Below are 72,089 nucleotides of genomic sequence, written 5' to 3'. Positions count from 1 at the left end.
AACTTTTACTTCTTGCTTTGGGTTAGAAATCTAGAAAAAGAAATAAACTCTTACCACTACATAAAGATTTCAAATGTGGTGTTCTTTTAATCGCATAGAAAACATACACATGCAAGAAATAATGTGCTTGAACACACCAAAAAAAAGCATGAAAATCACTCAGCACAGACCTGATGTTGGCTGAAAGAGTCAACTTTTGGAATTGTGTGTAATGCGCTCTAAATGAAAAGTCCTCTACATTCATTCAAATGCAATGCTTATCTCCCCAAATTTCCTCACCCAACATCAGTCTTACTGTGAACAGCGCTAAAGTCACCTATTAGATCTTGCTGACCCAACATGAGAGACCTGGAGTCCATACAGAGAGTACTCTGTCACTGTGAAGCACCATCAAAGCTCTCTTAAACCGTTCCTTCCCCCCAGTGTCTCATGGGATTTTCCCTGCTGTTACTCGGAGTGTGAATGAAATACCCCTGCTGCTCTGCCATTAGGACTGGCCACAGTCCAATCGGTCTGAGTCAGTGGGCTATTCATGACTTTCTCTATGCCGCGAGCCATTGCTAGAGATACATACTGTCAGAGAACTCTCAATTTTATATCTGTATGCTTATTCTGTAAATGTAAGTGTAATTTAGTGTAATGAATGATTAGATCTGAATTTTGTATAGGGTCATCAAATCAATTGGACCTTTGGGAGTCACAGTCTTCATCCACATAAAGTGTGGTGCTGTTAAACTCATTGGGTCCTATCACCCGGCGAATTAAGGCACAAGACGTGTTTCTACGACATGAGTAGACCAGCTGAGAGGAGGTCTAAAGTTCAACGCAGAGCGCGTCAGTTGTGCGCCTTGCTTAAACATTGCTTAAAACATGCAAGATGTACAGCATTACAGAAAAATCTTTACAAATAAAAAAATAATTAATGGATTAAAATGTTACAAAAATTATTATTTTCTACATAAATACAAAAACGATATCTCCATGCCTTTTTTTACCTTGGGAGCATTGTTCAGTTTATTCACGACAACTTGCTTTTGTATAATGTCCATGACACAGTATTCTATACTGTACATTATTTCTGTTAAATGACAAAACTTTTGTCTAAGCAAAGTCAGACCTTACACTCCTAATTAAATAATTCAAAATCAAGGCATGTGACGAGAAGGCCAGCTTTAGTGAAGTGCTGTGCAGGTAAAACCTCAACCCTCTGACTTCTAAAAGTGCTCTAACGACAGATGTTAGAGGCCATGTTCTTCAGCCTCCTTGTTAGAGCAACTGACTCCCATGTCGAAATTTGCCAGTCCGATCCCAGCTGAGAGTAGGTTGGGTACAGTAGGAACGGCGGGGTGCCTTGACCTGGATGGGAGTGAGGTTTAGGGGGGTGAGTGTAGCGGAGACCATCTAGTGATGTGATGTGCAGGTAAGACCTCACTCCTCTGACCTCTATTGCCCATTCACACAGGGCTTCAGCGTCAACGCTTGACTAAAGGCGTGTCTGAATTTGGGGCTGAAGCGATCGTCATAAAGCGTCAGCCAATGAAATTCAGTCAGCTATAGGCCACTGTCTGAGCTGGTGTATTTGCATACAGCGATCTGATTGGCTGACGCTTCCGTTGGCGCTTGAAAAGTTGAGCTAGTCCCAACTTCTGCAGCGAGCAACGCTTCTGAAGCGGTGCCGACGGATCCACAATGCAGTTCGGCAACCCCTGACGTCACCCATTCAAAGTTAATGGGAAGCATTGACGCTGACGCCCCATGTGAATGGGGCGTAACAGTGCTCTGGCAACAGACCATGGTGTTTAGCCTCCTTGTTAGAGCAACTAACTCCCATGCGGAAAGTCGTTTGTTTGATCCCAGATCAGGTTGGGTGCAGTAGAACTGACAGGGTTACACATGATCATATTTTATTTGGGTAAAATAAGCGTAATCCAGAGGCCTTTGTCTTTCATCTGAGCCACTATTCATTCCAAGTAATCAACTAGAAGTCAAGTTATTCCTTGTTGTTTCTAAAACTTGGAAGGGCTACAAGACTTTTGTCAGGTAGTGTATATAATGTATGTCAACATACATTTCAAAATATACCAAAAATGGCTGTTTATTCATATTTTTTTCAACAATTAGAATATCAAATATGTACATATATGTTGAAATATTCTAGCTACAATGTTATACATATGTATATTTATAACCCATGTAAGATTCCTGCATGTGGAATCATTGATACCAATAAAGACTTCTTATTTTAAGAGAGCAGAACTAAAAACCCAAATCTCATGAATGATAACAGTTAGCACTTGCAAATGTCCCAGATCTTTCCTCTTTATGCATGTGTTGTGTCCCTGAGAGTCAAATGTCGCTTTTACTCCATGCATCTTGAATCAAAAGAGACATTCCGATGGGAAAGCGGGCTGATGGGGTTTATTCCATAGGTCTATCCAGAAACAGCTGTTTTACCTCTAATTAAAGGAATGTAGCAGGTGTCACCTGCACCCCAGCAGTGTGGGGGCACACCTGGTTGAATTAATTTGATGTAAAGTGAATCAGACAGGGCTGCCAGTGCTCTAGTGTGGCATTCAGACACTCAACACACATTAGGCTACTGAAACTGAGCACCTGCTTATAGCTTGAGTTGCGAAAGTAGCCCATGCAACAGCAATGAGAGGCCTGGATCCTAACACCGACCCTTGGGACTCGGTTTAGTGAGTTATGGGGGAGGAGAAGCGTGTTTATACCAAGAAGGTCTGGAGAAAGCTGTCTGTTTGCCTTCCCATTCATCTCTATGAATGTTGCTAAGCATGAGCAACAAGAGACCTGAAAGGTATTTGTTTATGAGCATTCAGAAAATATATATTTTTTACAGAATACAGGTTGCTGTATTTATTTATTTATTTATTTATTTATTTATTTATTTATTTATTTATTTATTTATTTATTTATTACATATTTATTTATTTATTTATTACATATTTATTTATTTATTTATTTATTTATTTATTTATTTATTTATTTATTTGTTTATTTGTTTATTTGTTTATTTTATGTGGTTTTGAAATTCAAAAGATTACATTAAGCATAATGGATTGGGTGAAAAAAACAATAATTTGGAAAATGCCATGTAACCAAAAAGGAAACGTCCTTACACTACCATATACAGCAATGGTCCCCAACCTTTTTATCACAGTGGACCGGTCAACGGTTGTCAATTTTACAACAGGCCGGGGTGCGGGGGTCTTCACGTGAACACTGCTGCGCTCGTGCATCCAGGTTAATCATGAACAACTCAGTGCGCATGCGCTAGTTGCACTATCGTGGTCTGATTATGTTTCAGTCAAGGTTTATATGCATCAAATACATAACATCTGTGCCAAACATCTCAACTGACGAACATATTAACAATAATACAACCGTATAGGCGAATTAAATGTATGCATTGGCATGTTACATCCCTAATGAGTATGATTATGTGAAACTCCATATAGATATATATTGTGAGTGGAAGAAACCAAGTCGCGGGGGGAAAATTTTCTACAAAAATAATTTATGATTTCTTATGTGCTCCAGTGGTTGGGGACCACTGAATACAGTATTTCCCCGTATGTGGGTGTACACAACTTAATCATTATTTTAATAATTATAATAGAAATATATGATGAATTGTTAATTTGTAAATATCATTAGATTTTGGGTGTTATAGCATTAATTTTCTCCAACAGAAAATTATTATAATGAAAGAAAAAAAATCCCTGATGAACATTTAGAGACTCACTGTAAAGCATATGTTAATTAAGTTTCCCCATTTTATGATTCACAAATATTTTGCCGTTTATTTACGGTTGTGAATTGCTTTATAGGACCTTGATCTCTGCTTTGTCAACTTATGGTATTAAAAATAGTGTATGAGAAATTATATACACATAAATAGTCTGTAAAATAAAATATACTGGCAGTTATAAGAAGATTTTTGTACTTTAATATATACAACACCAGTGCCTAATCATCTCATAATATGGGATTTGGATGCAAAATAATAATTAAAAATAATTGTGCACAATTTCAGCACACATTATACAATGATAAAAGGAATACAATACAATGAAAACAAATATTCTGATCTTTTGCTTGTTTTGTTTTTTTTTGTTTTTTGTTTTTTACAATTTTAACGATATGCTATCATGAAAATATTACTTAAGTTTCAAGCATCACCTAATTAATTGTACTAATATCTTTGTTGCCGAAATAAAAAAAAGAAATTCTGGATTATGTAATGAGTGTAAGCTAGAAAGAAACATTTAAGAAATGCTTTCTGAGCTAACAGAGAGTCGTTGTACTTGAACACAATGGAAGTTTGAAAATTAAAAGTTTGAAAGTTAAAATTTGGTGGAAGAAAGAGCAAGGTCCCATAATAAACAAGAATAAAATAAAAACATGAATCACAAAAAACATAAAATTGCTAATTTATGTATATTTTTACAGTGCATAATTGCGAGCTCTGAGGTTGTCAGAATCTGTTCACATTAACCCCTAAACAGTCATTTGAACAAATGAAAATGTAAAAATGCATTAAATACTTACTTTAATGTATGTATTTCTGAATGGTGAACAGAACTATTGTCTGATTTTAAACAAGACACTTAGCAGATCATTGTAATTGTAAAAACAATAAATAAATTTACAAAGTAAAAAAAAATACTCAAAGTACTGTGGTAAATACAGTACATAGCCTATTATTATCTATTCAAAATGTTCCTCAACAGTGGTCACATTTTGAAGTTAATATCACTTTTTTTTCTCTTCAGCAATCTATTAAATCCTGTCACTGCATCATTTCTATCACAAAACAGACTCCACATATGCAACTTTTTCAAAGTTATGGGAATTTGAATAAAACATATTTGATTACAAATTAGTATAGTAATTTTGCACTATTAAACTTGAAAGCACCCTCTAGGATGAAGAGCTCACTAAAAGGTTTGAAGTACCATTTTAATGGTAAAACAATGCCCAATATTAAAATGAGATGAGTTTGGAATAATGATGTCTAATCTATTTTAAAAAATTAAACACCTAATTTATGAATGATTACTTAAATATGGGAAAAGGGGGAGTGAACAATGAATACCAATGGCTTAATGGCTATCATTTAGAAAAATCCACCAAACATATCTTTAGCTTCGCCTTCACCCCTGAAGCACCAAAAGTTACACTCTCAAAATAATTAAATAATTATATGTATGTACGATATGTTTCACAATAAATGTTATTTATGCATTTCTTTTTTTCTGCTTATATGTCATAAATTCACCTGATTGCTTCATGGTTTATTTCCTTGCTTATAATGCTTTGAATAATACTTCTTGGAAAAAAAAAATCTAAAACCAGCACTGCTGAAGAAGTGGATGAGAACTTATGTACTCTATATTCATAATCATAAAGAGGCTGCTTTGTATAACAAAGAGTATCATTATGTACTGCACTTTGTTATTGTTCAAGCTGTTTAGAGCAACAAATAAATCTGAATTCATACTGTACATTACAAGAAATAACTCCCTTATAAGTTTGAAAAACTAGTTGGATAGCTTTTTGTAGCAAAACCCTTGTGTTGGAGAACAGACCGATTTAACGTAAAAATGACAGGTGTGTCAGATGAAGAAGAGTCAGAGATTCAATCACAGAAAGTTTACTGAAGATACTTTGCAGTTTCAACAGCACAATTCAGATTCAGCTCTCACATATATTTGTATGCCGCTTAATTATATTAATTATACGCTAACATCTCACTAACTGCCTCATACATGTTTAACATAATTGCTTAAAACACAGATGGACAATTTCCCAAAAGGTGCGCAGAAGTGTCATATCTTCTTCCAAGATAGAATAGAGAAGAGAGTCAACGTTCAGAGCTGACCCAAGACCTGTAAGAATGATTCACAGAAGAATAAGCACACACAAAGTACAAACTGTTTTACACTCAAGGCAAGTTTTTGTGCTCTCAGCCATCTTAGCAAAACTTTTAAAATAAATATACTGTAGCAGGCTAGCACAAAGACAGCTCCTTATCCTCATAGAAATCATTTAAAAGAATTAATTCTTTCACACAGAAAATTCACATCTCAAGTATCTCCGAGCTCAGGGTTCTCTCCCAGGACAGCATGCCAAACCTGCAACTAGTCCAGTAATAGCTAAGTGTGAACTCTTGAAATCATTTTAATAGTCATATTCGAGTCCCTTCATGCGAAAAGATGGATCTACAATCAGTCATCGCTGGAAATTGTAGAAATATATGCAGGAATAAAATTTACAGGACATGAAAAAACCACACAAATATTAAAAATCAATGGTTCACATTTTTGCGGATGGTTATTTTAAATGTGGAAAGTTTGTTGCTAATATTCACAGTTGTACAGTACTTGTGTTTTTGTTTCTTTAAATGAAACCTTCTGTTTACATTGGTAAGTTGTAAATGTTGTGTAAAACAAAAATTCACAATGGTCATGTTAGAAAGTTTGGTGTCAGTTTTTGGTCCAGATGCAAACAACCTAAATCCCTTACAATACTTTACAACCCTCTTCTATATGTCTATACTTAGTAATTTAAAGATCTCAGTACCTAAAAAGCAATACATAAAATATATTATAAAAATATAAAATACATAAATATAAATGTTAGTGGCAGTACGGTTTCACAGCTGTTTGCATGTTCTCCCTGTGTTCGCATGGGTTTTCTCCGGGTGCTCTGGTTTCCCCCACAGTCTAAAGACATGTGCTCTAGGTCAATTGAATAAACTACATTGGCCGCTGTGTATGACTTTGCATGTAAGAGTGCATGGGTGTTTCACAATGCTGAGTTGCAGCTGGAAGGGCATCCTCTGTGTAAAACATATGCTGGATATGTTGCCGTTTCATTCATGATGAATAAAGGGACTAAGCTGATGGAAAATGAATGAATGAATAAATATTAGTGCCATCAAATGATTAAATGCAATTATTACATAGAGAAATGCAAGCACACAGAAAAGACAAAGACGCATATATCATTCCAGTTTTACTCTGAAATCGATGACACTAAGGTTATCATATCATCTAGACCTTTAACCACAAATTTAACCTTATTAATAAGTATATTAGCCAATCCTGAAGCAGTCATCATCCAGATACCTTTCTTCACCTGCATCGCGAGTTGATCTGCTGACGTTATGAAGTCCAGGTTCATGAATGCTGTTTACTCATTTAAAGCTATCCTGTTTGTGATTTCACAGTGCGTTTAACTTTAGGACCTTCATTTGTCACCTCCGCGGGGATTCTCCCGTGTCCATTAGAAGCAACCGTAGAAGTTTGCAACCCTTAACCTTTAATAGTTTTTACGCATTCATAAATTGCCTTCAAGATGCACAGGGGCACTGCAGCGATCATTATTTACATTGACAGGCCGCAGCGTGGAAAGAGCACAGAGATGCATCCCAACATAGTGAAATGGATTCAATCAAAAATCCCTAAAAGAAAAAAAATAGGGACGATGATGCATATTGACCTTCTTTTGTAGAGAACTAGACGATTGAGGGAGCAAAAAGAATAACAAATCCTGTCAATTCTGGCACGTGACTAGGATTATCAATGCCCTCATGTTTTTTTTTTTTCTGGTGTTTCGGTGTTTTTGTCACCGAGTGTGCGCTTTCCTGTTAACATCTGCCAGGTGTGTACGCTATGTCAATTTGTCTGCAATGCAGCCTGAGGAAACGCTGTGCAATCTAGAGCATGGTTTCCTTTGTGCCACAATAATGCATTAATTTCATGAGTCAACAGGCTATGACTGGCGGCTTATGTAGAACTAAACAGTGTTTAATTGGATTCTGATCCACAGCAACACAACTGCAGGGCTGTTTGCCTTTTTTCCCCATTTTGCTTTTTTTTTCAGAGCACCTAGAGCATAATGGAGGCGATTACTTTCCCCCCCTTTGGTGGTTTGGTGGTTGGGTATTGTGAGCTTCTGGGAAGGTGCTGTTTACGGTCACACTTCACATTGCCCTGATGCCCCTGGAAAAGCGCCTGGCAGCAGTACTAATGCTGCTAATGCTGCCGGGTGCTGCACTGGCACTGCCGAGGCCAACTGGGTGTCATGCTGGGGATAAACCTTAAATTGATTACGACCACAAAGATCATCTGCTGGCTGACTGACGTGTTTAGGACACAGTTCATTTCACAAGCCACAAGTAGAATTTCAGGGCGACCCTCTAAACATCTGAGTGATGTTTCAACTTTTAGGGCCCAACACTTTTTCCTCTTTAAAAAAAAAAAAAAGAAAGATTGTTGAAGTGCAATGTAATTTCATAAAATCTGCATCACTTTATGGTGCATGCATTGCAAATACTGTTTTTAATGCACTATAATGTCTGTGTGATGATATTTTGACATTTCTCTATAGTTTATTGATATTGAGTTTATAGCTTGTTTTTTTTTTTTTTCAAAATTAAAAGACCTTATTAGATTTAAAACATTTGAAGCCAAAAATAAACTAATGTATGTGCCTAGCTGATAAAATAAAGAATACAAGTTTTTTTCACTATATAAGCACATGAAATATATTTGACAATTAGATTTTGCTCATTAAAGGACATACACATACAGCGACAAGCAGGAGACACTCTACAGTTTGACAAATATTGCTGCTGTTGGGCAACATAATGTACTTTTGAGGCTTTTTTAATGGAGAATGTAGTTGTTTAGATTGCAACCATACAGTTTATTTATAAGGATAGTGGCTATTTTAAAATATTTATAATTTTTGAGAGACAGCGCATCGGCGGCCATTACCCTGTCATACTGAGCAAAGACGGTTGACACTGTTCATCCACAAGGCGGTGACAGAGACCACATAATAACCCCTTTGAGGAGAAAAAAATACAGCATAAATTTAAACTACAACTGATAAAATCTTTAAAAACAGGTAAGTAATATTCTATATTGATCTCTCTCTTTTGTAGTGTTATGTTTATACTATATAACTGTAGTGTATTAAGAGTGAGATAGGGCTCGCATATCAGGAATGTGTGTTGTGTTGGCGGAAAGAAAAAAGAAATGCCCGCATGTGTTTAGCACTTTTCCTTATCGCAAACACAACAATAATCTGGTAGTGATTTAGCTTCTTTTTTTTAATGCTAATTATTGGGATCTTCTGTTTGCAACCGAGAAATACTGTAGACTGTAATAGATTATAATATTGTAGGGTGAAATCTCTAGACTGATGACATTTCATGCCGTTCAGCCTTCTGACTTTAAAATGTGAGCAAAATCATCTGTTTTGTCATCACTTTAGACATTACGCTAGAGAATCATTCAAACATTAGCTTTAAAGTGACAATGGTGAATTCGTAACGGCTTCTGTTGTTCTGACGTCAGCTGCAGATGTGAATGAATAAAAGCAGAATTTAGCTCCTCTCACAAAAGGGTTTTTAGACTCTCGTGTTTAATTAATGTTTTTATTTACACAATTATGCCATTAAACTGCTGAATAAACACAATATCCCACTCATAGCAGTGCCATGTGGCTGTATATCATCACTGGTGTGTGTGTGTGTGTGTGTTTGGTGACCCCTGATAAAGCAGGGACTAAACAGAAGAAAAGTGAGTGAGTGAGCATTGGTGCTATTAAATAATTATTTGTGGCACTCAAATACAAAATAAAAGTTTTCATTTTATTCATTCATTTTCTTGTCAGCTTAGTCCCTTTATTAATCCGGGGTCGCCACAGCAGAATAAACCGCCAACTTATCCAGCAAGTTTTTTACACAGCAGATACCCTTCCAACCGCAACCCATCTCAGGGAAACATACACACACACACATACACATACATACACTACAGACAATTTAGCCTACCCAATTCACCTGTACCACATCCACACGAACTCAGGGAGAGCATGCAAACTCCACACAGAAACGCCAACTAAGGCCAACTAAGACCTTCTTGCTGTGAGGCGAACGTGCTACCCACTGCGCCACTGGGTCGCCTGCTTCATTTCATATGAATTTAAAATAAAATTTTAAACTATTAAGATACTGTACATCACCAATCTCAAACCATTACAAACTACAAACTCTAGTTTGTATTACACAACACAACAACAGCAATATATATATATATATATATATATATATCTCTGCAACTATCCACAGATCTTATATGCTAGCTACCAAATATTTTCTCTTCAAACAGTTATACATTTTTAATGCTGTTATGATAACTTAGGGTTAAGGTTAGGTGCAACACAAATACATTTTAAAAGACACATTCCACAGATCTTTTTGATTGCTTGTTTGTCTCACATGATTCAGAGCATCAATATTGCATACTCAAATAAACAAATGATCTTATGATCTTCTTCTCACTTTTCCTTGTTTACGTGCAAACCAGTCACCCAACAATGCAAGTAAACTGCAATAACAAGACTTTATTAAAACATTCAGGGTTTTTTTATGATTTCAAAACATCAAAAAATGTAATGAATATTATTATTTGTATTTACATTAATAATTTTTATGTGATAAAAGTGCATATAAAAAGTTGATGGAAGGACACAAAAATAAAACTATTACTCTTGACTGAATTAGGTTTCCCCCACAGTCCAAAGACATGTGGTACAGGTGAATTGGGTAGGCTAAATTGCCCAGAGTGTATGAGTGTGAATAAGTCCATATGGACATTTCCCAGTGATGGGCTGCAGCTGGAAGGGCATCCGTTGCGTAAAATATAGACTGGATAAGTTGGCGTTTCAATCCGCTGTAGCGACCCCAGATTAATAAAGGGACTAAGCCGAAAAGAAAATGAATGAATGAATGAATTAGAAATGGCATAGGAGACAATTTAGACAGCATGGTGCACTGCAAGTAGCACTGTTGCTTCACAGCAAAAAGATCAGTAGTTCGAGCCCTGGTTGGGTTAGTTGGCATTTCTGTGTGGAGTTTGCATGTTCTCCCCGTGTTTGTGTGGGTTTCGTCCTGGTTTTCCCACAGTCTAAAGCAGGGGTCACCAATCTCGGTCCTGGAGGGCCGGTGTCCCTGCAAGATTTAACTCCAACTTGCCTCAACACACCTGCCTGGGTTCTTCAACTATACCTAGCAAGACCTGGATTAGCCTTTTCAGGTGTGTTTGATTGGGTTGGAGCTAAAATCTCCAGGACACCGGCCCTCTAGGAACAAGTTTGGTGACCACTGGTCTAAAGACATGCACTATAGGTGAATTGGGCAAGTTAAATTGTCCGTAGTGTATGTGTATATGTCCTGGTTTTCCTGGTCCTTGTAAAACATTTGATGTTACAAAAAAACAACATGTGTGGCTAAATATGAACTTTGATATTAACGGCCCTGGGAGTAAGTATAGGAGACAGGTTAATATATCAAGATTTATTTAAAGGCTGACAGACAATATTCAGACTTTTAAATTCCAGAGAGTTATAACTAATCAGTTTTTCCATTATACAGCAATTTTTTTATCCCATAGTTATGATTAATAAGGATCAAATTACAATAATTTTGACACAAGTGTGTTTTTAGGTTAGAGTTGGAATTCATGTATATGTTGCGATGACAGTTCATTATCAAACTTTTCTTGTTGACCTCTTGGAGTGAAAACATATACTGAACTTGAGGCCACAGGTGAGCTGGTCTGATAAGCTCACTGCATAGACCATTGTTTCTCAACTGGTAGGTCGCGACCTAAAAGTGGGTCGAGGGAACATTTTTAGTGGGTCGTGAAGTGTGTGGTCAAAAAAACAACAAAAGTTGAAATTTTTATTTATTTTGCTTATATCGGACTTTTACTTTGAAATGCGCACGCGACAACCGCACCGTTTGACATGTGAAACTTCATTTAATTATAGCAACAAATATGTCTAAGCGCAAGTACGACCCTGAATTTGTTAAGTATGGATTTACATTGACGACAAAAAAGGCTTAAAACCAGAGTGTCCAACACAATCTCACAGCAATTCGTAACTTTTTCATTTAGTGGCTAATTCGTATGAATTCGTACAATCTAATTCGTACAATTTAGTACGATTTGCTTATCCCCCAATGACGGTTGGGGTTAGAGGTGGGGTCAGGTGCCACGCCTCCTTTTTAAAACCGTACCATTTCGTACGACTGAACTCGTACGAATTCGTACGAATTAGCCACTAAACTGGCAAAATATAAAATGCTTACGTTTTCTCGTGAGATCAGGCTGGAGTGTCATATGTAGTGAGGTGCTCTCACAAGAGAGCATGAAACCTTCTGAATTAAAATGACATTTAGAAACCAAACATCCCAGTTGCAAGGACAAACCTGTGGACTATTTTCAAAGATGACTCTAGAAGCTGAGGGCATCACAAAATTTTCAAGTTCAAAACAAGTACAGGCACTTTGCGCATCTTACTGTGTAGCTCACTGTGTAGCAAAGGCCATGAAAGCCCAGAAGAAGAGCAAATAACTGGTGATTATTATAAAACTGGTTATGATTATTTTAATCATTTTACTTTAATTTGCTTAGTTAGTTCTGTTCAACACTGTAATGTTTTATTAACAGTTCAGTTTAGTTAACGGTAGCTTAATTTTTTTTAAACCTCTGTTTACATTATTTGATGTTTTTACTTTGTAATACTTCTATAATTTGATTAAATGACAGCAGTAAAATATTTTTTATTTGTAAGTTTTGGTGATTATTTTTAATGATTTATCCTTCACTACTTATGTATGTTAACAAATAAATACAAATAAATTATAAATACTAAAATTATATCATAGTTCCTAAAAATATGGGTCGCGGCTTGATGACCATGTAAAAATGTGGGCTCCATGCCAAACCAGTTGAGAAACACTGGCATAGACAACCTGACCATCCTCTCGAAACTGCAGATGGCCATGGCGTGACCGTTGTATAAACTCGCAAGTCTTCCTCGACTTCAGTCATCATTCCAACATAGGCGTGCACACTCTAACCGAAAGCGGGAGGTTTGTTTATTTGCAAACAAGTCATACGAATCATATTTATAATCATTTGACGGTAACTGAGGAAGGCCGCCAATTGTAGCAAAGTAAGAGTAATGATTTTTCTCTAATAATTTACTTGAGTAAAAAGTACACATTATTAAATGTACTCAAAAAGTACACGTTACTCAACAATTTTACTCAAGTAAATCTAACGAAGTAAATTCTTACTGCCCAACTCTGGTTAGAACATGATTAACTTAGTTTATTAAGTTGCAATGACCTAAAACATATGCTTGATCATATAATTTTTACGGTGTGCCCATATCAATTTAATTTGATGACTTTTAATTTTGATGACTTTTAATGTTATTAATGACTCACAGAAACCCTGCAATCTTGAATTCTTTCCAAATAAATCATCATGCGTAATTTGGTTCATATTAAAATATATAGTGTATATATATATATATATATATATATATATATATATATATATATATATATATATATATATATCATCGAGAAAAAAAAGGTAGGTTTTTCCTAGTATCATGCAGCCCAACTGTAAATGCACTCGATGTCAATTTCAACCCATGTTCTTTTCCTATGTAATATTTTCATCTTCAGCAAAAATGGAGAATCCAGCAACAGCACTCCAGGAGGCTGAACCCTGACTTTGGCTGCTGGATGAGGATGAAGCGGAGGAAGGTGAAGTGCTGAAATATGCTTAGGAGAAGAGCCAGCAGGTGAAGTGAGTGCTGACAGCCTACGGACAGCCTTTATCATCATCCTCATCATCATCATCATCATCATCACCTCGACCTTACGCACAACCTCTACTCTTCCCCTTCCTCCACATTTGAATAATACATTCTCCTCTCCAGCAGAGTCAGCCCAGCCTCCATTTAACCAGGGCTAAACAAGCACAGTTTGTTTCACAGCGCACCTCATGTTTTACCACGGACCCCAGGGTAAATGAGGTCATGTGTCAGCAGTCGCATTCAATGAACTTGCATTTTTCTTAGAAACGCTGACAGTGATCATTTCACCACTTGTCGTTGTCAAAGTCTCACTTCCTATTAAAGAATGAATGTTGTAATGCTATTTTCGTAATGGGGCAGAAATATCTCCACTGGAAATATAAACTGGTTGCACAAGAGCTTGAGTCAAATGTGCTGGTGTTTTAAGCTAAAATAAATAGCAAAAATAAGCAAAATAGTCATGAAAACACATACCACACACGTTTATTCATGCAAAACATGTTGATTTGAATGCACCACCTCAGCTCAAGGCATACATACAGTTAAAGTCAGAAATATTAGCGGCCCTTTTAATTTTATTTTTTTCATTTTTAAATATTTCCAAAATCATGTTTAACAGAGCAAGAAATTTTCACAGTATGTCTGATAAATATTTTTTTCTTCTGGAGAAAGTCTTATTTGCTTTATTTAGGCTAGAATAAAAGTCGTTTTTCATTTTTTAAACACCCTTTTAAGGACAAAATTATTAGCCCCTAATCTATATATTTTTCCGATAGTCTACAAAACAAACCATCGTTAAACTAATAACAAGTTAATCTAATTAACCTAGTTAAGCCTTTAAATGTCACTTTAAGCTGTATAGAAGTGTCTTGAAAAAATATCTAGTCAAATATTTACTTTCATCATGGAAAAGTTCAAATAAATTAGAATTATTAACTATTAGAAATGAGTTATGAAAACTATTATATCTAGAAATGTGTTGAAAAAAATTCTCTCCGTTAAACAGAAATTGGGGAAAAAATAAACAGGGGGGCTAACAAATCTGACTTCAACTGTGTGTGTAATGTACATATAGTAAACTATGAATAGGAAGAGGATGGAGGAAAGGAAGAAATGTAAAGACTGAAAAAATAGAAACAAACATGTTCATTGACACAAAAGCTTGGACAAATATGGTATGCGTCATTGTTTTTTTCCAACCATTGTTACTATTGTTATTATATCATCTTCAGTATTATTATTTTTATTATTGTTATTATTATTATTATTATCGGGGTACATTTCTGTGTGGAGTATGCAAGTTCTTCCCATGTTTGCGTAGGTTTCCTCCGAGTGCTCCTGTTTCCCCCACAGTCCAAAGATATGCAGTATAGGTTAATTGGGTGAGCTAAATTGTCCACAGTGTATATGTGTGAATGTGTGAGTGTATGGATGTTTCCCAGTGATGGGTTGCAGCTGGAAGGGCATCCACTGCGTAAAACATGTGCTGGATAAGTTGGCGATTCATTCCACTGTGGCAAGCCCTGATTACTAAAGGGACTAAGGTGAAAAGAATATGAATGAATGATTGAATTATTATTATTATTGACGACAGGATGGCTCAGTGGTTAGTACTGTCGCCTCACCTGGTTCGAGTCCCAGCTGGGTCAGTTGGCATTTCTGCGTGGACTTTGCATGTTCTCTCCATGTTGGCATGGGTTTTCTCCGGGTGCTCCGGTATTCCCCACAGTCCAAAGACATGCAGTTGTAAGAAATGAGTCTGCCTGGACCCAACTTTGACTCTAAATGGTGCGTTGATGCTCATTTAAGGGCTGAATTGTGATAGAAAAGAGAAATCCTTTTTGCTTGTTCTCTCTGCATTGTTTAAGGTGACTACATCCTGAGCAAATGGTGGCGATTGTAGAATGGGGATGGGTATGTGGCACAGAGAACCATGTCATCAATGTTGTGGAAACTGCATTAACATAGAAAGGTAGAGAGAACAGCTGTGTTAACAGCCAATAAGCAACTTCATTAACATCTAAAGACAAGTCTAAAGGCAACATCTACAGCATAAAAGGTTTGAGCTTAAGAATGTTCAGGGTTCATTCTGACGCCGATGAAGCCAGGGTACTGCCGTGTATTTTGAGACTGCTATCTAAAACAAACATCTTCATTGATATCTTCTACGTCCTCCTCATTTTTTCGTACATGGTATAGGTGAATTGAATAAATTAAATTGGCTGTAGTGTGTGCGAGCATGTTTGTGTGTGTGTGTGTAAATGAGTGTGTATGGTTGTTTCCCAGTACTGGGTTGCAGCTGGAAGGGCATCCGCTGTGTAAAACATATGCCGGATAAGTTGGTGGTTCATTCCACATGTTTTATGCAGCGAATGCCCTTCCAGCCACAACCCATCACTGGGAAATTTCCATACACTTTCATTCACATACACTCATACACACTATGGTCAATTTTAGCCTACCCAAATCACCTGTACTACATGTTTGGACTGTGGGGGAAACTGGAGCACTCGAAGGAAACCCATGGAAAAATGGGGAGAACATGCAAACTCTACACAGAAATACCAATTGACCCAGCCAAGGCTCAAACCAGCGACCTTCTTGCTGTGAGGCGAACGTGCTAACCACTGACCCACCGCATCGCCCATTCTTCTTATTATTTATAATAATAATAATAATACCACTATTATAATTGATATCCCTGATGCGTCATCCCAGAATATTCCTATAATTATAAACAAACTTAGTATTCTTATTGATATTTAGTAGTATTTTAGTATTTTCTTTATTATGACTATGAATGCTAAACACTATTTAAATGTTATAAACATTAGTCTGATTGCCATTGCTGTTTATTCGCATTCCTGTTATTTCCATTTCTTTTCTATAAGTGTTTATGTGTTCTTTAAATACCTTATTTTGTATGTTTTGTTCTCTTAATTATAATAGTAAAAAATTAGATCAGTGAACTAAATTGCCTATAACCTTTAAAGAATATGTAACGATTTATGCAAATTTGAAGTAATAATGAAATAATGTCTAAACATATTTATCTCTTCATTGTTGTAGAGTTTGTTTGTTTGTTTCTTTGTTTGTTTGTTTGTTTGTTTGTTTGTTTGTTTGTTTGTTTGTTTGTTTGTTTGATCAATACGATAAAATCATCATATCTTTGGTAGATTTATATTTCTACATACATTGGCTTTAGGATAAGAGGATGGTTTGGGTTAATATTATTTTGTTGGGTGAGTCAAAAACGCAAAGCTGACCGAAATAAACAACACAGGCTCATTCTGAAAACGTAGCCCTATACATTTCTGGAGGTCACCAAATATGTAGCCAGAGTTAAGTATGGCTGGATTTCGCCTTTAAAATGAACGCTATGGGGCGGTGTGATGCTGTTCCTTTTTGCACTAGCAGCTGAATGCTTACCTGCTTACCTCCGTATGGACAGCTTTCCTGCTGTTACCAGTTTGTCCAGTGGCTCACTGTGTACGTCAGTGGACTTGAGATGCAGAGAGGAGTTAACCACGACAATGGGGTTCAAGTCCAGTGAAGAACAGTTCCCGATGGCAGGTAAAACAAGAATAAAAGCCAAAAAATCTGAACAAACAAGTAAATAACAGGGTGAGAAGGTGGTAAAACTGAAAACGTGGTAATATTCAGGGGGCTTTTCTTTTTCAGGATTGCTTTTTAAAATACTGTCGGTTGGGTTTAGAGAGGTGGGTGGGCGCTGGTCATTCATTCATTCATTTTCTTGTCAGCTTAGTCCCTGGGCGCTGGTCAATGTGTGCTTTTTAAAACACTATTGATTGGGTTTAGCGAAGGGAGTGGCTTGGGGGAATCGGTTAACAGCAGCCTCTGGTGGATTTTTGGGAGCAGACGCAAATGGCACTCGCAAAAAAAATAAATAAAAAATGGCCTTAGCTGGATTCACAAAAACTGCAAAAAAACTTACTCCTGGGACATATTTGGACACTCTCTAGAAATGGATATAGGGGTATATTTTCAAAATGAGCCTGGGTTAGAAATAAAACTGAATAAAGTTAGTTATGTATCATTCATTTACTAGATGGCGCCAAACAGTCATGACAATGCCGTGATGTGACAGACAAGGAGAGAAGTGATTCGAAGTGTCTGGCTGAGCCTGCGTTCTTTAGAGATTGTTAACTGTGAATAACATATCTTGGATTGTTGCGACTGACCAATCAGAAACAAGTATTCCAGACTGCTAAGCAATAAGGTAAGTTAAAGTAAAAATGAACGATTCTTGTTCAGCATTTATTAATAATGGGTCAGCATTTACTAATGCATAATTAAAATTGAAAGTTGTGCATGTTAACATTAGCAAATGTGAAACATATTTTTGAAAAAATTTGATGAATATGAAAAATTGCAGCAAACAGTACATCCATTGCACAACACCCATTGTGAGAATAAATTAGACAATACATTCAAATATATTTTACTGTAGCCTGCAGCTAAAATTTTCATTGAATTCACACTAGAAGCCAGACACATTACATTTACTAATGGCCACTTGAAAAAAAAATAAGTTAAAAAGCAGAAAACAGAAAGCCATGATCATGTTATATGACGTGATGACTCTGTCGCTACCAAAGAGTTCACCTTACAGCCAGTGTGTCAATGGTAAAAGTGCTAGAACAGAGCTCAAGCTAAATAACATTCACCCTGAAGCAAAAGCTTTCTGTCTTACATACAAAAAGACACAGTGGGACCACGAAACCACTTTGCAGTCTGACCTCAGGCCTCCTCTCTGTTATCTTTCTTTTTTTAACCTTTCATTGAGCACATACTGAGTTATATCTGCAAAGTGCGAGAACTCTGATTCTTACAGACTGATTCTTTAATGCAGAGAGTGTAAATAAATTACGCTTTTCACAGGAGACCGTGATCAGAGAAATATAAACTAATATATTATACAATAAAACAATATACAATACACTTCTCTTACATTCAAGTTTGCCAAATTACATGATACCAGGATAATACTATGTCTTTAGACAAAGGTTTAGGAAGTTTTTTCATATATATTTTGGTTCACCAGGGCCAAATTAACCAATGGGCATTAAAGGCACGGCCCCAAGGGGCACTTAATTGGGGGCCCTGTGAGGTGGGAAAAAAATGCCAATTTTGGAGTGTCCATTTAAGCTAAGTGCAAATAGCGACTTTCCGCCCATCAATGTCTGATCAACAGACAACATGAGTGGTGTAGCTCGTAAAGCACACAGCAACATGTTTTGACATGATCTATCATCAACTCAGTTTTATGCATTAACCCAATAATATGAATTTGAAGTTATACATAACCATACAATACCCTTTAAATAAATATCTGTAGTACTGTTTCAGAGAACTTGAACAAGTATACTAAAAACCATTCATTTTCCCTAGTTTTATTAGTATTATTTGTGCTTTTTAGATGCTTTAAATTAAATTAAACCTTGTAGACTATAAATATATACCATATATCATTTATTAAAAAATGTGGGCAATATATTATAGATTCGTTTTATTAAAATTGTATCATGTTATTCTTGTTTTTTTTTATTTATTTATTTAACTATAGGGGTGGGTCAGGGTAGAGAGCCCCATAAGACAATGTGCCAATATTGGCCTCTGAATTCTTAATCCGGTACTGAAGTTCACCAAGGCTGTCTTAATATAAACAAAAATACATTTAAAACAGCTTATATTATATTATATTATATTATATTATATTATATTATATTATATTATATTATATTATATTATATCATTAAAAATTTACCATTTGACATTTTTTTTAATTCACAAGTTTGTGATCTGTGTAACTGCACTAAAAAATTATATATTTTGTATATTTTACAAATTCTCAGAGTATAATTTAACTTCAAACTTTTATATTTAACTCAATCAAAATATTGGTCCCACTTTATATTGTGGCCTTTACTAATATGTACTTACACAGGAATTAATAGATTGTTACAATACTGTAATAATGTACTTATTGTGTAAATACATGTATTTACTATGTACTTATGCTTGATCAAATACATGTATGTAACTACATCTGTAATTAACTTTTGTAGTTACATTTGTAAATACACTGTTGACCATCCCTTACACCTTAACCCACCCTTAAACCTACCCATACCACCAAACCTGTCCATAACCCAACCTCTATCCCAACTCAAAAGCACCACAAGTGTGCTGAAGTAAATTATAAACACAGTAAGTACATTGTATTTATTTTTTGATGGAGGTACATAGTAGTTAAGGACACTTAATATAAAGTGGGACCAGAATTTTGTTTATTATTTACTGTTTTCTTTGGTACAACATAGATTTTTTTACCCTTAGATCAAAGTATAACGGCTTCAGTCTAAATGTTAAGTACTTTGTTACAGCTAAAGTGATTAATTTCCCTCAAATTTTGGTTTTGACTCTGACTGATATTAATAACAATGTTTATTATAATTGGATAATACATTTTTTTATAATTTAGTCAAACATAAAATGTTACTTTATAGACAGTGAATTAATTTAATTACTTTGGTTCAACTTAAAATCAAAATCCAAGTAAACTTTTGTTTAAACTACTTCCATGACCTTGTTTTTCTTCAGGGAGGGTATCTTGTCTTGCTGGTAGACAAGGAAGGTTACCTTTTAATGGGTTTTATTTAAAACAAGTCACTGAATCAAAGTGAGGAAGCAGGAGAGTGGTCCCTAGTAGCATGGCCCGGGTTTGGCAGAGGTGGCACCATCTTTAAGGCGGCACACAAGATTTGGGCCAGATGAAAAACGTAGTATTTGGCCCAGATTTAAAAATTTGATAAGTGGGCCATGTGAGTTTGGCCAGTCTTGACCCACATTTAAAATACACTAAAATCATTTTTGAGTAAAGAAAAAAAATTCTACCAATCAGGTCACCTTGAGAAAAAGCGTGCCCATAGTGTGCCTAAGGCGCATCACTCAATGGGTTTATCAATTTCATTGCAATCGTGACACACCAACCTATCTGGCCCAGTTCAGGCCCAGTTATGAGTTATTAACTTGGCTGAGACTTGGCCCAGATATTTGGTGTTTGGCCCTTGTCTGGAAGCCAGATTTGGTCCAGTCATGTACAGTAATTCACTGCAACATGTGGGCCAAGCAAAACCTGATTGTGTGGGCCAGAGCTGGGCCAGAGAAATTTTGCTATGTGGGGTGTCACTGCTGTTAGTGGTCACATTAACAGCTTATAATATAAACATCTGATGTTAACAATCTCTCACACAGTTCGTTCTGCGGTACATCAGAAGGTAAGTATTCATGCAAATACACACAGGTTTATCAGGTAAATGCTAGATCTTCAAGTAAATACTATATGAGTATAACCATTTCCCTTGATCAGTAGATTAAGGATCTGAAGGCACAAAGGACACATCCATGGAAGAAGAAGAGAGGACTGAAGAGCACCGGTGAGGATACCATCCGACTTCAATACCAGATGATGAATGAGAGAAAGAGGTAGGTTCTTATAGTGTCCTTGATTGAGGGGAACAGGTGCAGATGATTAAAAGGCTGGTGATGGTTTGCAGGATTGGAGAGAGGTAGTTTGTGAGGGAGAGCTTTGATTGGTGGAGCAGGAAAGAGCCGAGGATGTGACAGGAGTGTTGCATTGTGCTGTCCGTATACAGTTGAAGTCAGAATTATTAGCCCCCCTGTTTATTTTTTCCCCCAATTTCTGTTTAACGGAGAGAAGTTGTTTTTTTTCAACACATTTCTAATCATGATAGTTTTAATAACTGATTTCGGTCCCACTTTATATTAAGTGTCCCTAACTACTATGTACTTACTGTGTTTATAATGTATTTGAGAACACTTGTGGTGCTCTTGAGTTGGGATAGGGCTTGGGTTATGGACAGGTTTGGTGGTATGGGTAGGTTTAAGGTGTAAGGGATGGTCAACAGTGTATTTACAAAAGTACTTACAAAAGTTAATTAAAGATGTAATTACATACATGTATTTAATCAAGCGTAAATACATGTATTTACATAATAAGTACATTGTAACAAACTATTAAGTCCTGTGTACGTACATATTAGTTAAGGCCACTTAATATAAAGTGGGACCCTGATTTCTAATAACTGATTTGTTTTATCTTTTCCATGATGAAAGTAAATAATATTTGACTAGATATTTTTCAAGACATACAGCTTACAGCTTTTGACATTTAAAGGCTTAACTAGGTTAATTAGGTTAACTTATCATTAGGTTAATGATGCTTTGTTCTGTAGACTATCGGAAAATATATATAGAAGAGGGACCAATCATTTTGACCTTAAATGGTTTTTAAAAAATGTTAAACTGCTCTTTTTCTAGCCAAAATAAAAAATAATAAGACTTTCTTCAGAAGAAAAAAATATTATCAGACGTACTGTGAAAATGTCATTGCTTTGTTAAACATCATTTAGTAAATATTAAAAAAAGAAAAAAATTTAATTTGGAATTTTTGTCTCTTTACATTTATGTATCATTTTAATAATTTTTGATCTAATGTATTTAACCCTCTACTGTATGGTGTTGTTATATGGCAACATAATATTAATGTTAATTTCTCTGCCACTGTTTCTTAAAGATCAACATTGAATTTTATTTTTTATTTTATTTTTTATTTTTTTAAAAGAGAAGACTTATTGTAGCCAATGATGTGCTTTGGTTAAGTCACATGACATGCAGTGTTTTTCTGTAGCATGATTTCTAACAGACTGTCGTTTATTGTGAGTAGTTACTGAATGCAAATGTACACGTCAATAAAACAAAGAATCAAATTATGTCAGATCCACAAAAAAAATCTGAAACATCACCTCCAGTAAGTTATGAGGACATATTCACAACTCAATTTTTTACAAATTAGTTTTTTTTTTTTTTTTGTAAATTGATCAAATGTTTGTTTTTCCAAATGGCAACACTGTCCAATAGTGGAACATGCTATATTGCAATAGGTCAGTGTAGGTCAGTTGTAACATTCACAACATGAATGCTAGTGATATAATGTTGATTAGTTGCATGTTAATGGCAATTGCATCATGGATAAAATCTATTTTTAAGTTTTAATGGTAAGACTACTTTTGAATAGATATGAATACAGGGAACAGTGTATTAGCGAGCACCCATGTGTGAAAGAAGAAAAGGACAGAACTGGCTCTTCCTGCAGATGAAAGTGAGGATGGGTTTTAGTGACCATGAGAAAGATGCAGATTTAACATTTGATAAGAGCAGTGATGGAGACAGTTTAGGTAAGTAAGCTCAGAGGCAGATAAGACAGGTGTAGTATAGTATATAATATAATATATAAGCATTGTTAGCTAGTAGCTCCTTTATTCTGATGCATCTGGATATACTAGACTTGTTATTTATTTGTTATAATATTTACTGGAGGAAATATTTTTATTCACTGTATTTTGTATACATGATAATATGATGATATGTTTGTTTTCAATATTATTAAGCAAAAATAATGAGATAAATGAAAGCTGTTGGAATATGAGTTGTTGTAAATTATGTTTGAGGTGTTTTTTTATAAGTTCTGTGTTAAAGCTTATAATACTGCAACACTAAATAATTTTCAATAACACAATAATTAATTATAAGGCAAGTTTTACATTTAAATTTCTAAGTTAGATCAACTGTTGAAAGTTGTTGCCATATGGCAACATATCATAAAGTACTTGAAAAAAAAAAAACTTTTTTTTTACAGCACTTTAAGTTAAGCCATTTTAAGAAAAGAAAAGTCAAATATATATATATATATATATATATATATATATATATATATATATATATATATATATATATATATATATATATATATATATATATATATATATATATATATATGATAATGCTTGCAGTAGAGGGTTAAATTGATTAGATTTTTTTGGTTTGGATCTTTATTTGATATTTATTTGGATCTTTATTTTGTTACTTCATTCTTCGGTAACACTATTTTGAGGGTCCGTTTGAGTATTAGTAGACTGCCCGCTAAATATCTGTTGATACTACTCCTTTAACAGACATTAAACTGATTATAAGAAACTAGTACATGCAAGTACTTGTCAACTTACACTAACTCTAACCCTAACCCCAACCTATCAGTCTACTTATAATCTAATGAGAATTAGTTGGCATGTATATGCAACGTAACTTAAATTCAACAACTATCAAACATACATTTTGACCCATTCTTGAGCCAGGAGGTTGTAACACTGATGCTCTCATTTATGTCTTATGTCTTTATGTCTAAAAATAAGTAAAGTCTAACACAGGTTTCCTTAAATCCTGTACTTTCAATTAAACACATGGTCTTCTTTTGTCCAAGAATTCTTCATATGCAGCAATCACAGTTTTGATAACCTGAATTAATCTCATGCACTTCTAACAGACTTTTCAAAGATATCTGCTCTTCAAACTTTGATTCATTCAATACTCTTTCCCAATTATTTGCCATTCATTGATAAAGTTATTTTTCCCTTCTACCCTTTTGTTTGAATCTCAGATGAGTTTTTTTCCTTTGAAACTCTGTCTAACAGGCCAGTTTCTCACATGTTCTCTGATGCAGATGAAGCTGGTGGTTAGCGTATGCCGTTCAATAGTCTCCAGCTGAGCAGCAGTCTGTTTTTCAAACCACAGACCCTTATATACTCGTCCTCTATTGTTGTGCAACTAGGCCGAGCACATTCCTGTTTTCTGTGTGGGTTAGATGTTTAGAAAGTGCATTAATCTCTTTAACAGAACAACAGACTGATGAGTTTCTGAAGAATGTGCTTCTTTTCGGTAACCGTATTTTTCAAAACTAAAGTCTGATTTTTAAAGTGGCTTGCTGAATATCACAGCAGCTGAACAAACACACCGTAGTGTCATTTCCATGCTTCATTAAGTCAAACTCTCTTTATTAAAGAACGGTTTCTCCAGAGCCACATTAGCATATTAGAATGATTAGAATTTAAAGGTTTTCTGGTAGCCTGAAGTAATGAATGCTGAAAATAGGCGGTTTGGCATCATAGTTAAATGTGAAATATAGATAGAATTTGTACTGTGTGATATTGAAGAAAAGCATTATATATAGCATGCTAAATAGTGCAATGTTCTATATGCAATAAAATTTTTTGATAAAATTATTTCAATGAAAAGAAAGCATAAATTAAATTTCTGAACGTGAACAGCCATGTTTACTGTTGCATAAAACAATTAAGATTATATATATATATATATATATATATATACACACACACAAAAGTTCTGACTGGTTCTTGAATCTAATTGGCTGATCGCCGTGCGATATTCTGCAAATAACAGCACTCGTCGAGCCTCTTAAGCCTTCACCCTTGTGTATAACTCCGCCCACATACAGACAAGCAGAGGATACTCTACAGTTTGACAAATATTGCAGCTATTGGACAACATAATTTAATTTTGAGGCTTTTTTAAGTCAAGAATAAAGTTGTTTAGATCAGAACTATGTAGTTTATTTATAAGGATAGTACCTATTTTAAAATATTAAAAATTCTGAGAGACAGTGTCACTCAGAAACGACAATGCACACGACAAGCGACAGACCGGAAGTCATTCATTCCTAATGAAGAGTTGTCTGGGAGCTGTGTAGAGTTCCGATCATCTCCGTATGTGGAAAATCCGGATCTGATTTGACCTGTGAATCTATTAAATTACTCTAGTCAGCGCAATAGCCTAGTGGTTATTTTGTCAACATATGATGCAGTAGCATGTCAGGGTATCCTGTGTTCGAATCCCGGCTCGAGGACATTTACCTACCCTACCGCCCTCTCTCTCTCCAACATAGCTTCCTGTTTAAATACTGTCCTATGTAATAAAGGCCAAAAATAAATCTAATATATATATATATATATATATATATATATATATATATATATATATATATATATAGATAGATAGATAGATAGATAGATAGATAGATAGATAGATAGATAGATAGATAGATAGATAGATAGATAGATAGATAGATAGATATAGATATATATTTGAACTCCTGCGACTAGATTGTATGCATCCAGCCATTCGGATGTGATGTATTTCAGTGTTGTCCAAGTAGGTCCGTGCACGCCAGATGAGAAATAGTAGTTTTTATACGTTATTTCGTTTTAAATTCTATTCATAAATGAGCAATTTTATGTTGTCTCCACATTCTGTCCAAAGTTTTTAACATTCTATGAGTTTCTAGTGTTTATTTATTTAACCGTGGGGAACATACAGAGATTAATGGCTCTTGATTTTGCACTCCTTTATTTCGGACACTGCAAGACCAGCTTCTCTCCCATGGTGCCGCCGAAACTGAAAATTATGTGCGACTGCCACAAGGGGGCATATTCCAAAAGTGGTGTCCCAAATGTCATGTGTAGTGGAAAGGCAGATTTTAGTCTGTCTTTAAGCAAAGACGGTTAACGATGTTCATCCACAAGATGGCGACAGAGACCACATAATAAGCCCTAATAGAAAAACTGCGTAATTTCAAACCATTCATTCATTTTCTTGATGTCCCTTTATTAATCTAGGGTCGCCACAGCAGAATGAACCACCAATTTCAAGCACCCAGAGGAAACCCACACAAACACGGGAAGAACATGCAAACTCTTCATAGAAACACCTACAGACCCAACCGGGACTCGAACCTGCAACCTTAGATGTGAGGCCACAGTGTAACCACTGAGCCACTGTGTCGCCTAAATATCCATATTTTGTTCATTTATAACATATATCACTGATTTAAAGTACAAACATCTACAAATTGCTCCTTTGTTGAACAGAAAAAATACAACCAAAAGCAGATGAGGATAAGAAAGTCATATGATGAACCAAAGCTTATCACAAACTACTTATCCCACAGCAGATACTTATTAACAAGGTGCTCAGTGTCATTCACTTAGCTGCTAAACAAGTCATGGTAACACACATAAAAAATAATGCAATAAATATCATTTATCAAAGTTGATCTAACATAAAACTGTATTGTACATAACTCGTCACCTTGGAATTATAAGGTTCTATCTGCGTTCTGAAAGATTTTGAGATCTTGAGCTTTTGAAGTTTTTGCATTCCATATAGCTAACAGTATGTGTGTATATTTGTTTTTAAATAAAAAGTCTTAAAATGTAAACAACTTATAAAAAAATCCCAAAAAGTAAATAAGTTGATTCATTTAATAAGAATATGTCAATAACTCAATTTTGACAATAATGTCAGATAGAACCTTATAATTCTAATGTAACGAACTGATAAAAAAGGAAAAATAACTATGAAAAATATAATTATAATATATACATATTTATATAACTAAAATCATAACTGAGATGCAGGAAATATAGGAAAAAAAACTATATTGTTCTAACTTGTTTGGACAAACTCAAACTAAATAAGTTAAGTCAACTTACAGACCAGTTGAAACAGCTAAAACTAACTGTGTTAACAAATTCAATAACTACAAATTATTTCAACTTACAAAATCAAAATGAATAAACAAAAATTTGAATAATTTTTTACAGTGACCTCACTTTTTTTTCTTTGTTTTTGTGAGGGGGTTGGTCTTCCTGGTGCCTTTATTTTTTAAAGTGCAGATTAACAGAAGAATCGATTGAATCGGCTGAGAGTTCACAATGAGCTCATCAAATATTTAAAGGGGTTTTGTGATGTCAATCATGTGATTTATAGGACAATATCTTGTTGCATCACGCTCTGTTTTTGAATTGTTTATTGCAGAAAAGCCTCAATTTAGAAGAAAACTGAAACCTACCATTTTAGACATTATTTTAGATAGATTTTAGACCCTAATAAAATTAGATTTCATTAGAGATGTACTGCATTACTAAAATTGATGTGATATGTCAAGCAAAACTTATTAAATGCATAAATAACGTACACTCACACAAGGTAACAACTGCAGTGTTTGCCACCGTTAAAATTCTTATGTTTACTAAATACACTCCTTCACAGATCATCTAGCTGCGCAAACATCTGATTCTCCAACAGCTGGCTCTTTTACACAGAGCCGTCTGCTTAATGGCCATGGGAGAAATCAAGGGTAAATTTTAAAAAATGAACAAACCCTGTCATTTATGTAACACACAAAATAAATGATCGGAACAAAGAGTGTCCTTCCCAATTCTAACAGTCAATATTTGTTTTTTATTACATCCGCTAATACTTCTGCAGAGACGCTGATCTGAAAGATACAGCTGTATTACATGTGCAACATAGAGTGGTCGAGTCTGTAAACAGTCTTGTTGACTCAGCAGTAGAGACTTCTGGACACATCAGCAGAACACAGAGATAAGCACTGTTTTCATTACGTTGTGCTGCAATTGTTTTTTCTGCAAATTTAAATATTTCTGGAGGCTTGTGGTTTCAAATCATTGTTCAGCCCTTCACAGCGCGCCTCATAAAAGGATCTCTAACTAGGAATTAATTATTTAGCAGACTCTAGTATTTTGCATAATACAACAGAGGGTTAACAAGAGGTCACGCTATATTTATATATAAGAAAATAATCATTTTACATATGGAAAACAGGCCTCAGATAAAGAAACCACAGTTCTTACATAAAATATTGAAACCTTGAGCACACTGAACATTGACATTCTGGTGTCAAAAGATACAAATTAAAAATCCTATGGTACAGTGGTCACCAAATTTGTTCCTGGAGGGCCGGTGTCCTGCAGATTTTAGCTCCAACCCTAATCAAACACACCTGAACAAGCTAATCAAGGTCTTACTAGGTATACTAGAAACACCCAGGCAGGTGTGTTGAGGCAAGTTGGAGCTAAACCCTGCAGGGACACCAGCCCTCCAGGATCGAGATTGGTGACCCCTGCTATAGTACCTAAAGTAAAGTGGCTTAGAGCAGGGGTTCCCAAACTTTTCAGCCTGCGATACCTAAACTGACAATGCCAGTGACTTCCGACACCTAATATCTTCTGAGGTGGTTATAAATACAGAAACCTTGCATGCAGTGGCCCATACACACCATAGACCCAAGTCTATTCTTATTAATTTATTTTTTTATGCATGTCAGTGCTGTAAATGGGCCAGAAAGTTTAACCTGATGTTATAAAATCAATCTGCTGCATCTGAATATAATGTATTTACCCCAGGGGTCGCAATCCAATAGAACTATAAGCTACTATAGTAACCAAATAGTATATATCAGGGGTGTAAAACTCAATTCCTGGAGGGCCGAAGCCCTGCACAGTTTAGTTCCAACCCTGCTCCAACACAATTACCTGTAGGTTTCAAACAAGCCTGAAGGACTCAATTAGTTTGATCAGGTGTGTTTAATTAGGGTTGGAACTAAACTGTGCAGAGCTGCGGCCCTTTTGGAACAAAGTTTGACACCTGTGATATATAGTAACTATAAACAACTATTTTTTCTCTTCAGTAGGTTACGGATAAATTATGGTAATTCGTATGGTTTAATAAAAATAAATAGACTTTTGGAAATCACCAGGTGACCCCCCTTCATTGTCAGGCAACCCCTCGAGGGGTCCCGACCCCCACTTTGAGAACCACTGTCTTAGAGAGCCTAACGTGCTACAATTAACACTTGCATTTACGTAAAGTAAAAAAAAAAAAAAAAACAGCAAATTAAGAAAAGCTCTTCATCTGTTTGACAGCCCATATGCTGCAAATCCTCACATCGCATACACATAAAAAAACACACTGCATTTTCTCACAACACAAACAGATTAATAAAACATGCTGCATTTTCTCACAACGCAAACGATTTATGAAACGCCCACATTTTCTCTTAACACTAGCAAAAACAACGTAACACAACAGAAATGTTTCAATGGGACCCAAAAAGTTGACAGACCCTGCTGTGCCATAACTATTGCTCAGTGAAATTGTAGGTGATCTTTGAAAGGAGAGTTTTTTTGTTTGTTTAATTTCACATCCTGATTCTCGTGTCTTTTGAATTTTTCTAACTTTTTGAACTGCAGCACGTGTGCTGTCAAATAAAGATCTTTTCTTAATTTGCTGGCGTTTTTTGTAATTGCATGTGTTTTCTTAAACTGCAGCAGGTTAAGCTCTCTCGGCCACAGCCAAAAGTGTCACTATGATAACACCATGGCAGAGAGGTGCAACAAATTACATTTGTTTTACATTCCAAGCATCTGTGCATCTCATGCATATTTTAAATCCAGATTTGACCAATCAGATGGTGCCTTACTGTTTTTACACACACCTCACCACCAGACTAGACCAGCGAGTTTGAGTTTTTAAAAAAATGGTATTCATTTATTTTTTAGAATTTGAAATAATAAATACAAGTGAGTTAAATCACAACAACGAATAATAATCAGAGTATATTCCAATGTTTTAGTCATTTATAGTGTTTCAACTTAGTTTTCAACATTTGCACTTCGAATTAGATCTATTCATTCGAAAAATATAATTACCTATTTAATTGTTTATATATATGTGTGTGTGTGTGTGTGTGTGTGTGTGTGTGTGTGTGTGTGTGCGTGCGTGCGTGCGTGCGTGCGTGCTTGCGTGTGTGTGTGTGTGTATCAGATTCAAATCCTCTCAAAGCTGTTTGAAAATTGAGCATTTCTATCAGGCTCCTGTCTGTTGGTTCAGTAATTTCAAAAACACTATAAATGATATTGGCGAGGTACAAACCTCACCAGTTGACAATAGTGAAGGGCAAAACAACTTTAGAGAAACCATGCTCAGTTGTGTACCACCATTTCTACATGGCCAAACTTCTTGTGCAGACCTGCAGTCTGTGCTTATTTCATTTTTGATTGGAATGAGAGCAGCACATGTTTGTTCCCTCCTAAACATTGCTGTCGTCATCAGTGTCTGTCTAGATGTTCATTATCCAGTGCTGTAAAGTAGGCTACTTAAGTAAATGGACTTTACTTTACTTAAGTATTTTTTGGCTACTTTGTACTTGTACTGAGTATTAAAAATAAAAGCAACTTTTACTCTGTACTTTACTACATTTTTGATTGAATATATGTACTCTTTACTCCACTGCATTTGAACGTTACTCGTTACATTGTGATGCGCGACAAGTCGGCATCTTTATCTTTTACCACGGCCAATTTGTTGGGCAGGCGAGGCGATAATCGTCATCTGCAGGATGCTGAAGATACTGTATGCTATTTATGAGCTAAATCACAGGAACGTGAATTAGCAGCTTGCCTAATACCAGGTGTTTAATTAGCGACATGGCAGCAGCAAATGATGAAGCCGAAGTCAGCAAATCAAGCAGTGCCAGCACTGATGACCATCCATGGCCTTATCTGAAAGACATGTTTTCAATGTTTGCATATACAGAATGGCTTTTACAGGATGCAGTGTCTACGTTGTTTGCCACGAACCATGAAAATAAGTGCTTTTAAGAATTTATCGTCAAATTTGAGAAAACACATTGAAGTAAGAGACTATTTAATGGTAGTTTAATGTGAATTTAGTGAACTTAATAGTTACTGATATGGCAAAATCCACTGCGACATAGCTATTTGTGATGTATTTTTCATTGAATTCATTTACTAATTTGAAAAATAACATTGCTCCTCTTTGTTTAATTTTAATACAGAGAAAACATCCTAATCAATTGAAAAACTACTCAAAATAAAAGTATTGCCCCCTTTGATACTAAGAGGTGAATCACATGAAAGTCAGCGCTGAATTTTATTTACTACGTTTTACTACTTTTTTTATTGTTTGTGGCTTTTTAAACATTTGAGTTTGAGACTTTTTGTTCTATTTTTTTTATCTATTTTGTTTTGCCATTTTAAAACATTACGGTGTTCAATGTAATTTCTATATTAGGAAATGAAACCTTTCTTGGTGTTCTTTGAACCTACATATATGAGTAAAATACTTAAGTTCTTTTAAAATTGGATACTTTAATACTTAAGTCTTATTGGAATTGGTGACTTGTAACTTGTAATGGAGTAATTTTTACAGTAAGGTATCTGTACTTTTACTCAAGTCTGGTTTTGAGGTACTCTTTACACCTCTGTCATTATCAGAATCAACTGGTTACTTAAGATTAAAGAATTGCTGCCTGCTATTCATTTATCGACCACAGGTGTCACTAATAGCACATCTTTCTAAATCATACACAGACCATTTTTAGAATCTTTTATTTATAATCCTTTTATATATTTATTTACAGCACATTTATTTAATTAATTATTACGGTGGTTAGTATTTTGGTTGAGAGGAGGCATTAAAGGCATGTTTCCAGTTTAATGGAGAAAAGCATCCAAAATGTTATTTAGCTTACATATATCAAACTTCACATTTTAATAAAAATTATTTGATTAATTTATTCATACCTATATAATTTTTTTTGTTGTTCGTTTTCTTTTTTCTTTTTAAATGAAAATAGGAGATCCTCAAACCCCAACCCTTTCACTCTAATGTCAAAATGATTTTTTACCCTATTCAAAAGAAATATCCTGTCTTACTTCAACAAAATGGTGTTAAAAAGAAGATTATTTTTACCCTATTCACAAGTATCCTGTCCTACTTATTAATATCATGGTAATTTCATGGTAAGTGTTTCTCGGAATGAATTTCAGAGCGGAACCTTGTATGTTTTCTGTGTTTCTAGCCGGACATGAAAACCAGGCGGTATTTTTAACCTCTTGTAGATGATGCATGTCGCTGTAATACTTTCATTTTAACTTATTTTACAGATTATCACGACGTCTACGCTATTCGTGCACACGGTATTTTTATTGTTTACCATGTATCATGACGAATATAATGTAATGCACGACATTTCGTATCTTAATACAATGAGCAGCCTCTCCTTAGCAACTTATTTACACCTATGATAACTTTTCACCAGATCACACATCAGAAATATGAGAATATAAGTGGTCTTGAATACTTCTCATGGCTTCGGTTTGGACAGATATTCGGGCTGTTTTGCCCTCGACTGTGTCTGAATTTCCTCTTGACTTTAGTGAAAAGATTGAACTCAGTGTGCTGAAGTGTCTCGAGCTGTCCAGAGATCAGCTGTACAGTGAAGCAGATTGTCCAGTTTCTGCCGAAAGAGCCCAGATCATTATAGATTACTCCTGGGAGAAGCTCAACATTGGCACATGGAGAGATGTGGACAAAGAGTGGAGGAGAGTTTACTCTTATGGCTGTTTGTTCAAAGTATTAAGTTTATGTCATGGAAATCCACCTCAAAACATCATTCAGGAGGCCATTAGGACGTGTGACATGAGTTTGTTGATGGGAGCAGCCATCATGGACAACATTCTGCAAAGACTGGTTGGCATCTTGAGGAATAAAATTAAAACGACGAGTCCAAACAAAGCAGAGTGGAGCGAAGAGCCATGTTCAAAGGTGAACGCTTCATTCATTCATTTTCTTACCCTGCTGAAAAATCCAGCCTAGGCTGGTTTTAGCTGGTCGACCAGGCTGGTTTTAGAGGGGTTTTGGCCATTTCCAGTCTGGTTTCCAGCCATTTCCAGCCTGGTCTTAGCTGGTCAGGCTGGAAAATGACCAGCTAAATCCAGCTAAATCCAGCTTGACCAGCCTGGTTTAAGCTGGACATAGCTGGTTTTGGCTGGGCTCCCAGCCTGGCTAGGCTGGTCAAGCTGGTTTTAGCTGGTCATCTCCCAGCCTGACCAGCTAAACCCAGGCTGGAAATGGCTTGAAACCAGCCTGGAAATGGCCAAAACCCCTCTAAAACCAGCCTGGTCGACCAGCTAAAACCAGCCAACCAGCATAGGCTGGTTTAAGATGGTTTTTTCAGCAGGGTAGTCTCTTTATTAATCTGGGTTTGCCACAGCGGAATGAACCGCCATATGTTTTACACAGCTGATGCCCTTCCAGCTGCAACCCATCACTAGGAAACATCCATACACACTCATTTACACAAACACCACGGACAATTTAGCTTACTCAATTTACCTATACAGCATGTCTTTGGACTTCTGGGGGAAAGTCGAGCACCCGGAGGAAACCCGGCTCCACACAGAAGTGCCAACTGACCCAGCAGAGGCTCAAACTACTGACCTTCTTGCTATGATTCAGTTGTGCTACCCACTGTACCACTGTCATGCCTGAAGTCAGCGTTTAAAGTGATAATACAGTGTCATGTCATTATTCACCGACCCTTCACTGTCTGTTTTTCTAAGGAAGTCGGTTACAGCTTACCAAATATTAATATAAATACAACTGTCTTTTGTCAGTTTATATTTATTAGTATTTGCCTGAAGTAATAAAGACAAAATAATATAATACTACTAATTTTAAACAAACATAACATAAAAAATATATATGAGCAATTCCAGCGTTATAGATGTGTTATTCGCAGTAAAAACTCAAAACATAAATTCACATTGAAGGTATATGTTAACATTATATTGAAACATCTGTTTGTATTTTCCAGAACAACTGACCACAGTGTTATAGGAGCAGAAAAAAATCTGTTAACATGTTTTGTACTGTAAATGTGGAAAATAAACATGCGTTATGGATGTGACAAAATAAGTCTGCGAGTTTACAGTATACAAAATACTTTGTAGAACTTCTGTGAATTATTCTGCACAACCCAAAATAAACAATGATAATCAAAAGGATAAGAGAAATTATTTTATTTTATAAAAGAAAATGATTTTATGATAGAAAAAATTGTCATTATGGATGACATCTCTCTATTATGGATGTGAAAGATGTAAAATTGTCACTTGTGTGACTGGTAAATCAAATAGAATAGTTTGAAAACACTGACCGATGCATTTATGAGTATTCCTAAAGTACTGTAAAATACTTAAACTAAAAACCCAGAAATGGTTACCGTATTTTGGTGTAAACTTAATTTTTTTCATGGCAATGTTGACATTTGCATAGAATTACTCAAATACAGATGAAGTCAGAATTATTAGCCCCCCTGAATTATTCGTAACCTATTTAATTTTTTCCCTCAATTTCTGTTTAACAGAGAGCAGATTTCTTCAACACATTTCTAATCATTATAGTTTTAATAATTCATTTCTAATAACTGATTTATTTTATCTTTGCCATGATGACAGTAAATAATATTTGACTAGATATTTTTTCAAGACACTTTTATACAGCTTAAAGTGGCATTCAAAGGCTTAACTAGATTAATTAGGTTAACTAGGCAGGTTAGGGGAATTAGGCAACTTATTGTAATGATGGTTTGTTCTGTAAATTATCGAGAAAAAGAAGTTGTTTGTCCTTAAAATGTTTAAAAAAATAAAAACTGCTTTTATTCTAGCCTAAATAAAACAAATAATACTTTATTCAGAAGAAAAAATATTATCAGGCATACTGTGAAAATTTCCTTGCTCTGTTAAACATCATTTGGGAAATATTTAAAAAAGAAAACAAATTCTAAGGGGGGCTAATAAGTCTGACTTTAACTGTACATACATCTGATATCTGCAAAGAAGCTGTCAAACGGATTTAAAAAGAAGTTAGAAAATTTTGTCATCTATCCTTTTATGTGTTACAAACATGTTTGAGATTTGTTCTTGTGTAAATTGATATTGAATTGAATCTATATATTTTAAAGAAAGCTAGAAACCCGTAACCATTGACTTCCTTAGAAAAACAAATACTGTGGAAATCAATGGTTACATGTATACAGCTTTCTTCAAGATATCTTTTTTGTGTTCAAACTGAAGAAAGAAACTCAAACTGGTTTGTAACATAAAGAGAGATGATTGAGTTTTCTAACTATTCTTTTAAAAGCTGTTTGACTGCTTCTTTACAGATAAAATATACATGTATAGGTCGCCTCACAGATAGAAGGTTGCTGGTTCAAGTCCCGGCTGGGCCAGTTGGCATTTCTGTGTGGAGTTTGGATGTTCTCCCTGTGTTCGCATGGGTTTCCTCTGGGTGCTCCGGTTTCCTCCACAGTCCAAACACATGCACTAAGTGAATTGAATAAACTAAATTAGCCGTAGTGCATGTGTGTAAATGTGAGGTGTGTGGATGTTTCCCAGTACTGAGTTGCAGCTGGAAAGGCATCTGCTTTGTAAAACGGCAAAAGTTGGCGGTTCATTCTGCTGTGGCGTCCCCTGATAAATAAGGAGACTATGCTGAAGGACAATTTATGAATATATATATGTATATATTTTTATAATAAATAATAAATTTAAATAATAAATTTATAAAATGCAAAAGATAACACTTATTTTACCAAAATAAAATAGGATCATGCCTTGATTTTTAATTATTTAATTAGGACAGTAATGTGTTAATACATTATTACAACTACATTCATTACAAATGTACATATTTTAATAATCAAATAAGCATAATTGCTTAATTTACATTTCAGATACCTGAAAACGAGTATTGTTGTAAAACTGAGTTTTTGTTTTTGTCGTTTTTTATTTAATTTTTATTCATTATATATTCTTAGTTGTTTTTTATAATTCTTTTTAGCTTCAAATATCTAATTTTGTTTTAGTATTTTTTATACTTAAACTTTATTTTCAGTTATTTGCCAATGAATCATTCATAAATTTAACTGTAATTTGCTAGTTTAGTTTTCAATTCCATTTAATATTGACATTTTATTTTAGTTTTATTTCAGTTAATTAACAAAGTATTTACTTAAACGGATTAAGTAATTTTAGTTCTGGAGTATTCCTGTAAAATTACAAAGACTGTATAATTTGTTGGAGACTTTATACTGCTCAGTGAGCGTCATCTTTCAGATTAAGCTTTAAACCAAGGTTCTTACTTTCTATGGTTGTTAATAATTCCAGGATGTCTTTTGAAAAAAATCATCCCCATATCATAATTAGCTTTATCAATCAGCTGGTGTGTGGTGTAGGGTTGTAACGGTATGAATTTTTCACGGTATGATAATCGTCTAAAACAATACCACGGTTTGACGGTTTCGCGGTATACGGTATGTTACAAATGTTACAAAATAATAGAACAGTGAAGCAAATTTGACTTTTTCCAAATAATATATTTTTAGTTACTATAAACAACACCACTTACAATGAACAAATAAAAATAAGAAAATAATAAATAATGTGTCAAAGTCCAAATAAAGTCCAAATAAACATGGTGCAAATCCTCAGTAAAAAATAGATATAAATATTTACTATACTATAATAGTTACATAACGAAACTAGACTCAATATGGAACATCCTTAGGTTTTATGTGCCAGCATGGATATGGTTGTCTATCGATATGGATTTGGATATGGTTGTCTGCAATGCAGACAAACAGCTGCATCTTCATTTGCGTCTTTTGAAAACAGCAAGAGCAGCAGTTCGTCTTTGCTGTGTCACTGTTTTGTCATGTTTCTGTGCTGCTGTGCATGCAAAAGTACTTAGTATGAGAATTATTTCATGCAAAACTTTTTTTTTGCGTTTTATTTAGCCGCGCATAAATGTATGCCTATCTCTCATTCCGTGTTGTTCAAAAAGCTCAGTGTTGGTCCACAAACAAAAGTGAAACCTATGCTTATTGGTTGTGATATAGCGAGTTTGAACCAATCTGGGCATGGAGGAGGGACAATGCATCAATGTATCATGTCTGATTTGTCCGGAGACACAGTGACGAGCGTTTCTTTGTCAAATCAGCGTTGTCAAATGTTGATGACGTAACCGCACTGATTCCGGAGCCTCTGAAAGTCCGCGAATGTTATGTGATACAGCACTGGAAAGCTGAGATTCTCTTCTTTATGCCAATCTTTGAATTGTATGAATCGGATCAGCGGATCAAAAGTTATTAAACATTTAAGAGCAATACTTATTTTTAGCCGCGGGCGGCTGTCTCTGTCTTTAAGGGTTAAAACCGTTGATATGCAATTGTTCATGGTATGATAATCGTGCACGTTCAAATCGTGGTAAACCGTCATACCGGTATATTGTTACAACCCTAGTGTGGTGTGCAGGTGTTTTACTCATATATTGCAATATGGCTGCTGGTGCGTCATCCAGGTGGATTCTGCACACTGATGGTGGATAAGGAGATTCCCCACCCAAAAATATGTAAAGTGCTGAGAGTCCAAAAAAAGCACAAAATAAATATAAACAATTATTATTTCTGTTATAGTTACATACAAAGATAAGATAACGTGTAAAAAATAGAAAATGATATGTATTTTTAAATAATAAGTTAGGTTATTATTTAAAATTAGAAACAACTTCTATCAGTTGTTGTTTAATAAAGATTTAGTTTCAGAACTAACAAAAAAAAAGGTTTATCTAAAAACATGCTATTGCACTGCATTATTTAGCTATACTCTATTAACTTATACATTTTCTCTAAAACAGAAAAGGAAACATGACTGTAAATCCGAGCCTGTATTAAACCCCACTAAGGAAGTTCCCAGGATTCACTGTCCATCTCTGGAGCGCTTCAGATCAGATTTCCTCGATTCTAAGAAGCCTGTGATCATAGAGGGAATAACTGACCACTGGCCAGCTTTCACTCAGCATCCATGGAGGTACTTATAAAATTAGCTTTATATGATTTTATCCTTTAAAACACATGTGTCAAATCCAGTTCCTGGAGGGCCGCAGCTCTGCAGCGTTATGGTTAAAGCTAAACTGTGCAGAGCAGCGGCCCTCCAGGAACTGGAATTGACACCTGTGCTTCAAAACATCTGCACACACAGATTTACTGTGCTTTCCCTCCAAGCATAGACTATTTACGGACTGTCGCCGGCTGCCGGACGGTACCGATTGAAGTGGGATCCAAGTACACAGACGAAGAGTGGTCACAAAAGCTCATTACAGTGAATGACTTTATAGACCGCTACATTACAGGAACCGTAAGCAACTGAAATACTGTATTTTTGTATATCTAAAGTGGCTGTTTTGTCTGTAAAAGCTATTTTAGGTTATTTGCTTTTAGGAGGAAGATGGAGTGGGATATTTGGCTCAGCATCAGCTGTTTGATCAGGTCAGTTACAATTGCATGTGATGCCACTCGACAAGCAGAAACTACACACTTCACCTTTTAACTGACCCTATTATGCTTTTTCAGATTTTGCCTTTCATTTTGTGCATAATTTAGATGATTGTGAATGTAAAGGGTCTGCAAAGATCAAAGTGCTGGATTAATGGAGTAATTGGTCCCTAAAAGAAAGAAAAGATCTGTAAGTGATTACACAATATACGCACATTTGCTTGATTTCAGTCTATAGTCATCATTGACCGACCCTGACCCTCAAACACTTGTTGTAGCTGAGGCCTGGAAAAGTTTCATGTTGAGAAGAGACTCAGAAGAGAAGAGAACTCTGACTCAGATTGATGAACTGACAGCATCAATAGTGTTCATATCACTGAGTATGTTTACATGGACATTAATAATCCGATTTTAATATGATTAAGACAATACTCTGATTAAGAGTCTACCATGTAAACAGCGATTTTTGATTACCTTAATCCGACTTAAGTCTTAATCAAACTAAAGAGAAATCGAATTAAGACATAAGGAATAAGTGCAGTACGGACATGTAAACAACGCAATCAAACTATTACCATCATGTAGGATTTCCACTGCATTTTGCAACAAGATAGTCCATACACAACACAGCTGTTTGACACTATTTTCCGTAACCTATTGAGTCAGTAAAGGAGCACAGATTCCAGCATTGCGAAATGCAGAAGTGTTTTTTCCCTATAGGGCATTTAATGCAGTATCAAATTCCATTAAAAGCTTCCAGCAGTTCATACTCGCATCCAATATCTTATTTGTCATCATGGAGGGCATGCATGATCATGTTACTGAATGAAAGTGAAAGTGCCAAACTGCAGTTAAAGTCGACAAATTAAAAATGAAACTCTCGAAATTACATGAGCTCCGGAGAAAATGTGGTGACGCAATGATGTTAATCGTATTATGTGCTATAACATGTAAAACGGGATCATGAAAGGAACATTCATAAAGCAACTCATGTGAACACCTTAAACTTATTATTGTCTTATTCAGATTAAGACAAATAATTTGATTACTGATGTCCGTGTAAACGTAGTCACTGTGTTTACAAGTGCTGAGAGAAGAGCTTAGCTGAGCTAAGTTTTTGCTTTCTGACACAGTGGTTTAAAGGGCCAGTTCACCCAAAAAATGGAATTCTGTCATCATTTAGTCATCCTCTTACTTGTTTTGAGCCGGTTTGAGTTTCTTTCTTTTTTCGAACACGAAACAAGTTATTCTGGTAGGGCTGCACAATATTTCATTTTAGCATGAATATTGTAATGTGTAAATCTGCAGTAGTCCAATCACAGGGATTATAGTTGACCAGACATTACTTAACACCAGAGTGCATACATTTCAAATTTTAACCTTAGCATGAAAGAATTCCTTATTATTTGATGTATATGATTTGCTATTGTTTTTAAGGCATGTGAAAGCATTTTAGGAAAATTTAAGCCATTAAGTTTCTAGCTTAAAGAATAATTTTACATTATTATTACCTTTTAATGAAAAAATAGTGTTGTTATTACTATTATTATTATTAATATTATGTTATATGGTGATTATTTAATTTCATTTCTTGAATATTGTTTGACTCCACCAAATATCATAAACATATATCATAAATTCTTAAAACATTTATTATTTTTAAAAGTAATAATTATTTACAAAAAGAGCCATTCATGTCATCTGGTGAAAATTGTGTTTATATTGAAATATATACTGCAGTAAAGACATTTTTTTCCAATAACGCGCTGTCCTATTTTGAAGCATGCTGTAAAAAGCAGCCATTGACTTCCATGGTATTTTTGTTCCTACTATTAATATCAGTGTCAACATTCTTCAAAACATCTTGTTTTGTGTTCAGCCGAAGAAAGAATTTCCTAAATGTATGGAACCACTTGAGTGTGGGTACACTACCCGATAAAAGTCTTGTCATCAATCCCAGTTGTAAGAGCAACAAATAATAACTTGAGTTCTAGTTGATCATTAGCAAAAGTGGCAGAAGGTAGATTTTTCTGATGAAACATCTGTCGAACTGCATCCCAATCATCACAAGTAGTGCAAAAGACCTATTGGAATAAACCAAACCTGTTGGAACCCGCATGGATCCAAGATTCTGACAGAAATGAGTTAAGTTTGCTGAAGGAAAAATCATGTTTTGGGGTTACATTCAGTATAGGGGTGTGCGAGAGATCTGCAGAGTAGATGGAAGCATCAACAGCCTGAGGTATTAACACATTTGTGCTGCCCAATACATTACAAACCACAGGACAAGGCAAATTCTTTAGCAGGATAGCGCTCTTTCTCATACATCAGCCTCCACAACGAAGTTCCTGAAAGCAAAGAAGGTCAAGGTATTCCAGGATTGGCTAGCTCAGTCACCAGAGATGAACATTATTGAGCATGTCTGGGGTAAGATGGAGGAAGAGGCATAGAAGATGAATCCAAAGAGTCTTGATGAACTCTGGAAGTCCTGCAAGAATGCTTTCTTTGCCATTTCAGATGAGTTAAGAAAGATATTTGGTCATTGCAGAGATGTATGGATGCAGTCCTCCAAGCTCAAGGGAGTCAAGCACAATATTAAAAATTTTTCCACTGCACCATGACTTTATATTCTGTACTGTACATTATTTCTGTTCAGTGACAAGACTTTTGTCTAAGCAAAGTCAGACCTTACAGTCCTAATTAAATTATAAAAAATTAAGGCATGAACATGTTTTATTTTGGAACGGTGTAATCTAGAGGCCTTTGATTTTCATGTAAGCCACTTCTGGCGATGTAGTGGCCCAGTAGGTAGTGCTGCCTTCTCACAGCAAGAAGGTCGCTGTTTCGAGCCTCGGCTGGGTTAGTTGGTGTTTCTATGTGGAGTTTGCATGTTCTCCCTGTGTTCGCCTGGATTTCCTCCGAGTGCTCCTTTTTACCCCACAGTCCAAAGACATGCAGTACAGGTGAATTGGGTGGGCTAAATTGTCTGTAGTGTATAAGTGTAAATGAGTGTGTGTATGTTTCCCAGAGATGGATTGCAGATGGAAGGGCATCCGCTGCATAGAAACGTGCTGGATAAGTTGGCAATTCATTCCGCTGTGGCGATCCCGGATTAATAAAGGGACTAAACCGAAAAGAAAATGAATGAATAAGCCACTTCTAATACCAAATGATCTACTAGAAGTCAAATTAATTTGTTGTTCTTAAAACTTGGATAGGCGACAAGACTTTTGTCAGGTAGTGTACATGGTGCACTTTCCCTTTAAGCAATCATCTAATCAAAACAAACTGGGCCATTTGACTGATCAGAGCAGAGTAGGCTGTCAGAAAGGAAGAGTTTAGATCGGATCCAATCTTATTTTTACTATAACTTGTGTTCATGTTTATGGATATGTTCTTCAAAAGTCAAAGAAAATGCACTGCGCCTGATGAACTAACAGATCAGAGACGATGAATGAAAACAACAAGAGTAAAAAACACACAGTTATGTAGGCTTCATAAATACCTCAAAATCATTATTGATGCATCATCGGAGGTCCCAAAAACGTGCGAAAGTCCAAAACATTTTCATGCAAATGCTCTTCCCCATTGTAAAGTTCGCCAGCACACCTGCATTCTAATTCCTCCAAGAAATTTAAAACATTTAAACACATTTAGCACTTCCACTCTTTTTGTTGCGTCTGATGATCAATATTCATCAGTAGACTTTTGAACCCTGTATTAACTGTGTGTGGATTTTTATTCCTGCTGTTTTTATGTACTTCAATAAAATTAAATATTGCTAGTGTTGCACCTAAAGCAGTAACTGACTGCACGGTAGTCCCACGTCATATTTTCATTTATGAATGGATTAATGCAATGTAGCTGAACAGTGCTTACGGTTTCATGCTTATTTCATGATTATACAATGTGTGATGATGTGTAACAGTATAGTCCTGGTGTCTCATTTCTTTAGGGAATATTTTCACATCTACCCTTTGTCACTCCAGTTCAAAAGGCAAGGGGAAGACGAAGGAGTCATAAAAATGCAAAACTATTGTAAGAGCCCCAGGGAAACTTCCGGGGTTTTTTACAGAGTTCTCTGTTATAAGAATAACTGCCTCGTTCTAATGTTAGAAGTACATTTCAATAGAATTATTCTATTATTAATAATTATTTTATTCTTTTGGAAACTAGATTTGAGGTTGTAAAACATTTATCTGTTGTGTATATTCTGAATATACACAACAGATAAATGTTTTACAACCTCAAATCTAGTTTCCAAAAGAATAAAACCACTTATTGTGGAAGAATTTATTTATTATTGATTTAAAGGGCATAATGATGATCATCATCTTTTGTTAGCTGAAGCACTGAACTGTGTGTAGGTATAGTGTGTCCACTGTCCAATTGGAGGGATAGAAACACAGCAAGTCTCTTTTTTAAAATTATCTGACGATAAAATAGGATCCAAATTTCTCCTATATTGAGGCACACAACAACGTGACGTAGGATTGCAGTTTCCTCGCCCAATGAATTGATTGACAGACGCGAATTACATGTCTCCATAGTAACGCACATAATCATGTCCACAAAATGGAACGTGCGCAAAGCGACTGAGATTAAAAGATCTGTTCAGCTCTCTGTGTTCATCAGTCATCATCAAATGTGATCAAGAATGAGTTTTACAACCTTAAAATATTTTTAAAACATGTTTGTAATAAATACAATAAAATCGCTACGTAATTTATCACCACAGCTGCATGTCAGTACAATTATAAAAGAAAACGCTTCAAATCCCATTTTGTGAACTTAAATCAGGTTTATTTTGTACATTAACATAACGGATGTCCATAAATTAATGTATATCCTGTCACATTTGTCGTACAAAAACAGTGCAAAGCTAAACGTGGGGTGTTTGCATGCACTTATTGTGAGACTCATCATTGCAGAAAGGCTTGAATTAACTCCACAACAAATATATCAAATAACAGTTGGGAACGTTCCTACTGTAGTAAGGGAGATCTACTTCATTCCTGTCTGTCACTATGGTGTTTATCTATGTAAAGGCTACACACATCGGCGAGATCTCTGCGGCTATGGCACGCACAGTAGCCATGTTTTTTTATCCACCTATTTTATGCAATTGTTTATTTTATTTTGCAAATGCGCATAAAAAAATGCGCAACAAACTAACTGGGTAGAATAAACTTTTTATTTGATAAGAAAAGATGCTCATAAACTGCGATGGAAACACTTTTACCACACAAGCTCCAGCATGCGCATTAAAAAAGGTCATGTGATTTTGTTAAAAGAGATCACGTGATGCTTAAAATGTGTGTGAATGGATAAAACGTCAGGCTGAGCACATTATAAAACATCTGAAATGTTGTTTTGATCATTATAAAACGCCTTACCATTTTAGTATTAGTGTTATTATATTATTAATGACCTCCAGAATCAAGAGCGCCTGTGCTTCGCGTCTGACACCTTCAAACGCCACTGCGCGCTCACTGCTTGTCAGGATTGTCTTCTGAGGCCCATGCATTTAGAAAAGATTGATGCAGCTTCTCCTACTGCAGCAAATGCAGTTTTTACTGTTGATATTTGGCGCCAGTTAATCAGGAAGTGACGATTTTGTTCGCTTTGACTCGTTGGATGGAAACGCTGCTTCATTCACACAACTTTTAATCCAGTTTTGCGCATAAAGTTTATTCGCATTTTTGGATGGAAACATAACTATTGATGGCCATGGAGAACCAGCTTTTTTGCGTTAAAGGCACAGTCAACAAAAACAGCTACAATGTCCAAAGGTCTCAAATTTCCCAGATTTAAAAAGGTATATTAAATAATCTGAAGGGTGTTTTGAGCTGAAACTTTACAGACACATTCTGGGGACACAAAAGACTTATATCAAATATGAAAAAGGGGGGTAAAATAGGTGTCCTTTAATAACTTTGCTGAAAATGGTTCTTCACTTTTAAAAAATAAATGTTTACAAGACTTTTTTTTTTATTTACGGTGATGGCATAGATTCATTATGGGTACCAATAAGAAGATTTTAACAATCTAAAGATTCTGTTTTCACTATGAAAAAGTATTAGTTGAAAGGAAAAGCGCATGGATTAAAATAAATCTCATAAATATACATAAGTCAATTGCACTTGGCACTTTTTGCATCATTCATTCATTTTCTTGTCGGCTTAGTCCCTTTATTAATCCGGGGTCGCCACAGCGGAATGAACCGCCAACTTATCCAGCAAGTTTTTACGCAGCGGATGCCCTTCCAGGCGCAACCCATCTCTGGGAAACATTCACACACACACACACTGATACACTACGGACAATTTAGCCTACTCAATTCACCTGTACCGCATGTCTTTGGACTGTGGGGGAAACCGGAGCACCCGGAGGAAACCCACACGAATGCAGGGAGAACATGCAAACTCCACACAGAAACGCCAACTGAGCCGAGGCTCGAACCAGCGTCCCAGCGACCTTCTTGCTGTAAGGCGAACGTGCTACCCACTGCGCCGCCGCACTTTTTGCATAATAAGCATAATTTTAAGACTATACATTGCTTACATCTGTTTATATTACTCCACAATCAGTATTATATATTGTTTACGTTCATAGATATTTATATGTTTACATTTCATAGACACTTCCATCACTTCTGTGTACATATGTGTATGTCGTGTATGACTTCACTGTGGACGGCAAAGTAAGAATTTCATTGTACAGGGAAGCATGTTTCCTTACTGTGCACATGACAATAAACAAATTGCATTGAATGGAATAAAGATCACCTTTATTTTAGTGTGTACGTTTATTTGTAGCATTTGACTGGGACTTAAACTAATGCATGTAACATCATGCAGATACAATAGCAGTAACATTGGCTACCATTCACCGATTTTTCATTCATAGGTTCCAGAGCTAAAAGAAGACATTCGTATCCCAGACTATTGTTGTCTTGGAGAGGGAGATGAGGATGACATTACAATTAATGCCTGGTTTGGGCCTGGAGGGACTGTCTCTCCTCTTCATCAGGATCCTCAACAGAATTTTTTGGCACAGGTAAACGTGAGCCAAATGGTTCGTCTGGCATTTGAGAGGCAAGGCAGTTTGATGGTCCCCCCCCCCCCCTTTGATGGCATTATGGCTTTGTTTTTGAATGTCAGGTGGTTGGACGAAAATACATCCGGCTTTACAGCCCAGAGGAAACAAAAAGTCTGTATCCACACGAGTCGCAGCTACTCCACAACACCAGTCAGGTAGAAGATGTTGTTTATATTGTTATTTAAACATAAACGTCAACATTACAGTAACAATTATAAAAAGTAATAATGAAAAACAATTAGGCAATCTTTGAGTTTCAAAATTGATAAATTTAGTTGATTTTGCATGCAATACTTGTTTATAAAATTATCAGGAGCCGATAAACGCAGATAACTTTGCAAATATAACACTAATTGTGATTACTGTACTGTTATTCTTAATCTTTTTCATACTGTACTTCAATTAACTCATTAAAAGGCATAAAATCTGCCTTTTTACTCCTCTTAGTGTAACTTAAAAAACTATTTACACTGTGCATTGTTGTACATTTTATAAAACTTTTAAAAAACAAACAGTTTGTTTTCCCCCACCAGGTGGAGGTGGAGAATCCAGACCTGGTGAAGTTTCCAGATTTCAGTAGAGCCTCTTATGAGGAGTGTGTTCTCTGTCCTGGGGACGTCCTCTTCATCCCACTACAGCACTGGCATTATGTGCGCTCCCTAGAGCTCAGCTTTTCTGTCAGCTTTTGGTGGTCCTGATTTGTACTGAATAAACCAGCATTCTCAGTTTGTGTGTCTGTGTTCAAGTCTTAGTTTTAGTTTTTTCACGATGACCCATTTCTCAGCACTTGCATCACTTTTTCAAAATACATGTGTAATATTCTAGTAATATCGTACTGGTGGTATGTAATCTACGGCCTATTCACACTATGCTATCCGAACCGTGCCCAGGCCTGTTTCCCGTATTGTTTAAGAAGTGTGAGTGCTCTGAATCGGGCTCAGACACGGTTCACTTGGCCGGTCCTGGCCCGGTTGGACGAGGTGGGCCAGAGCGCGGTTTATTTGGGCTTTGGCGCAGTACGCTTGTGTGTGTGAATGCAAAACGCACCTAAGGTGGTATAGTTGCCTTGAACCGGGCCAAAGCACGCTTGTCACCACTCCCATCTCCCCCGACGGCCCGCACTCACATTACATTCGGTCCTGGGCACGATTACATCATCGATGCTGTGGTGTGTGGTGTTCAGTAAGCGCTCTCGCTCAACACAGTGGATATTTCTTCAGTTATATTGTTTGGGATGCGGTGACATGCAGTCAAATATTTCGCTGAACAGATCTGCCACTTTTGGCGCTCATAAACAACTATTAAGCTGCAGGAATTAGGAGGTTTGCTGAAGGTGCGCAGCTGTCGTGCAGTGAGGTGTTTGCGTTCATTTAACAGTAAGAATGATTAAATAATCTATATTAAACAGTCCCTTAAAAGTCACGTCTCGCTTTCAGTTTCGGGCTTTGGCACGTTTTGCACTCATACAAGCGTACCACGCCAAAAGGACCACGTGAACCTTGCCTGAGACCAATTCAGCGCACTCACACTTCTCAAACAATCTGGGAAATGGGCCTGGGCATGGTTCGGATAGCATAGTGCGAGTACGCCCTAAGTCCGAAACTAAAAGCGAGACGTGACTTTTAAGGGACTGTTTAATATGGATTAATTAATCATTCTTCCTATTCAATGAACACAAACTGTCATAGATTATTAAAGACGCAAACTCCTCACTGCACTACAGCTGCACCTTCAGCAAACCTCCTAATTCCTGCAGCACGAGGTCTTTATGATTGTTTAAGAGCGTCAAAAGTGGCGGATCTGTTCAGCGAAATATTTGACTGCGTGTCACTGCATCCCAAATGACTAAACGATATAACTAAAGAAATCTCCACTGTGCTGAGCGAGAGCGCTTACTGAACAGCACAGCATCGATGACGTAGGTTCCAGGTTCGAAAGAAATATAAGTGTGGGCCATCGGGGGAGATGGGAGGGAGGATAAGCGTGCTTTGGCCCGGTTCAAGGCAACTGTATATAGTGTGAGTTTGCCCTACATCTATAAAATGTAGATGTAACTGTACAGCTCTTTTATTTTCATTAACAAAAAAAAAAATTAACAAATACTGAATAATTTTGCACTAAAATGTTAATGGATCATGCATTTAAAAAATACTGCGTATCAGTTTAAAATAAGGTCGTGAACTAACAAAACTATTTCTACAGTATTTGTTAATGTTGATCTTAGAATGTACCGATACACGTACTGCACATTTTGCTGGCTTTAAGTTAAACTATATGCCAGCAAATTCCAGTATTAGTAGACTGTTAAAACAGCTCCACCAACACACGTTACTACACATATTACTGTATTACTATTACTAATATATAAAACTTTGCAAGTACATGTCAACATCTTACATCAACTCTACTTTAACTCCAAGCTTAAAATAGTATCAAATCTTAATAAATCCTGTAAAAGCACATTGTCATGTTTCTTAATCCACTAATGTAAGCTACAAAATAAGTGAATTTCATACAATTTGCAGATAACAAAAAAAAAGTAAAAAGTAGTGTAGTGTTGGAATTTCATATTGAAACAATTAAAAATATGTGACGAGTTCAGATTTCCATCAAAAATGAACATATTTTCTCAGCCTCCTTTGTTTATGCTGTGTTATTTTAATTTTAAGGACATCCTTTGCCACTAAAAGTGATATTACTGAACCTACATTTTTTTTAGAAGAATTTTTCAGACGGCATTTGGAAGTTTTTGCATCTAAACTTTTAATGTTTTGTAGTGTGAAAGACAAAAATTATAGTAATAAATGTAACCTTATTGTAAAATGTGTACAATTCCTCAAATTTGTTTTTTTATGACTTTCTTCATTTTAATTGAAAACATTACTTTTTTTTTACTTGTTATGCCCCCAGAGATGTTTGTATAAACAATACTAAGTGATCACCAACATTTAGTTGGTTATTATGTTTACATATAATAACTCTGTTACTAGTTGATTAAAGTTTTTAGTAACTAATAAAGTTATGGTAAGTATTACATACTTTTCTGAATTTGAATGTTAGATTTTGCTTGTGTAAAGCTGCTTTGAATCAATGGTTGTTGTAAAAAGTGTTACACAAATAAACCTGAATTGAACATTTCAGTTCAAAAACATTCTCAACTCCTGAACAAACCTGGAAGAAAATATCATTATGAATAAAAGTGGACCACACACACTTATCCTGCACCATTTTCGGTATTTATTTGCAGGGTCTTAAAGTCTCTTAAATCTCAAAAGCTAAATGTTAGGCCCTTAGAAAGTCTTCAATCTACTGAAGTATTGTGTTGTAGGTCTTCAATTTTTTTAACAAGTCTTGATTATCCTTTGTTCATGTAAGCCATTAACACCCATACAATCACCAACAATCCACCTCAATTCAACTTTTAACTTCTTAATTAAAAGGAGCATTTAATTACTTTTATTACAGTAACTGCTGAGGACACTGACCTGACCGCTGTTTTGCTCTGTTCTTGATAAGTGTTTAGGGTTTGTAAATATTTGAAAATTGATACAAATTGACTAAATTGTTATTTTATCATTAAACTTAAATTATTTTTGATAGGGCAAGTGAAAAAGGATTTGATTTGACAATGAAATTTAATACTGTGCCAGGCCGATAAATGTTTTTTAGTGTTTTTTATTATTATTACTATTTAGCATACAAAACCTTAGGGAACAAGTCCTGTTAAAATGTTCCCTCTTGTATAAATACTAAATATGCTAAATTATCCTAATTTAATTTAGGTGACGTAGATTTAAAAGAACACTCCCCCTCTAAAAAAAGAGTAACTTTTTCAACAACCCATAGAGTTAAACTGCTGAGTTTTACCATTTTTAAAACCTTTCAGCTGATTTGGATTTTCAAGTCAACTTTTAATTTTCCAGTCTTAGTACACAATGTAACTACAGAAGAGGTAAACTTTAAAACCCAAAAAAGTTAAGATAACACAAACCATTTGAGGAAACCAATTGCAACAAACCATTTAAGTTTAAAAACTAATCCTAATGACTACTGTGAACTTAATCCATTTGAGTAAATGAAGCAATTTGAGCACAGTAAACTCCAATAAATGAAGAGAACTCAAACCAGCTGAGGACTGTAAAACCCAAGAAGTTAAGGCAACTCAAACCGTTTGAAGAAACCACTACAAACCATTGGTTACAATAAACGAATCTGTGAACTTATTCCATTTAAGTTGAATTAATGAGGTATTTAATTAACTCATTATCTTCAACACTCTTTCAAAACTCTTTTCAAATGAGTAGAATTAACCTTTAGTAAATTCTGAGGTAACTACACTCATTTCACCTTTTCTTTATGAGTAAGATGCTAATGGTCTAATAAAATTACATGATGTTTGACCATAGGTAAGTTGTAAAATAAGCCTATTTCTAAAACAGTGCAAAGTTCCTTTAAGTGTTAATTTCAAGGAAGCATTACTTCTTTTATTCGGTTTTTTTTTTTTTTTTTTTTTTACTTGTTTCTAATCTCCACTAGTTTCATGAACAGAACTGAGTTGTCACCCGCCCAGTTAGTTGCAACACTTTGTTCAAAACTGGAGGAAGCATCTTATTCACAAATGTAGAAAAAGAATGAAGCAATAGTATTAAGCAATTCTTTATTTTTACAACTGAATGCTTAAACAACACGCTTCTCAGAAATTTTGCTATTACTTTATTTTGATGGATCCTATTGCACATTTTGTTCTCTGCAAGTCAATGCCAACTAATTCTCAGAGTATAAGTAGTTACAAATCTGCTGATACTCCTCCACCGACACACATTACTACACATATTTCTGTATTACTATTACTAATATACAAACCTATGCAGTATGTGTCAACTTACACCAACTCTACTTTTACCCCAAACTTACAACAGTATCAAATCTTAATAAATCCTGTAAAACACATTCATGTTTCTTCATCCACTAATGAATGCTTGAAATGCAATGAAAGTTCACTAATATTCTAACAATCGCAGACTTAAATCAGCAAAATTTGATATAGGGACCGTACAAAATAAAGTGCTAGCAAAACCTTTTTAATCTTAGCAACTGTACAAAATGTGCTGATAACATTTAAAATAAATTTTAATAACATTTCAGTTAAAATGAATTCCAATAAAAAAATAATGTGAAATTAAGAAACAAACTGCTTCTATATATTTTAATAGAAAAATAATACAAACAATCCTGAACTCTTAAGACAAAAAGCACTTGTAAAAAAAAAAAAAAAAAAAAAAAAAAGATAGCAGTAGCATTGAAACAGCTACACTCGTCTTGACCGGCGTGTCTGTGTGGGCGCAGTGTTCTCTTTGGATGAGGAAGGCAGGTTTTGTGAACACTGTGACTGTGGGGCCTGCATTTCTGCAAATAAGAAGCAAAAAAAAATCCCTGAAAACACTTGACGTAAGCATCTGTGTACTTCATATAAAGGCAAAATTGCGATAAAGATTTGTTCATAAAATAAAGCACAAACTCACACAAATGTAGGCTGCACAATATATTTAAAAAATATATAGTAGTAATAAAAGTATATGCGATATTCATATCACAAAGAGGTGTGATAAATTGTAAAAATAAATTGTGTGTCAAGTAATTGTAAGGTAAAAGCTATATAGGCTAAACCGGCCCAAAGGTGAACCCAAAGCAGAGAGCTGAAAATAAATACTAATAATGAAATTAGAGTCAAGTTATAAAAATGTCAACAGCAAATAAGAATGAAAACATCAGCTGAGATTTTCAATCATGCGCAGTGTTTTAATGTCTAAATGTTACTAACAGCACAACACACACACACACACACACACACAATGGCAGGCAACACACACTTTGTCATTTATAACTGATGTTCTTTTTGACTTACTCAACTGTGATGGCTCAGCACTACTATAATTTTATTGCAACACAAACTAGATTGGGCCAGCTAATGTTTAATGTGTAATCAGTATTAGTAATGTTCTTTGAAATAAGTTTGAAGTTTGTCCATTTTTCTTTATTGTGACACATCCGATTGAAATAGTTTTCTGAATTGAGAAAAAAAAAATGTAGTCCAGTGCATTTCAGAGTTTAGGAAATGACTGGATCATTGAAAGACAAAATGGTGTTGCTGACAAATTGGAGGAAGAGTTGAATGCCAGTTCATGGTTTCCGCTACATTCATTCATTCGTGGCGTTGCGCCACAATAAAATTCATCCCGCCACGGCTACAGCTTCTCATTCAAAACATTCGGTCGTTTCTTAAATAGCGGGTTATAACTGCACCAAAAACGTATTAAAAGGTAAATGAATTATAACAGCGCAAACTTTTCTGTAACTGTAGTAGTGCTGCTGTGTGTTCTGTTTAACCCTTTAAGGTGACGTGCTGACTGACTGACTGACAGCTGCGTGATGCACAAGGCCAGCAAACACGGCGTAGCTTTCAGTTATGATGAACACAGTTTTCATAATTATACTTTATTTACAGATAAAAGTCTGTGGTTTTGCATACAATGACTTTATCTTGCTGGAGTTTATAGCCGTTTCACTTTACTTCAGGACGCATTAATGCCGCTCTGTAAGGCCCCGTTTACACTAATGCGTTTTAGTTTGAAAACGCATAAGTTTTGCTACGGTTACGCCATCCGTCCACACTACGCCGGAGTTCTCGAGCGCCGAAAATGGAGCTTTTCGAAAACGCTGGAGAGGCCGTTTTCATTCTAAAACGCTGCTGCTCCGTCTCAGTGTGGATGGGGAAAGACGGAGACATCTGAAAACGGTGGCGGGGCTGCAGACATTCGGCTCTCTGATTGGGGCTTTTCCTCAATATTAAGTAGCCTAACACACAGTTCAGTCCTGAATCTTCTCCGTGTAAGTTCAGACTTCGCAAGTTTGATCAAGGCTGCATCTCTTCTTCTCAGTTTGATATGGAAAAGCAGACTATACCGAGGACACGCGTCAATCTTCACAGGGAACAGTGTACTTTATAACTTCATTCACATCACCTTGGCTACGTTGTTTCACTTTCTCAACAATAAAATGTAAACTTAATATAAGGAACTGCCTATTTTCATTTTAATATTAGCAACTTAGACAGCAGAAATGTTAAGGCGTCGTGCTGCATGAGCGTCATCTTCACTGTGTGCATATTTATAACAAAACGGAGCCGATAACAACTGCCTCCTTTCAATTTCAGTGAAAATACGAAACACACCCTCTCTTTTGCTGAATATCAGTTTTAATAATCGATAATGGCCATTATAAAAGTATAACATACAATAAGTTTATACATTATAGGAAATAAAGGCAAGCGATCAGTCAATATACAGAATGTAGGCTACGTGCTTACATTAATCATTAACTTATCTTTGCGCTCAGCCAAAACACGTTACCTGAGACCAAGTAATAGATTCCAATGACCAAAGTCAGGGAATATGTCGTTAGATAAAGACAACAAGATGAATGAAATATCACGTTTAATAAATATAGTGAGATTAGATCCAGCGGGAGATGCTTGATGAGAAGTCCGACTAGCAGAGCTCTCATCTGGGTAGATGGGCTCCAGCGATTGCCAAAGTGTGTGTGTGTGGTCACGTGATGTGCGTTTTCAGCGTTTTGGTGTGGACGGAGAGCAGTTCAGAAACGCTGGGTAAAACGCGAGTGTGGACGCGGATCGTTTTCATTCTAAAACGCCGTTTTAAAACTAAAACGCACTAGTGTAAACGGGGCCTAAGTCTATCGGAGAAATTCATAAATATTCTTAATAAAAATCTAATAAATGTTGGAGACATACTCACTACATAAACGCAGTAAATCACACTTCAGCAGCGTTTATTTGAGGGTGGCAAGAAAATCTGCGGAGCAGCGTATAGTTGAGGTCGTGCAAGAAGTTTTGTGTTGAACAGAGGAAATCGGCGCTCGAGCAGAGATTGACATGCTCGTAGGCTATTCCATAAATACAATCTCGACAATACTGCGTCCACGACATTTGTCAATAAAATAACGCCACATGTAGTGGTAGATCTGTGTAAAATGCCCAACAGAGGAATCCTAGAGTAAACACTGCATTTGTATGTTTGTGGAGTATTACTGTCCACCGGAATCACTATTGACATGCAACCTCTGGTGCAGAATGTTCTCAAATATCCATTGATGACAAATCAAAAAGCTACATTTTACAGACAAATACAAATAAATTTATTACAACCGCTGCCTAACATGAAGGCAGGGCAAAAATGAACAACTGCACTAAACCACTGATTGTCCCACTCTAAAGAAGAATAACCCTGCCCTAAAGCACTAACAGCCCCATCCTAACTGTGCGTTCACACTGAAGGCAGCAAGAGTGTCAAAGTTTGTTCTGGCCGCCCTGGCGACAATGGTGTCTGCCTTCCCTGGTTCGCCGGCAAGAGCATCAAAATTCGCTTCATTGATCTTGCATTTAAAGGGGCTGTTGCAGCGTATTAGCAAATCACTTACATTCCCTCATAAAAACAGTGCTTTCTAGCAAAAAAATGTTGCTGGCCTTTTATCAAATTCATTTAACTATGGAAGATTAAGTTGTTGTGTGTAGTGTGGCTTTGCTCCACTTATCCAATATGTGCCCATATGTCTAAAATATTCTGAAGCAGCTGTTTTGTACTGTCATTATAGTTAGCATGAGATTCCTGCTTTAAAAAAAAAACATATATAACATGAATGCAGGTAGCACGGGGGCACAGTGGATAGCATAATCGCCTCACAGCAAAAAGGTCGCTGGTTCGATTCCTGGCTGGGTCAGTTGCCGTTTCTGTGTGAAGTCTGCATGTTCTCCACGTGTTTGCGTGGGTTACCTCTGGGTGATCCAGTTTCCCCCACAAGTCCAAAAACATGTGAATTGGGTAAGCTAAATTTTCCGTAGTGTATGTGTCTGAATAGGTGTGTATGGATGTTTCCCAGTGATGGGTTGCAGGGGGAAGGGCATTCCCTGCGTAAAACATATGCGGGATAAGTTGGTGGTTCATTCCGCTGTGGCGACCCCAGGTTAATAAAGGGACTAAGCTAAAAAGAAAATGAATGAACGAACATTAATGCACATCAGTAACTTGCCAGTAACCTTTTTTCACTTATGTCCTTTAAGAAAACATCGCAATTAACTGGAAATCTGGCGACCGCAATATTTAAACCCTTGAGAACAACTGTAGTCGAAAGCAAAGTTTACAGGACTGTGTTTTCTGGAATCCTGACAAGCGGTGGACTTCTACATTCTGACTGCTTGCTGCCTAACCGTGTCATAGCTCATTACCATAAAGTTGACCTGATTTCAACTCTCCTCAATGCTTTTCACCGCCAGCTCCCATAGAAAAGTAATGACTTCCGGCTACTTTGACGCTCTTGCCGCCTTTAGTGTGAACACACAGTAATGCACTGATAGCACGCCCTAAAAGCATTCCATGGGACTAAAAGAAAAATCTTTTCTGGGGGGAAGGTTATGTATGGTATTTGATTAAAGATTATGAGGGCAACAAACATTTGCACAGATATATTGTTTATAGCAAACACTACTATATACATGTAAACAGTGTTGGGCAGTAGCATCACACAGGTCAACTACATTTCTCAGTAGCTTGGCGGTAGCGTCGCTACTTTCTAAATCAAATAGCTGTTCAGTAACAGTTATTGAAGCTATTTTATTAGTCACATAGCGCAGTAGCATTCACAAAAGCTACATTTAGAGATTGCGGATCAATAAGAGACGGCACCGACATTCACGGAGCAGTGAGGCAGATGTGTAGCCGGTGATAGTAAATCCATATGATGGCTAGAATGAGGAATTCTTCTTCTTCCTGTTTTACGTTGTTCGACAACAAACTTTTTAGTGCATTACTGCCACCTCTGGTTGGCAATGTCATCAACCGAAACTTGCTTAATGGAACTGACTGAGGGAGAGGAGTTATTTCTGAAGCAGGATTCCTCGTGATCATACCTCGAGAAGTACATGTTAAGATGCAATAACTTATATTTATATATATAAATATAAACAAAAATAAATAATAAAAATAAATATTATATATATGTATATATATATATATATATATATATATATATATATATATATTATTCCAAAAAAATTCCCTTTACTATAGTATTTTAAATGTGTAACACTGGTTTTATTGGATTTTTTGTTTTAGCTGTTATACTATCATTTGTTTCTGTTTAGTACAGCATACTATTTACAGTAAATAACTGAACTTCACTATTATGCCTCATATGTTTCATTGACAGTTTTATTGATCACTAAGATATGATTGACTTGGATTTAAGTTGCTTTAATTTCAAAAATAAAAATTGCAAAAATAGCTTGGATGTAGCTAAGTTACCTTTGCCTTGTTGCTTTAAGGCTTAGCTTGCTACATTTCCCAGGGGGTAGCTTTTAGTGTAGTTAAGCTACATTTTAAGTAGAGTAGCTAATAGCTTTTTTTTTCAAGTAGCTTGCCCAACACTGCATATAAAATAGACAGAGTCCATTTAAATTTTTTTGCTGACTTAGTAACTTGCTTGAAACAGAATGATGCTTGTGTTGACAGACAGTCAAACATCTCGACTGGTTTGGTACTGATAATTTGCCTGGTCACTAAGTCCGACCCTTTCACCCCTTTTTAAGTATAAAAGGAAAATATTTTTAGACAACTTAATTGTTTTAGGTTAATTCCACTTACATTTTTAGAAACAATTAGTTGACTTAATCGATTTGTGTTAGAAAAACATGAATGAATTGTGCGTTTTTTAAAGTGCAGTTATTTAAGGGAAAGCAACGCAGAAGAATTGTAGCCCATTACAATTCTGACACTTCAATATTTTAAAGTGAAGGATTATTTTTAAATAACAGAGGTGGGGACTAGGCATGGGACGATAACCACTTTCAAGGTATACCGCAGTTTGGATAAGTGTTTCTGAAAAGTTTTAATACCGCCAATGTTTTTTTGCTATGAAGTTCCTACGGCATATGTAAGATTTTTTAGATGTTTTTTGTTTGTTTTTTAGGACAACAGTATCTCTAGCAGAAAAGATATCCAAAGATGCCATTTTAAACAAATAACAAAAAACTAACACTGGTTTTCAAAACTAGTGAAGACAGCAGAAGTCAATGATTTCTTTAAATTATTTAGCCTGACATGTTTACAGTTACAAAAAATTATAAATATTTTACAAAATAAAATATATTGTGATCAAAGAGGAAAAAAAGTTGTTTTTTTACCCAGACATAAAAAAAAAATCATGAAACAGACATTAATTACAATATCGTGAAACCGTGATATTTTTGTCCAAGGTTATCGTATCGCCAGAATTATATATCGGCCCATGCCTAATAGGGACAAAAAAAACCCACTTTGATAAATTTAATACATTAATACTAGCAATGCTATTCAATTTATTTATTTATTTTAATCTACTCTTAATACAACTCATTAGGTTAAATTAAGGAATAGGTTAACGTTATAGGAATGTTTAATAGCCTAACTGCAGATAGAGGTTAGACTTCCGTTTATTTTAGCCATAGTGCAAATGAAACCATTTTTCTTTGAAATGTCCACTTAATGTCCACCTTCTCTCTTTTTTTGTGCCGTCCTCACTTCAGTGTCCATCACCTCACACACCTTATTCCTGCATGGGAAAATTCCTCCACAGTTTTTGGCGCTGTTAAATCAGACCAAAGCTACAGCCATTCACGTGACAGCAGGGAAAGGCACAGCCAATTGCAGTGTTTGTATGCGTTTAGGGGCGGTGTGACTTGAGTAGAGAACGTGATTTAACCCTTTCTGCATGTCTAGGTTAATGTTGACATCGCAATTTTTTTGAATTAATTAAATTAATAGTGGGGACATTTTAATGGTTGGTGGATATTGGTGAGGACAAGCCCCCTACATCCATGCCAATTCTACGCCCCTGAATAACACTAACAAGTAATCTGATTCTGTAATGTATTATGGTTTGGAAGTAATTTGCACAACACTGTACAGTAGATTCTGTTCTTGCTTCCTGGCATGTGGCCATTTGTCACAAGTCGACAAGCATTTTTTTAGTATGATTAAGAATCATACTTTAGTATGATTCACTATATTATTACAGTGTCATGTTTCAAATGTGTATTTAAAAAGGTCAATTCATGTGTTTCCTTGTGTTTTTACACACGTAAGTGACAATTTTCTGTAACCAATAGCATTCAGCTGTGAGTCTAGCTCCTCCCTTTTGGTACTGTACTGTCGTGCTAGGTACCCCTACGAAAGGGGGGCAAAAAAAGTGGTATGACGCAGTTCACTATTTTGTTACCTTTGACAGTGGAAATGAACATGAATGTGTTTTGTACAGTACTGAACCGTACCACTCAGTGGAAATGAGCCATTAATGAAAACAACTCACCTGGAATCTCATGAGGCCAGAAATCATTGCATGCAGGGCAATGAGGATCACTGCGTGCTCTGAAATATCGAGCGACACAGGGAAGGTGCACCTTGATTTCACATGATGGATTTTCACATACCTGGCACTGAAAGAAAAGCATTTTGTTTGGCATGTCTGAAAATGGCATAAAAGTGTGTAACTTTTGTGTCACTAGGTCTACGCAAATACAGTATAAATTTCACTGCATGTAGTGTAAGTGATAATAGTACACTATTAAGCAAGAAACAGTATGAAATAAAAACAATCACTAAGCATGTACTGTTCTTTAATGATGTCTGGACTTAAAAATCAAATAATCTTATGCCTGTTTTTTTGTCATGAATGAAGGTTCATGATCTTTACTCATTTATTACCTGTAGGGCGATGTTGTGGCACACGTAGCACACTTTGATCATGTCCTGGTAAATTGTGCGCATATATGGCTCCATTTCCACAATGCAGCGAACACTTAGAGTGTACTCACCATCTTGCTAATGCAGAAAAAAGCAGAACAAAAATAATGCTGTTGAAAAGAGTGACTTGTTGCCAAATATAAATTTAAATACAATAATAACTGTAAAACATGTACAGATCAAAATGATTAGCTCTCCCATGACACTGTAAATCTTCTTCAAATAATTCCTCACTGCTTTTTAATGCAGAGAATTTTTAACATTTAATGGTATTAATAACTAATTTTTAATAGCTTACTTTAGTTGTTTGTGCCTTAATGACGGTTCATATTTTTCTATATATATATAAAACAGTTCTGTCTGCTTCTCAAATTTGATTGGATGACAGCCATACAATATTCCCGTAATAACAGCAATAGTACAGCTTGTAGTAGCTCTCCATTGCCGCTATTGTTGGTAGAGCAAGCAAGTTTTTTTATGCGTAAAAGTCAGAGTCTGTAGTCAAAATAGATGCAAATAATAACGTCTTAATTTTTCAATCAACAGAATTCCTTCATCAATTTTCCTTAATCTATAATGCACACTTCTCTGTTATTTTAAGTTACATTACATTAAGTTACGGTCAAAAACTGTGTGCTTCCTACCAACGCTCTCTTCCCCCATGCAGTGAAGCCACAGTTATATAGTCTGGTACTGACACCTTGTGGCTAATCGGCAATATATAATGTATGGCTCCTACACAGCCTATATATATATTACTAAGTATATTATTATATAATATACTTAGGCTATATTATATATTACGGAGTATATTACTCCGCCCACATACAGGGACAGCAAATGATTAAACTCACTACAGTGTGACAAATATTGCAGCTGTTGGACAACATAATGTACTTTTGAAGCTTTTCAAGCGAGAATGTAGTTTTTTAGATTATAACTATGCAGTTTAAAAGTAAAGTGCCTGTTTTAAATATTTATAATTTCAGAGATTCAGCATGTTCGCCTGTCATACTGAGCAGAGCAAAGACAGTTGACGTTCCACCACAACATGGCGACAGAGACTGCATAATAAGCCCTTAGATGAGAAAAACATAAATTTCAAACCACAGCTTATCAAATTTGACTAAACAATAACACGGCAATAAAACTGGTAAGTGACATTAAGTCAATCTCTCTTTTTTGTATCTTGTAGTGCTGATATTGGGAAATCTCTGTAGACTGATGGCATTTAATGCGTTCAGCTTTATAATCTTAAAATATTAGCAAAATCAACTGTTTAGTCATCACTTTAGACATTACGCTAGAGAATCGTTCAAACACTAACTCAAGTGACGTTTGTGAAGCAGCAATGGTTACTGCTGTTCTGATGCTGCAGATCTGATTAAATGGCAGAAGAAAAGACATTCCTCATACAAAAGGATTTATGAGACTCTCTGTGTTTAATTTTTTTCTTTTCTATACATAATTATGCTGTCAAACTGTTGTATAATTGCAATATTACACTCGTAGCAGTTCAATATAGCTGTATATTGACACTAAAGCACTCTGCTTGTGGCCTTGAGCCAACACATGTCTCCCACAAGTGCCGTTATACAGCCATATCGCACTGCTACTCATGTGATATTGTCCACATATATATATATATATATATATATATATATATATATATATATATATATATATATATATATATATATAAATAATAAAGTATACCTCTTTTAACCATTTGTCTTGTACAAATTTATTTAAGACTAGCTCTGCTTCTTTCTTCTTTAATTTCTTTGAGATCAGCTTGTCAGCAGAATTTAGAATTGCTGTGGATGAGGCAGAACCGGAATCAGACTCCACAATCAGATCCATCTGAATAAAGACAAAACAGGAAATCATTAGAAACCATTTATTCAATGACCAACGTTTTTTATGGGTTTTTTAAGGTTTTTTTTTAAATGTTTTCTATTTAAATGTGTTTACAAAATGTAATTTATTTTTGTGATGGCAGCGCTAAATTTCATTCAGTTCCCAATTCCAGTATCACATGATCATTCAGAAACAGTTCTAAGATCAGACTCAAATTTCCACACTTTGCTGCAGACTGCCGAGACAAGATATACTATACCATAATAAAATAGGCTTGTAATAAGTAATTCTACATACAAAATGCATTTTGTGAACTGTGAATAATAAATTAATAATCAGCAGTTAAAAATTAATCTTTCCAATAGTTAAATTACATGGATTTGCTGCACAGTTATTAAAAATGAAACATTAAGTTTTTAACACTTAGAATACTACTAATAACAATACTGAACAGCAAAACAGTATTAGAATAATGTGATGGATCTTGTGACTCTAAAGGCTGAAGTAATAATGCCAAACTAGAACTTATTTTCTGCATCACAAAAATAAATACAATTTTAAAATGTATTCAATATGCAATAATATTTGTATATTAATATATAAAATAGGATTTGACAAATATTATAAGTATTTACTATTTTTCTGAACAACTCCAGCTCATTCTCCGCATAATCAGCAGCCATTCGTGTAATGTCGGTCTCTGCCATATTTACCTGAACAACAGATTAGGTTTTAACTTAATATAAATCAAACACATATGTCATTTTACTATTATATATTAGTAGTATGCAAAAACAATAATCAAAATTAATATCTAACACATTTACTGACTAGACACTAGAAAACATAAAAACACCTCTCCTTAAACATAAATGTATTTTAGATTTAACAAACCAAAACAAAATGTTCCTGGCCATCCTCCTCCGACATCCCTTTACGGATATGCATAAAGAGGGGCTGAAGGTGAGTGTTGACAACATTGATGAAATCATCAATTTTTTCTTGCCCTAGAATACAAGAGAGAAACAGAATTCAAAGAGAGTACTCGTATCTATATACAGTAGCTGATATTCAGTTTGCAGCTATGAGGCATAGAAACAACCATGGGCATTGCTAAACCTATTTTAAGGGGGCTGTAGCCCTCCTATACTTTTAGTCAGCCCCCCTAAAACTTTTGAGATTAGCTCATAAACTACACGAAATTATCGCCTCAGTCCCCTTTAAATTTTATATAAAAACGGCGGCAGAATTTGGCTCCTCCCTGTCTTTTGTTTTTCATTTGATCAGCAAACCACAGCAGTGGACAGCGAGAAAATGAGGTGTGTGTTTATTGATAAATTGTTACAATTTCCGCTTATTTGCAGTTCTTTGATATAGATAACCTTGTATGACCTGTATCTCAATGTCACGGAGAAGCAGTTGGGTTTTCTCTGCGTTATAATGTGCTATAATAAACTTGCCTTGGCTTGCGTCACAACTGTTTCCTCCAGCAAAAAGTGTAACTCTTAACGAGCATTTCTCTAATTTTATTTCAAAATGATCTACCAATATAAAACACTTTACAGTTTGCGTCATATTAACTATACCATACATTCTTGCACAGATTGGATTAAACACAGTGACAGATCCACTCGTTGACAGAATGTACTCGTTTTAACTGTCACTGAGTCACTGACAGAGATAAAAACATCAAGTGTTGACTAGTATTAAAAAAATACTTCTTTTTATTATCATTCAGATCGTGAAATATGTTAATTACCCTGTAAAATTAAAAATATATATGTATATGTGTGTCGTTTAATTAGAAAAGTGGTAGTTTATTTATTTCATACATAGAAACAAAAAAATGCACTAGAATATAGAAAGTGGTTTTAACTACAGTAAACAGGTGGGTTGAGCCAATTTGGCTGGTTCAGAACTGGCTGTGCCTGTAATACAGTGGAGTACTAGTAAACAACCAACATTTTAAGTGTATTACTATTTAATTACTACTTATAAATGTAATATTAGGCTATATACTATATATATATATATATATATATATATATTTTTTTTTTTTTTTTTTTTTTTTTTTTTACTTTATAAGGAGCTGACCCCCCTTAAAGAAAATCCTAAAATCGCCCCTGGAAACAACAACAACAAAAAAAAAATTTATCTTTTAGATATCAGTTAATAAAGTATAAAAAAAACTGTAGTGGTTATATTGTGATTTATGGGAAACAAATTAGCTCTGCAAAGTAGTGTCTACAGAAACTGTGACAGACAACACTCAAGAGGGTAACTCAAACTCATACATTAAGCCAGCGCTTCTCAAACTGATCGGTGTATTTTTATTGTATTACTTTACAAAGTTAAATTGTCACACTTTATGCTTCTCTAGTAAAATTCTGCAAGTAATGCCATTGTGTAAATCCAAGAATGAACATTGCTTAGTGAAATAAAGAAAATGCAGTTCAGTGGAGCCCAAGAGATTCAAAAATACAGTATAAAAGACATGGTTCACCCAAAAATGAAAATTCTATCATCATCATCCTTCACTTCTTCCAAACCAGACTGAGTTTTGTTCAACACAAAAGAAGATATCTTGAAGAATGGTGGAAACCCGTAACCATTGACTTCTATAGCATTTGTTTTTCCTACAATGGAAGTCAGAAGTAACAGATTTCCACTCCTTTTTACTACATCTACTTTTGTGTACAACTGAACAAAAAAACTCAAACTGGTTTAAAATGATGACAGGATTTTCATTTTTGGGTGAACTCTATTCCTATCAGCGCGAGTGTTTTCTTCATACCTCCATGGAGCTCGCAGCACTTCTTGTGGAGCATTCCAGCCTGAGCTGCACTGACGATGCCGTTGGTCATCATGTTCTGCAGGAACAGCCTATGTCCGTCACCCATCTGTCTAGACATGACTGCTAAATGTCCTTTTCAGCTGGAAAACACATGTGCAGATAAGCTAAATTTCCCAAACTCAAGCAAACATGAGCTCAAGTCGACATAAAACAAGTAAACCTACATGATATACCAACATAAAACTTTTATTGACATTTGAGTAGTTTAAAATAATATAACATAAAAAATAATATAGAGAAATAAACCTGTAAAATAACAGACAACTAGACAATATATAACTTTAAACTATTTAAAGCATTCAAAAAAGTCACTTTTTCCACCTTTTTAAGGTTAAAAGTGATGAGAAGAAAGATCAAGGTCTCACAATGCAACTCAAAAGCATAAATAATAAAAAAAATAAAAATAAATAAATAAATACACGAACCACAAAATATGGGAACCCTTACTATAGTAAAGCACTTTACATTAATTAGCAGAATTAATCTGCTGTGGTAACACAACACCTTTGGTGATATAAACAAATTATCATATAACGTTAGGGCTGTGCAATTAATTGAAAATCCGATTTCGATTTTGGCTTCTAACAATTATAATAAACCATTAATCGAGATAATCGATTATTGCATCATATACCGCCGCCTTTCCAGTTGTACACATTAAAAGTCGTGCTCTTAAAAGCACGATTGACTGTGTGCTTATGTGTGTGTTTGTGCGGCGCGAACACACAGAAGTATGCGGTCAGCATTCGGTCTCATCCGTACACTGAGACGAGCAGAGCGCACACGTCTTAAGTCATTAACGTGAGCGCTTTAATGGTCAAATAGGTGTCAAAACGCAGAGTGATTATTCATATTGACCCTCATTTGTGTAATAAACAAATGAGTTGGGAATCAAAAGACACGTGAAAGAGAAACCAGTAAAGTGACAGCACGATATTCCTTCTGCCGCCTGTTTTTATCATTATTAATAAAACAACAAGGAGAAAATCCGCTACTGCTGTTGACTGAAGGACTTTTGTAGATAAAGTTTTTTTCTTACAGTGAAGATGCTTAAAGCAAAGTTGGTTTCATATTTTTATTCTATTGTATTTATTTCTCTTTACTTTGCAGGGTGGAAAATAACTATATATATATATATATATATATATATATATATATATATATATATATATATATATATATATATATATATATATATATATCTCAATATCCTCATTAGTAACCTTTTTCCCCCCAATTTTTTATTTATGGAAAGAAGTTTTTTTTCCAACTTATTTTTGAACATAATAGTTTTCATATCTCATTTCTAATGACTGATTTCTTTAATCTTTGCTAAGATGACAGTACATAATATTCTACTAGACATTTTTCAAAATACAAGCATTCAGGTAAAAGTGCAATTCAAAGGCTTAATTAGGGTAATTAGGCAAGTCATTGTTTAACTGTAGATTCTTCTGCAGACAATCAAAAAAATGTTGCTTAGGGGGCTAATAATATTGACCTTAAAATGGGTTTCAAAATATTTAAACCTGCTTTTATTCTAGCTGAAATAAAACACATAAGCCTTTCTCCAGAAAAAAAAATTATTAGAGGAAATACTGTAAAATTCCTTGCTCTGTTAAACATCATTTGGGAATTTTTTTTTTTAATTCTCAGGAGCGCTAATAATTTTGACTTCAACTTATAATCGTTTTGAATAATCGTGATTACAATAAGGTCAAAATAATCGTGATTAAGATTTTTCCCAAAATCGAGCAGCCCTAAATAACGTTACACTGTTTTCTACAACTATGTGGCATGTTATTTGACGTTACCACTCAGTTACAATACACCACAGTTTAGTGTAGTAAAATCTTAAGTAACGTAACATTATACTAATGTTACAGTACTTATTATTTATAAGTAGCTAGCCTTCATTTTAAAGACTTTTAATTATATACTATAATATATAAGTATAATACTCTTCACTATAGTTCGGTTCAAAAACACTGTGGTATTTTTAAAAAAACATTTTAAAAGTACTACACATGTACTATATTTTTGTATGGTAACATTTGTAACTCAATGCGAAATTTAAAATAAAATAAAACGACAGAACACTTGAAGAAAGACTAAAGTGTTTCCAGTAAAGCGACGTTTGTTTCTCATATACAAACCTTTGTTTTTAAATGTACAGACGAGCTGTCAGTTCGTGTAATATTCGCGGGTTCCCACTAGAAACACTTCCGGCCACGTGGTATGCGTTCTTCTTCTTCTTTGAGTCCTCAATGGCAGATGGCGTCCTTTTTGTTGCATTACTGCCCCTTCTGTACAATTTTTTTTCCCTTTGTTGAGTCTTTTGTAGTATTTTTAAGTTTACCTTAAAATTCCAGGAAGCATTTCTTTTTGTTTTTCGGCACATGCTACTTGTGATATTTACTCATCTGTTGGGTCATCATTTCTTGCCTTTCTTTTGTACATTTCCTAAAAGACACTAGCCTACGTATACAGTAATAGATAAATGCATATAGTTCATGTAGTTTCATACTTGTTAAATATTATTTGTAGAAAAAAAAAACATTTAGTTTAGATTAAGTCAACATCACATTGTTGTACTCATGATATAGAATTGTATTTATTTAGTTTAAAAAATACTTTTAACAAAATCTACTTTAATCATTTTAATCTTTTTTTTTTTTTTACTTATTTGTAAGTGATTATGCATTAAACTAAAATTAAATATTCATTCATTTTCTTGTCGGCTTAGTCCCTTTATTAATCCGGGGTCGCCAAAGCGGAATGAACCGCCAACTTATCAGGCAAGAAAAAATATCAATATAATGTAATTATTAATATAATTAAATAAACTATTTTACGGACCAACTAACACTCCTATTTGGCCCTCAGGGGCCCCAGTTTTAAAACAAATATTATGATAACTGACTTAGATAATGACCTGCAAATCAGCAAACACGACAGGCAGCATTTGAGAATGATGATGGAATACATCCGTTTAACATTATTCAACATATTATCACCACTCACAGAGTCCAAATTATTATTATCCTGAACAGCAGCACATCACACTGAAAAAAAATTATACAGAGATGATTCTTTGGATTTGCTCATTTGTTTTTTACGTAAAGTGGTTGTAAACAATTTATTTGTGTTGAATTTAAACAAACAAATTAAGTTGAACATTATTAAACTTAATTTTTGCAACAGTTCTCCGTGCAACACTTTTTGAAAAATGCTGTTAATTTACTCAAATACCATTCTTCAGAGTATTACAGAAGATTTTCTTTTTATCTGAAGCACAGATTCTTTGGGATTGAGCCTAAAATTAATAAACAAAATTAAAAAAGATAAACCTAAATTTCTGGATCCTCATTAATTATGTGGATATTAATTTTGGTTTGCACATATGTAATTAACTGATAAAAGAGGAACACACACTCACAAATAACATTTGCTGTTTGTTAAAAACTTTTCAAATTTAAAATGAGCTGAAAAAACACAAATCTTGAGATTTTTTGAACTTAATTGTTTTATGTTTAATACACTTCAATTTTTAAAAACTGATAAGCTAACTTAATTCCTTCATGTTGTCCCAACAAAAATGCAGCATTTTTACATTTTTGATGTCATTTTGGGGCGTCACAGTGGCGCAGTGGGTACCGCTGTCACCTTACAGCAAGAAATTCGTTGGTTCAAGCCTCAGCTGGGTCAGTTGGCATATCTGTGTGGAATTTGCATGTTCTCCCCATGCCCCCGTTGGTTTCCTCCAGGTGCTCCGGTTTCCCCACCTTCCAAAGACATGCTAAATGAATAAGTTAAATTGGCCATAGTGTATGTGGGTAAATGCAAGAGTGTATGAGTGTTTCCCAGAGATGGGTTACAGCTGGAAGGGCATCCACAGCGTAAAACATTTGCTGGATAATTTGGGGGTTCATTCCGCTGTGGCGACCACTTACTATTAGTTACTAAGCCGAAAAGAAAATGAATGAACGATGTCACTTAAAAAATGGGATTTTATAATGAATTCCTTAAAATTTAAGGCTAACCTACGTTAAATAATATAGATCAGTAAAATAAAAAACTATACCGTTTCTATCCACTAGACGTCACCGATGAGCCAGCATACAGCATTGCCATATGATTCTGCAGTAACACTCACATGGGTCATTTAAATTAGGCTATTTAACGTAATTAATACATTTAAACTATTTAGATCTCTGGGTGTCCGTCCATCTGATTTGGTTAACTAAATGTTCCGACATTGAGTAAACAAAATATTACAAAAATGTTCTAAAAATGAAACCTACATTAATTTATTAAATACAAATACAAAAAATAACTGAATCTAGCACACAAATAAATGATAAAAACTAGGATAAAATTCATTTAAAAAATATTAAAATGATAAAAAGACAAATTCAACGTTAAAATTATTCCAAATACAGATAAAAAACTACATCTCATTTGTACTGCTGAAAAGAGTGTTGAAAACACTGGAAACTAGCTTAGTTTCATATGTAGCTATAAAAGAAGTGAAGGTAACTGCAAAAAAGTCCTCTGAAATGTTGTCGGGTTTCACACTTCCAGTTTTTGGGAGCCCTGTGTGCTTTCGGATGGTTTCCTTTTGCGCTTGACTAACCAACAAACAACAGGCTGTAACGCAGACTATGACGGCTTTCCGTGGAATTCTGTTTTCCTTTTTTTTTCTGAGTGTGTGAAAGAGCAGGTTAGAGATCAGTGTGAGCATGAGATCACTGTGTGTGAGGGAGAGAACAGCGCGGGCGCGAGCAGGTCTGGAGTCAGTGGAACAGCTGCGCGTCCGCGTGTCTTCCAGGAAACTTCGATACGCCCTTTTAAATGAAGTTCAATGTTTCGTTTGCGAATAGGGAAGCAGCCAGCAGACTGAAATTTCCACATATTGAACTGCTCGTCTGGACGTTTTGTGTGAGACAGAGAAGCAAATTAAGTTTCTTATGTTTTACTTCGCGAACGAGGAAACCTATAGGTACAGTGAAAATATATATTGTGCTACATTTTTGGCGAGGGATAATGTTTTGTTAAGTCTATAACCGTTTGTTGGTGTGAATTTTATTTCTGTATAATTTATTCTGTGTGTTTTTATGCAGGATATAGGATGTCTTCCTCATTATTTCTTTACCAGATCATCCTCACACTCGTCTGCCAAGCACTTTGTGACGGTAAACCTTTATTTAACTTTTTTTCCATTTAATTTTTGTTTTGCTCCATGACTTGGACTATTTATTAGGCTACATTAGATATAATTATATCAATATATAATATAAATATATTACATTAATGAGTCGATATTATAGGTTAACTAATAAAGACAGTAGTAGTCAAAATTAATTTGAATAATTTAGCCTGACATGTTTACTGTTCCAAAATATTTAATGATATAAAAAATGAAATATATTGTGTTCAAAGGGGGGGGGGGGGGGGGGGAGTTTTTTGTTTTTATTTAGACATTTAAAAAGAACATACTTTAGAGCAGTAACCACAATACTGTCAAACCATGATATTTTAATCCAAGGTTATCAAATCGTCCGAATCTTATTCCGGCCCATGCCTAGTCACATCGCGAGCATGCGCAATGTTGAGTCTGGATTATAATTAATCATTTTGCAAGTGTTTTTGAGGCCTGTGACTGTGTGGGGGTTTTAAAAGCATGCATGTACCATTTGTAACTGTTTGAAAATATAGCAATAGCAACTTATCATAAATCAAAAATGATTAGATTTATTGATTTGTTTATTAAATGAAAACTTTGTGCGGGAGCAAGGCGAGGGACAACAGAGGTAAGGATCCAATCGCAGTTTAAAAAGATTTGTGCAGGCAAACAACATCAAAAAAAGGTGAGACTAGTACAATGAGGAAAATCCAGGAACATAGACAAAACCAGGCAATGGTCAAAATAAAGAGGATCAATGATATAACAAGGCTTTGGTCAAAAATCCAAACAGGAAAAAAAAAAGAAATATCAACACATCACGTCAACATTATTACTCTGTACTGAACTAACATTTGTGTTATGACGGGCCCAAGTCCTTAAATGCACCCTTTCTACTTTTGTTTAATTTTTATTTATACTTCTTTTTGTTACAACATCTTCTTTTCTACATTTTAAATTGATGAAATCTCTACATTTTAAATGATTCTTTTTTTAACGGTAAAATTAATTTTCAATTAAAAATAATGCAGACATTTTTTTGTTTGACTGCTGGATTGCACCATGCATGTTTTATTTTTGTAATATTATCTTTATTATTATTATTATTATTATTATTATTATTACATAACATTACATTATTATATTTATATTATATTTATTTGTATACTAAATAATATTTAATTACATTAAAATTGTATTTGATTAATCCTCACTATACAAAGTATGATAGAACACAATGTTATACATAGTTCATAGGAGTAATTTATACTTTTAGATATTTATTGGGGGCCCCCAGATTTCCTGGGGCCCTAAGCAGTCGCTTAACTGGCTGAGTGGTTAAATCCGCCCCTGTGTGGTGAAGAAGTAGTCCATGTGATCAGTCCATGAATCACTACAGCTGTGAGCATGCAATCATCAGAGTTCCGGAAACAGGTGTGTGTGTAAGGTGCATGACAGGATTTGTAGTTCCTTAACACAGCTGAAGTTCACCAGCAATCTATCAGAAATGGATCGCTGGTGATTATGACAATTATATATTTTATGCACTTCCCTGCAGAATCATCCCAGTCAATCTAAAATGATAGATTATTTCCTAACAGTTTTTCAGCTTATCTGGTGAAATCGTATTCATATCGCAATTTATATCACATAATAAAAAGATTGCAATGTGCAATTTTTCCAATATTGTGCAGCCCTATTTTGCAGATGAGCAAGCACTGTAATAAATGTTTTCCACATGTAAACACGAACATCACATAGATGTCTCTGTGATGTATATGTGTGCTATCATGTAATTTCAAACGTTGCATGTTTTTAACCCTTTCCCATCTTGTATTTCCCGTCTCTGTATTTTCTTCAGATCCCATTAAGGACTTGAATTGTTTTAATGACTACGAGGCCGAGATGACGTGCAGTTTCTCTTCTGAAAGTCTCAGAAATTGCTCTGGATACAAGCTGAACGTCACACAAAAACTAGCATATGAGTGAGTGTTTGTACTTGCCTGTTGTTCCTCTGTAACTATTATTACCGCGCTGTTTGTTTCATAATAAATTTACATGCTGAACGTTTCCTCCAGGATAAATAGGTATTCATGCGTCTTTGAGAGAAGTCATCACAATGCCATTTGTGAATGCAAAATTGAAGTGGAAGGCTTTATTACTGAAGAGATCTTCTCCACTACACTTCTCAAAGGAACAAAGGTTTTATTACAAAGGGATTTCAAGACTATAGATTATAGTGAGTATAAATGCTTGTTTAGCATTTTAAAGAAATAGAAGGAATTGTTTAGCATTGACAGACGTGTTTAAAATGTGCTTTTTTTCTGCAGTCAAACCAAAAACTCCAGTGTTATTTGTGAAGAAGACAGAAAATGGAAAATTTCATGTTACCTGGGATGATGGCTATGAACAAAGGAATGTCTTTACAGATAATTTGTTTATAACTCTGACCTATAGGATCAAAGGAGAAATTGAAACAGTAAGGAAGATGGCTTATAGTTCATATAAAATCTTTTGTACTTTTGTACAATTTAATTCAGAATTATTAGCCCCCCTGAATTAATATCCCCCTGTTTACTTTCCCCCCAGTTTCTGTTTAACAGAGAAAAGATTTTTGTCAACAAATTTCTAAACATAATAGTTTTAATAACTCGTTTTTAATAACTGATTTCTTTTATCTTTGCCATGATGACAGTAAATATTTTTGACTAAATATTTTTCAAGACACTTCTATACAGCTTAAAGAGACATTTAAAGGCTTAACTAGGTTAATTAGGTTACTAGGCAGGTTAGGGTAATTAGGCAAGTCACTGTATAGTCATTGTATCCAGAAGAACAAATATTATCAGACATGCTGTGAAAATGTCCTTGCTCTGTTAAACATAATTTGGAAAATATTTAAAAAAGAAAAAAATATCCAAAGGGGGGCTAATAATTCTGAATTCAACAATATGTAGATTTTTTATAAATAAAATAAAAACAAACATTTTCTACAGAATTCCACAAAGGTGGCAAACACTGTTGGATTCTGTGATATCGTGGGCAGTCTTCTCCAGCCAAAAACTGAATACATTCTGACAGCAAAAATGAGCTCGAACTACAACGGTCAGAAGATATATAGTGATCAGAGTGTAGCAGTTCATTTCACCACTGGTAAGTAAATCTATTTATCTGAAACTTTTACAAGGATAAAGTAATATTGTAAATAAAATATTATAAAAAAAAAAAGGACCAAGAGTCTACTGTGGAGTGCTGTTACAGTATTACAGTAAAATAATTATTAATGGTTTCATTGACTTGCACAAGTGGTCTGAGGCACTGGTTCCAGAAAATTTGTCCCTAATAATTTTTCTGTATGCATGTGTATATATATATATATATATACTCACACATGCATACAGTGCTCAGCATATATGAGTACACCCCTCGTAAATCTCTCATTAAGATTAATATTTTCTATTAGAAGCTATACAACATTATATTTGTGCATATACATTAGATAAGTCAGTGCTGAAGTCAAATCTGGAGCTTATCCAACAAAATAACTAATGATAACGGTCC

The 72,089-nt window shown here is 35.1% G+C and overlaps 3 protein-coding genes and 2 long non-coding RNA genes across 32 annotated transcripts in view; 2 read left to right on the top strand and 3 right to left on the bottom strand.

Annotated features, from left to right (window-relative positions):
* The first annotated feature begins 32,352 nt into the window (after positions 1-32,352).
* kdm8 (lysine (K)-specific demethylase 8) lies at positions 32,353-46,506 on the top strand. 23 transcript variants are annotated; one of them, XR_015479734.1, is made up of 10 exons: positions 32,353-32,480; positions 32,603-33,108; positions 38,041-38,213; positions 38,408-38,540; positions 38,609-38,671; positions 38,756-38,867; positions 38,956-39,041; positions 45,587-45,736; positions 45,841-45,933; positions 46,312-46,506. XR_015479734.1 is itself a non-coding variant. In NM_001109869.2 (8 exon segments), coding segments are annotated over 7 exon segments (1,221 nt in total). In that variant the 5' UTR covers positions 32,355-32,480; positions 32,603-32,649; the 3' UTR covers positions 46,477-46,506.
* On the bottom strand, positions 32,386-35,067 carry LOC147846003 (uncharacterized). The gene is made up of 2 exons (XR_015481134.1): positions 33,471-35,067; positions 32,386-33,138 (listed from the first exon to the last, which is right to left on the bottom strand). It is a non-coding gene; the product is annotated as an uncharacterized LOC147846003 (long non-coding RNA).
* LOC147846002 (uncharacterized) lies at positions 40,011-46,614 on the bottom strand. The gene is made up of 3 exons (XR_015481133.1): positions 45,199-46,614; positions 42,901-44,826; positions 40,011-42,816 (listed from the first exon to the last, which is right to left on the bottom strand). It is a non-coding gene; the product is annotated as an uncharacterized LOC147846002 (long non-coding RNA).
* Positions 46,615-50,418: 3,804 nt separating this feature from the next.
* On the bottom strand, positions 50,419-65,564 carry nsmce1 (NSE1 component of SMC5/6 complex). Of its 4 annotated transcripts, none has more exons than XM_087242483.1 (8): positions 65,500-65,564; positions 63,284-63,423; positions 61,384-61,496; positions 61,125-61,202; positions 60,346-60,492; positions 58,591-58,707; positions 58,196-58,322; positions 50,419-51,184 (listed from the first exon to the last, which is right to left on the bottom strand). In XM_087242483.1, exons 2-8 carry the CDS (start codon positions 63,399-63,401, stop codon positions 51,087-51,089), a joined length of 798 nt encoding a protein of 265 aa, XP_087098609.1. In that variant the 5' UTR covers positions 63,402-63,423; positions 65,500-65,564; the 3' UTR covers positions 50,419-51,086.
* Positions 65,565-68,195: 2,631 nt separating this feature from the next.
* Positions 68,196-72,089, top strand: part of il4r.1 (interleukin 4 receptor, tandem duplicate 1) — a 13,755-nt gene continuing 9,861 nt past the window's right edge. For 2 of the 3 annotated variants that reach the window (NM_001430842.1, NM_001013282.3), the window contains 6 exon segments: positions 68,223-68,345; positions 68,467-68,538; positions 70,390-70,513; positions 70,607-70,767; positions 70,859-71,007; positions 71,525-71,681. In NM_001430842.1, coding sequence (NP_001417771.1) covers positions 68,475-68,538; positions 70,390-70,513; positions 70,607-70,767; positions 70,859-71,007; positions 71,525-71,681 — 655 coding nt within the window. In that variant the 5' untranslated portion in view covers positions 68,223-68,345; positions 68,467-68,474. 3 annotated transcript variants of the gene reach the window in all.

This window comes from Danio rerio, chromosome 3 (genome assembly GCF_052040795.2).
Source record: "Danio rerio strain M-AB ecotype USA chromosome 3, GRCz13ab, whole genome shotgun sequence".
NCBI classification, from domain to species: domain Eukaryota; kingdom Metazoa; phylum Chordata; class Actinopteri; order Cypriniformes; family Danionidae; genus Danio; species Danio rerio.
Note: the sequence above shows the minus strand (reverse complement) of the source record. Positions and strands in the feature narration are given on the sequence as shown.

Coding starts and splice junctions, on each gene's coding strand:
- kdm8 (XM_087242492.1), top strand. CDS start 32,650: ATGGCTTCGGTTTGGACAGATATTCGGGCTGTTTTGCCCTCGACTGTG. Junction 38,672..45,586: donor AGCATCAGCTGTTTGATCAG/GTCAGTTACAAT, acceptor TTTCATTCATAG/GTTCCAGAGCTAAAAGAAGA. Junction 45,934..46,311: donor TACTCCACAACACCAGTCAG/GTAGAAGATGTT, acceptor TTCCCCCACCAG/GTGGAGGTGGAGAATCCAGA.
- nsmce1 (XM_087242483.1), bottom strand. CDS start 63,401: ATGTCTAGACAGATGGGTGACGGACATAGGCTGTTCCTGCAGAACATG. Junction 60,493..61,124: donor TGGAGTTGTTCAGAAAAATA/GTAAATACTTAT, acceptor GTCTTTATTCAG/ATGGATCTGATTGTGGAGTC. Junction 51,185..58,195: donor CTGGCCTCATGAGATTCCAG/GTGAGTTGTTTT, acceptor TCTTATTTGCAG/AAATGCAGGCCCCACAGTCA.